Here is a 72,089-nt window from a genome sequence, read left to right as displayed (position 1 = left end):
AAATGAACCACACCACAAAAACAATTGAATTGAATGTCCACCATTGAAAATTTCTTGGGGGCGACGAAAGTTTTAGATCAAGCTTATGTTTGTGTTTACCCTTTATCCATGTCTGCATGATCTTATGAACAAGTTGGATGACAAATAAATATAACTGGGGGGGCTTAGAAAGGTTTCAACAGTGGAAATCATTATCCCCATTATTTCCACTGGTATGATCCACTTGATCTTTGGATGTTCTTCAATTTTGGGCTCAACCCCTTAAGAGATATGCATATTTAAGAGACACTCATGCAATTTAAGCAAGTATTTGCAGTTTACTCGAATATCTCATATATCTCCTACAATGGTGGACGTTCAATTAAAATTTTCAACAGTGGATGTTCAATAAAAATATGCATATATAAGAAATACTCATGCAATTTACTCCAATATTTGGGGTTAACTTGAATATCTCAGATATCTCCTACAACTTCCAAAGTCCATATCCTAAAATAAATTGACAAAAAATATAAAATTAAGTTATTTTTATAAACGACTATTTAAATATGCCCATGTTTGTGTAGGCAGACTGAAATAAATTATTGAATTTCTCTTAATAAAAATACAATAAAAGCTTTTGACCTACTTCAAATTTATCTTTTAAAAAAATTGCAATAATTGCATTTAACCTACTCTTTTTAAATTGGGCAGATATCTAAATGTTTCAAAAGATATGGCTACAATCCACTTTATTTTGATGCTTGTGTGAATAACATAGGAAGTGGAGCCAACCTTTGCACGCGACTTATGAAAAGCATGAGTAGATGACACATCTAGTGCATGTTCACATGTTAAACGTGTTTGTGCTACCATACAAATTAAGCAAAAGGGTATGTATTGTTCATCCAGGCTGATCCGATCCGATCCGACACACGGTTGGCTTGACCTGAACCGAGTCTGACTCGGTCAGGGAAACCGATTTGGATCGGGTTGGGTGGGATTCGGATAAACCTTTTTAATGGTGAAAATCATCATCCTCGTTGCTATTTTCGGTGTGGTCCATTTGAGCTTTAGATATGATATATTCATTTTTATTTTTTTTCCAATTGATCTAAAATGATTAGAAAAATGGATAAATGGTATGGATATAATAAATACATCATTTGGGGCCCATGTAACGTTGATATCATTTGAGCCGTTCGTACAACTCGGAGCTTGAGGCGCTGTGTTGACGTGTTGTGCACGGCATTGTAAGGAATTGTGTTGCGCACGAAAGCATCAATGTTAGCAAGTTCTGTAGGTCTGATCATGGGATATGTGTTATATCCAAACCGTCCATCCATTTGGCGAGCTCGTTTTAAGGCTTGAGACGAAAAATAAGATAGATTTGACTATCAAGTGGACCACACTAGAAAAATCATTCTCAGATGCCATTTGTGGTGTGGTCCAAATGATCTTTGGATATGATTTATTTTTTGGATAATACTCTATAATGATCTCTAAAACTATATGAATGGTGTAGATATAACAAATACATCATTGTGGGGCCCATGTAACGTTGATATCATTTAAGCCGTTCGTACAACTCGGAGCTTGAGGAGCGTCAGTGCTTGTCTTCGCACGACACGTGCCTACAGCTATAGCCTACGGGCTACAGCAGCAGGACGCGGAATGCGTACTACCCCCGCCCATCCCTAGCTCCGAACGGGCAGTTCTGTGGGTGCGCCCGCCGTGATGTATTTGTACATGCAAACCATCTATCTCTTTTCTTAGATTATTTTAAGGCATCAAAACAAAAATTAGGCAGATCCAATGATCAAATGAACCACACGAAGGAATATTTCTTATTATGCTGAGCAAATTCTGTTGGGGACCACTGTGAATGCATTTGGTTTATCCACGTCGTCCATTCGTTTTTCCAAACCATTTTAGTGGTTGAACCTAAAATTGATGCATATCCAAAGCTTAAGTGGACCATACCAAAGGAAAAAGATAGAATTATTGATAAGAACCATGCCGAATCGGGTCGGATCAGAGCGGTTTGGATCCATTCGAATCAAGTTTTCAGATCAAATCGGTCTGGAGTGACCATGACCCGATCTCGAACCGAAAAAAAAGTCAGATCTGAATGGCCCTACCCGATCCGCACCGATCTAGGCCGTTGGTTCAGTTCGGAACAGGTCGGATCGGATCAGGTCTTATGAAAAGCATGAGTAGATGACACATCTAGTGCATGTTCACATGTTAAACGTGTTTGTGCTACCATACAAATTAAGCAAAAGGGTATGTATTGTTCATGAAATAAAACATAGTTTCAAAATATGGGCATGTGGATCAAAGCTCAGCTGAGTTAACCAACTGGTTCATCAAGATTTTGAGTCGACTCACCACAACGCTTGCTCATGAGTGTGACTCACTGAGTCATCAAGACTTGGCGCTTACTGACTAAGTCATCAAAACTTGCCTGTGAGTGTGACTCACCGAGTCATCAAGACTTAGCGGTTGCTCATGAGTGTGACTTATCAAGTCGTCATGACTCATGACTGATGGTAACTCAATCTCAGACACATAAAAAGGATAAGTAAGCTCACATGTGTGTGCAATAAAGCTCACGTAAACTCCATGCACGTGCCAACATGGCACATAGGGGTGCTGTAGGCACTAGGTGTAGGTACATGTCGTGCGAAGGGGAGCACTAACTCTCCTTGAGCTCCGAGTTGTACAAACGGTTCAAAGGAGATCAAAGTTATATGGACCCCTCAGTGATGTATTTATTATATCTAAACCTTTCATATAATTTTAGAGATCATTATAGAGCATTATCAAAAAAATGAATCCTATCTAAAGATCTTCTGGACCACACCACAAATTGCAACAGAGAACAACTTTCACCGTTAAACAATTCGTAGGGCCCACCGTAACGTTTATTTTCCATCTAATCTGTTCATAAGGTCACAAAGACCTTAATTAAGAGGCAAAACAAATTTTAAATTGATCCAAAACATATGTGAGACTGTGACCCCAAAAAGGCTTTCAATGATAGACGTTCAATCCCCACTGCTTTTTTCAGTGTGATCCACTTGATAGTTAGATCCATCTTATTTTTTTGTCTCAAGCTTTAAAATGAGTTCACCAAATGGATGGACGGTTTGGATATAACACATATCCCATGATCAGACCCACACAACATGCTAATGTCAATGTTGGCACTTTCATGCCCAGCACGCGTTACAGCTATATGCCGTAGCATGTCAATAGCTGTAGGCTGCAGCGCCTCGAGCTCCTAATTTCGAGGATGAAATTTTTCTTTAAGGGGGGGAGATTGTAACATCTCGGAAAAATTCATACAAAGACCTGAGTACCACCTCAGACAGAAATCTCTAAGGACCAAATTCCTTTAGAAATTAGACGAAATTAACTAAGTGTTAAACTAGATTAGCTGTGAAATTATCTTGAACTACTTTAAATACGAACTGCAAGACCCAAAACTTGTAGAATCGTTAACGCTACATTACCTAGAAACTTAGGATCCATCTCAAAACTCAGTTACTCTTAGGAGCGTATCGAAACTCTGTATCGGACCTGGACCGCGCATCGAAAGTCTGATTTCTCCAAATCTATACGGTTATGACCGCCTTGCTGGACTTGGCAACCATCTCAGAAATCAAGTCCTAAAGATATCCATAAATGTATAAGTTGAGCCTGGAGCGAAGTGTGTGAGAAACGTGAATATCTTTAGGAAATGATCTGAAACTTAAGTGAATTGAGCCGTTCACTTGTAGGCTAAATTTAAGCTTTCAGACCGTTAGAATCTGACCCAAATAAACCCTCGGATTAGGAAAATTTCTCAGCACAAGTCCATGTACTCGTGGCCTTGATCGAGTACCGGTGACCGTTAAACTGAGACTGGTCCATCACAGTTGATCCATAAATTCAATCGGACTGAAAACTTAGCATGACTTAGATCTAATTTCAAGGAGCTTAATCCAACCACATGTAGAAAAGGGGGATCCAGAACAGCTCCATTGGACCGAAACGGCCACTATTTGGCTAGAACCCAAGTATACCATGGCCCTAGGGCCATTCCCATCAATTCTAGGCCTATATAAGCCCCTTAAACCCTCTCTCTCCCTCTCATTCAATACAAATTTGGAAAACCCTAAGAGAGAGTAGAGAGAAAAGAGAAGGAAAGAGAGAGAAAGTGAGAGTGAGAGTTGGCGTTTATTCCTACGATTCAATCCCGTCACTCCACGTGCTTAACTACCACTTCTATATCGCTATTCCGACGATTCAGATTCCGTTCTTAGGTAAGAAATATAACCCTAATCTATTTTTGGGTTTCAAATAGTGTAAGTGATGAAATAGCTAACCTATTTCATGCTATAGGTAGTCGTCGTGCCATAGACAAAGACTTGGCATACAAACTGAGTTCGATACTCGTTTATCGGCGAAAGGTGCGGACTATAAATGTTTAAGTTATGATTTTCAAGGCTTTCAATGTCAGTAATGATTTATAACTGGCTTGATTGCTATCACATGTGCTTAGATATGAGGTTTTCTGTACATATGCTTATATATAGACTATGTTGGTTTATAACACATTCCATATGTTTGTTGAAATGTTTGAATGAGTATGGAATTTAGACTCGTGCTTTCCATGATCATCCGTTGTGGATATATGATTGTTGTATAGGTGACAACTCCTTGGTGAAAGGATTTGCCCTAATACATGTTATGACCAACATACGTCATGTATGTTGTAGTGTGTAGCCTAAGTGTTTGTAAAAAAATGTCTGAATGAGTAAATATTTGGTAAATTGTATTTTATATGGGTATTGAGATAAGATTCTCAAACTACCTTAGCTATATGTATAAATCCATTCGTGTAGCTTAGATTATTTGATGTGATTTACGTATGAAATGTATAGGTGTGAAAGCATGTTTATTTGTACTTCATAAAAATGCTCAAGTGGTTTCCTTGTTTGAATTAATTGTTTATTGCTGATATGCCTATCACATATGCTTTCTTATCATGTTTAAGTATGTTTGGGACTGCTACATAGTCCGGGCGATCGGTAAAGATTCCGGAGTTAGTGGCCGAGGTCGTTACGCCACATCAGATGTGTTCGGGGAATCTGAGTCGTATGCAGATTTGCCGACAGTGGTTAGGCCACACGGAGTGCTTACGCACTCCATGTCAATTAACTCGACATACGCTCGTACTAACCGAGCTTGTCAAGTAACCCGATTGACCCATTATATGTTCACCATGTATGGACGCTACTGCTTGAATCTAAGGTACTAACTTATCAGTGAAGATCCCATTTAACCTTGGTACCTCGATCCAATAAGACTCATGAGCCGGACATGCTGGTGTATGGGACACTGTGGTCGAGCTGTTGGCCTACGCTGGGGTGACGAGCCTTCCCGTAGTAACCAGTGAGCAACCCAAACTCATGAACTGAATATGGTGGTGTATGGGACACTGTATTCGAGCTGTCGGCCTACGATCAGGTGACGAGCCCGTAGTGACCACGAGTATACACTAGGACTACGCTAAGGTGAGAAGCCTTTCCGTAGTGACCTCGAGTATAAACCAGGCCTGCACTAAGGTGACGAGCCACTTCGTAGTGACTTGAAAACTGTGCAGATATGTGCAGAGGTGGACTATATGTTGAATTGATTATGAATGTGGGCCAGTTAATAATAACTGGTGCATGACTCTTTAACCTTATATTCTGCTTTATGTAATATATCTTGAAAGTGTGTTTTGTCGCTAATTTGACAAAGGGGGAGATTGTAAGTGCTATGGTTGAAAGCCCCTTTATGTTGTCAAATTTGTGGTGCCAAAAACACTGCTTGTACTTTGTGAAATTACATAAATGCAAATGTTCGAGACAGTATGGATGAAGCATGTATGGATGAAGCGAGTCTTAATGTATGGATATTGACTACATTAGTGAAGCACAATGCCTAACTCAAGATATGTCAAGCCACGACATTGTCTCGCAAGATTGACTTTGAAAGACAAGATATGTTTACAAGTTAAGACTTGAGAATGTTCAACTGAATTTACAAGTTACAAGTCAAGATTCAAGATTGCGTAATTGAAGCTTTTAAGGAAAAGCTACATCAAGATTTCAAGCTTCACTTTCTTTAAAGGTTACATATCTTAAGGGTTCAATGTCCTTACTTCACTATTAAGGTATGTTTGACCATAGGTTGACCTTTAAAGTAGGTCATTTCGGATACATAATGCAAATGTTTTATATTTGCAAATCTGGCCTGCTCTAAGACTAGTCCTGCATCTTTCTCGACTAGTCCCAGCACTACTTCGACTTGTCTAAGATTTTCCTAGACCAGTCGTAAGTTTGTTGCAAAAGTTCAGAATTTTTTGTTAAGTTTCGACTTGTCCTAGGGTCTGTTCGACCAATCGTATGAACAGTGTCGACTGTTCCTTCGACCAGTTGGCTTTGACTAGTCGTGATCAACCTAAGACCGGTCGAAGATGTCCTTCAACCAATCGTAGACTACCTACGACCAGTCGTGAAACTGCCTTATTTTATCGCGCTCAAATTCTCAAATATCCATTGGTTCTAAGACCAGTCGTAGCAATCTTTGGACCAGTCGAAGATGCGATTTTCTCACCTATAAATAGAGCACGAATCTCTGAATATGGAGGACATCTGAAGTAATTATAATCCAGCCTTCCAAGAGATAAGTCTGTGCTCCATTTTAAGCTAAGTGTGCATATTTAATATTCTCTTTCTTTAGCTTTTTAAATTGATTTTGTTTCTTGTATTCCAATCTGATCTGAAAAGAGGAAGTGTTATTTTCCTTTTTCTAGAATCAAAATCAATTAAAGCTAGCCCATTTTGGTTTAATTTAAAATCTATTAGAACTTAGAACCATTATAAAGTGAGTATTAGACATTCAACTTTGACATTCGAACCTCTAGTCCAACTTGGTTCTTCTGGGCTGCTACAAAGGAGAATTCCAGGTATTTTACATTATTGTAATTTACATTCTATTTTTGGTTTCTTTTGAGATTAAGCCAGAAAAATCTCATTGTGTTTGGCTATCTGAGGAGAGACAGAAAACTCAGAAAGTGTGGGTTTTTGGATTATGTAAGCCTAAGTTAAAAAGACACAATTGTGAAGGTTTTAGGTGAACCTATGAAACCTATTTTGATAGTGAACGCTAATATCTCCTGTGTGAGGATATTAGGAGTGGAGTAGCATTCTATGTGGCTGTTGTTTAACAATTGGTGAACACACAGGCACCACTATAACTCCTTATGTATTGTAGTTTGAATGTTTGCTTAATTTCCTATCTTTTATCATTCAAGTTGTGGAATGTATGTGTGGATGTGAATATTGTAATATTTACATTTCCAGCACTGTGGGGAATGTTGTAATAATTTAGATTTAAATTCTTGCAAATTTTCAATTCTTTGTTATTTATTTATTCCTCTTTAGTTTGAGTTTTTGATATAAAGAACGTTAGAAATAAGGTTTTCCGCCATAAACCCTTGATTGTTATGGTGTAAGGTTGTCCTTCCAAGCTTTCCCTTTTCTCTAAAAGTACTTTTTCCCCTCTCAAATCTCCCCTCCATCCTCATATTTTCTTTCTTTCTTTCATTCCACACACACCACCACCTTCATCAAAACCCATCTTCCATCTCCTTCATTTTTCCCTTTTTGAGCACACAAGATCATAGTTGTGTCTCATACTTCTCCAAAACCAACAATCCATCCTAATCCCCCATTGTTATTTTTCTCAAACGGCTTTTTTTGAGCTCGTAGCGATGATTTTCTCCATTTCCATGCTTCTTTCTCTTACGGGGAAGAAGAAGGCTTCAACGGGTGAAGCCGGGCCTAGCCGCCCTACTCATTCAAGGAGGCAAACAGGCGCTGCAGCAAGTACAAGCATCGATGGAGAGATAAGGAAAAAGCAGGACCTCGATCCCCAGGCTCCCCTCGAGAGAGCTCTACTGGCGGATCTGTCCCATGGAAGATTTCAGGGCCGTAGGGTCCTTTTTGAAGCACACGTGGACGAGAAGCTCTTTGGGGAATATCTGGTGATGGACCGCCTGGTGGATGCCGGGTGGGGTCCCATATTTGAGGGCAAGTCTCGTGCGAATGTGGGCACTGTCCGAGCCTTTTATTCCCATATTCGAGAGCCGACACTGGAGCCCTTGCAATTCAAAATTCCTGTGGGAAGGCAGGAGGCCACAGTTGATGTTGGCTTAATAGCCCGACTCATGGGGATGCCGCTTAGCGAAGTCCATGCTAGTGAGACGAGTCTTAGGAGTGTACGTGAAAGGAATCGCTGCACGCGATTCTTTTGTGGCCAACTAGCCCACTAAAATCCAAACAATAGCCTCCTGGCATCCAATATGACCGACGACTTCCGCCTACTCCACCACATCTTCACGTACAACGTGTACCCCAGGAGGAGCAATCGCAGCGAGTGCACGCGCCTGATGGTAGACTTTCTGTACCGAGCTGGGCAGGGAGAGAAGCTATGCATGCCTATGTATGTACTGCTACAAATAGTGTAGACTACGCGCTCTTCTAGGATGTCTGTTTCGCTCCCCTCCAGCTAACTTATATGCAAGCTTGCACGTGAATTCGCCTACAGACTTGGCGCAGAACTTCCTGTGCCTGTCCATTTCATTAATGACACCACTCTTAATAACATGGAGATTGGGCCACGACAGCGTCAGGCCCGACTCGATGAGAATGAGGATGAGACGGAAAGCGAAGAAGAGGAGAGTGATGAAGAAGGCGGAGATGAGATAAGGGAGGAAGGGCAAGAAGGAAGAGGAAGAGGAGGCCCAAGATACTAATGAGGGCTCTCCTCCTGTTACGCAGGGGCGTGACAGTGATCGGGCTGCTATGGAAGCCCGCTTGGCTCGACTTGAGGAGGGCCAGGTTGTCCTGCGACAAGAGGTTGGTGAGACCCGGGCCTTAGCGAAACGAAAGTTCAAGAAGGTGTCTCATGCTTTGAGGGCTATCCTGTGTTGTGTGCAGGACAAGGATGCCCCTCCTTCATCGCCAGACTCGGACGACTAGTCGCGTATATAGTCGCCCTTTAGTTTACTTTGTTGCTTATTGGCTTATTTTTATGTGCAGCTTTGATAGGCTTAATGGTGTGATAGACTGGTTAGTATGTTTCAGTGTTTGAAGCCTTGCTTAGGTTAGCTCACATGCATCTTCTGTCATGATTCATGTAATACTACATCTCATGTACCGTGACAATTTTGTTAAATGAAATGCATGAAGTTTCTTTGAGCTATAATGTAAATGCTGTGTTGTTGAGTTTGTGAGTATACTGAATCTGACCTGGGTCGCACCCTATGTTGTATATAGGGAATGCCACCTAAGGCCACAAGGAGCACGACACGTCTCACACTTGGCGATTCGATTGACGGGGCACCTCTCCTAAGCGATAGCCAGACGGACCCTAGTTTGAGCCCGACTCACGACACTATACCGGATTCTCAGCCGGCCATTCTCACTAATGAGCCGACACCTGTTGCACCATCGGTTCCTGAGCAGAACCGTGCGTCTACTTCGACACCACACGTGCCTCAGTCGGCTCCCCCTACTGATAGGTTGGAGCAGATGATGCTCTTGATGCAACAACAACAACAACAATTTTTGGCCACCATTGCAGGGGTCTTTACCCAGAGCATGGGTGTGGTTCCACCTGCACCTCTTGTGCAGCCTGCGGGCAATAAGAGTGATAGCAGCCTTTTTGAGCGATTTCAGTGCTTGTAGCCTCCCACCTTTGCAGGTACTCACCAACCCGAGGAGGCCGAGTATTGGCTTGACCGCATCTCTAAGATGCTGAAGCTGCTGCACTGTACTGAGGCAGAGTAGGTTGAGCTAGTCACCTTCATGTTTGAGAAGGAGGTCAACTTATGGTGGGACAACGTTCTCCGCACTGTTGCTGTCGGATACGTGTGGACGTGGGAGGTCTTCGAGATGCGCTTCCTCGAGAAATATTTTCCTCTCACGTCCGTCATGAGGAGAGGAGAGTTCTTTCGCCTCCGTCGGGGAGAGATGGCAGTGGCGAGTATGAGAACAGTTACGGATGCGGCTAGGTATACTCACGTTGATCCTGGCGATAAGCCGATGAAGATGCGGCGATTTTATGAGGGCTGCGACCCGAGATCCGCTCGAAGATGTCTTGCGCTAGCATACCCGTATCTTTGAGCTAGTAAGCATATCTTTACGAGCTCGAGCGGAGGGACAGAGCGATCCGTATGCGAGCACCCATAGGTTAGAGGCATCGACCAGATCTGCCGAGCCGACTGTTCCTCGGTAAGAGGCCACGTGCGGATTTGCCTCCTAGACTTGCAGCTGCACCAGTCCCGATGAGACGACCTGATATATGGTGCACCTACTGCAAGAGAGCTGGCCACGTTGATATGTACTATTTCACCAAGATGAGGGACAACAGCTTTACGCTCCCTTAGAGGATCAACCGTTAGATGCCACTACCTCTCTTGACTCCACCCCTGCAGTTAGCACCATCACATCCATCTTTTCGGCCGCCTGCACCTTGAATTAGGCCGCCTCAACGGCCCACGGTACTGCAACCGAACCGTTCTCAGCAGGCTCGTGTGCACTCACTTGCAGCTGAAGCATCTAAGACAACAGTTGTAGCACTGTTGGCTTTTGAAGTCACGACACATGTTCAAGGTACGCCAGTCTTCTTGTTGGTAGACACCGGGTCCACTATCTCTATAATATCGTGCACAGTAGTCAAGCGACGGGGGTTAGAAACTAGTCCTATGGTTGGGGTGAGAATCCTTACCGCCACAGGGACTTTCTCAGACGCTACCAGGATGTGTAAGGGTTGTTCAATAGATTTAAGGAGCAGAACAATGCGCATTGACCTAATTGTCACTCCGTTACACCATTATGACGCCATTCTTGGTATGGATTGGCTCATGGAGGTGAAGGTAGAGATCAACTGCGATACTAGAGTGGTGATAGCCCATGGACCAGAGGGAACAACCTTTACATTCCTAGTGCATGTCAGTTGGCCCGATCGCATTAGTTGTTATGCTTCATTACTAGAGGATGTTAATGGTCCAACACTTGAGGACACCCCTGTAGTCCAAGAGTTCTCAGACGTATCTACCTGGATTACCCCCTTAGCGCGAGATTGATTTTACCATCGATCTAGTGCCTAGTGCGACACCTATATCTCTTTTGACTTATCGCATGCCTCCATGTGAGATGGAGGAGCTGAGGAAACAGATCGATGATCTATTGGATGCGGGCTTCATACGACCGAATGTGTCTCCTTGGGGAGCACCTGTTTTGTTTGTAAAGAAGAAGGATGGATCTCTGCGAGTGTGTATTGATTATCGTAGGTTGAACCAAGTGATGGTGAAGAACAAGTACCCTTGGCCTAGGATTGATGATCTGTTCGATCAGTTGAGGGGAGCACAATATTTTTCGAAGGTTGATCTGCAGTCACGGTATCACCAGTTGCACGTCAGGCATGAGGACGTGTAGAAAATAACTTTCAGGACCAGTTTTGGGCACTACGAGTTCCTGGTGATGTTGTTTGGACTCATGAATGTACCGGCCCTATTCATGGATGTAATGAACCAGGTATTTTGGCCGTATCTATACTGATTTGTCATCATATTTATTGATGACATTTTGATATATTCAAAGAGTTGAAAGGATCACGAAGAGCACTTGCAAGCAGTCCTTGATACTCTCAGGCAGAATCAGTTGTTGGCGCAATACCGAAAATGCGACTTCTGGAATGAGGAAGTCAAGTTTCTGGGACACGTGGTTTCCAAGGAAGGAATTATCATGGACCTTACCAAGGTGACTGCAGTACAAGACTGGGAGTAGCCCGGTTCTGTTACAAAAGTGAGGAGTTTCCTTGGACTTGTCAGCTATTAAAGCCGATTCATTAAGGATTTTTCTAAGATAGCCCGACCGTTGTCGCAACTCACTCGAAAGATCTTAAGTTTGCTTGGAATGAGAAAGTAAAAGTAGCCTTTCAAGAATTAAAGGACAAGCTGACGTCCACACCTGTGCTAGTATTGCTAGAGCAAGGAGTCAAATATACTATATACACCGATGCCTCTTGTGTTAGTTTAGGATGTGTACTGATGCAGAAGGATAGGGTGATCGCCTATGCCTCACGACAGTTGAGGAAACATGAAGAAAACTACCCCATGCACGACTTGGAATTGGCGGAAGTCATCTTCACATTAAAGCTCTGGAGACATTACCTCTATGGAGAGGAGTTCGAGCTCTTTTGCGACCACAAGAGCCTCAAGTACGTATTCACGCAGAGGGACCTGAATATGAGGCAGCGACGATGGATGGAAACCTTGAAGGACTTCAAGTTCGAGGTCTCCTACTATCCTGGCAAGGCCAACCTTATGGTAGATGCATTGAGCCGCAAGAAGGCTATAGCCTTTGCGGCTCCACTGATGATAGGCGAGTGGAACATGGTGGAATTTGTGCTAGACTTCGAGCAGAAGCTTATTGTAGATGAGCCATTCGAGAGCGTCGCTCATGTTCGTGCGCAACCACTTATCGATGACCGAATCATAGTGGCTCAGGGGGAGGATAAATGGTTAGTGAAGATGAGGAAGTGAGCTAGTGACGAAGAAGACTTCGAATGGAGAGTTGGTTCGGATGGGGGTCTACGTTATCGATGCTGCCTACGCGTCCCAAATCTTCATGATTTGAGGAGGGAAGTTCTCGAAGCCGCTCACAATTCGAGGATGGCGATGCATCCTGGGAGTACGAAGATGTACCAAGACATGAAGCGTTTGTACTGGTGAGACAACATGAAGGCCCACTTAGCAGAGCACGTATCACGTTGTCTCACGTGCTAGCAAGTCAAGGCCGAGCATCGCCGACCTCCTGGACTGCTTCAGCCCATGCCCATTGCTGAATGGAAGTGAGATTTCATCTCTATGGATTTTATTTCAGGGCTATCGAAGACGAGGAAGGGACATGACACCATCTGGGTGATCGTGGACCGGTTGATGAAATCGGTCCATTTTTTTCCTATCAGAGTTTCGAACTCAACAGACGATTTGGCCATGTTGTGCATCAAGGAAATTGTGCGTCTGCATGGAGTTCCTATGGAGATTGTGTCGGATAGAGACAAGCGATTCACATCTATTTTCTGGACTCGTATCTAGAAAGCAATGGGTATGAAATTGAAGTTCAGTACCGCGTTCCACCCACAGACTGACGGGCCGACGGAACGGGTAAATCAGGTGTTGGAAGATATGCTGCGAGCTTTTTGCTGGATTTCAAGGACAATTGGGACAACTGTCTTCTTTCTGCGGAGTTCGCGTATAACAACAATTTTTAGGCGAGTATTGGGATGACTCCCTATGAGGCCTTGTATAGGCATCCTTGTCGAGCACTGCACTGCTAGGCAAAGGTTGGCGAGAAGAGCTTGATTGGCCCAGAGTTAGTTCAGGCGACTTCAGAAAAGATCGACATTATCAGGCGTCGACTCCTGGCAGCACAGAGTAGGCAGAAGAGCTACGCCGATACGAGGCGGCGACCGCTAGAGTTCAAGGTCGGGGACCATGTATTCCTGAAAGTTTTCCCAATGAAGGGAGTTCTTCGGTTTGGCAAGAAGGGGAAGCTCACGCCGAGATTTATTGGCCCATTCCAGATACTGGAATGAGTGGGGGTGGTAGCGTACTGCCTGGCTTTGCCCACACCACTCGTAGGCATGCACAACGTATTTCATGTGTCTATGTTGAAGAAATACATTCCTGACCCTTCCCACATTATCAAATGGGAGCAGGTGCAGTTGAGTGAAGATGCTACTTATGTTCTGCAACCGACGCGTATTCTGGATAGGAAGGAGTAGGTGTTGCGCAGTAAGGTGATTCCACTTGTGAAGGTACTGTGGACGCACCATACTGAGGAGGAGGCTACTTGGGAAACAGAAGCCGAGGTCCGAAAGAACTACCCTCAGATTCTCGAGGAGTACGAAAAGGTACTAATTTCGAGGATGAAATTTTTCTTTAAGGGGGGTAGATTGTAACGTCTCGAAAAAATTCGTACAAAGACCCGAGTACCACCTTAGGCAGAAATCACTAAGGACCAAATTCCTTTAGAAATTAGACGAAATTAACTAAGTGTTAAACTAGATTAGCTGTGAAATTAGCTTGAACCACTTTGAATACAAACTGCAAGACCTAAAACTTGTATAATCGTTAACGCCACATTACCATGAAACTTAGGATCCATCTCAAAACTCATTTGCTTTTGGGAGCGCATCAAAACTCTGTATCGGACCTGGACAGCGCATCGAAAGTCTGATTTCCCCAAATCTATATGGTTATGACCGCCTTGCTGGACTTGGCAATTATCTCAGAAATCAAGTCCTAAAGGTATCCAGAAATGCATAACATGAGCTCGGAGCGAAGTGTGTGAGAAACGCGAATATCTTTAGGAAATGAACTGAAACTTAAGTGAATTGAGTCGTTCGCTTGCAGGCCGAATCTAAGGATTCAGACCGTCAGATTCTGACCCAATTACACCCTCGGATCAGGAAAAATTTCCAACACATGTCAGTGCACTTGTGACCCTGATCGAGTACCGGTGACCGTTGAACTGAAACTGGTCCCCCGCGGCCGATCCACTGATCCGATCGGACCGAGATCTTAACCTGACCTAGATCCAATGTCAGGGAGCTTAAGTCCGACCGCATGTAGAAAAGGGGCCTCCAGAACAGCTCCGTTGGACCGAAACGGCCATTATTTGGCTATAACCCAAGTATACCATGGCCCTGGGGCCATTCCCATCAATTCTGGGCCTATATAAGCCCCTTAAACCCTCTCCATCTCATTCCATACGAATTTGGAAAACCCTAAGAGAGAGAAGAGAGAAAAGAGAAGGAAAGAGAGAGAAAGTGAGAGAGAGAGAGTTGGCGTTTGTTCCTGGGATTCAATCCTGTCACTCCACGTGCTTAACTACCACTTCTATATCGCTATTCCGGCGATTTTGATTCTGCTCTTAGGTAAGAAAACCTAATCCTAATTTGTTTTAGGGTTTTAAATAGTGTAAGTGATGAAATACCTAACCTATTTCATGCTATACATGGCCATCGTGCCGTAGACAAAGACTTGACATACAAACTGAGTTCTATATTCGTTTATCAGCGAAAGGTGTGGACTATAAATGTTTAGGTTATGGTTTTCAAGGTTTTCAATGTTAGTAATGATTTATGACTAGCTTGATTGCTATCACATGTGCTTAGATACGAGGTTTTCCATACATATGCTTATATATAGACTATATTGGTTTATAACTCATTCCATGTGTTTGTTGAAATGTTTGAATGAGTATGGAATTTGGACTTGTGCTTGCCATGATCATCCGTCGTGGATATATGATTGTTATATAGGTGACAACTCCTCGGTGAAAGGATTTGCCCTAATACATGTTATGACCAACATACGCCATGTATGTTGTAGTGTGTAGCCTAAGTGTTTGTAATAAAAAAATGTCTGAATGAGTAAATATTTGGTAAATTGTATTTTATATGGGTATTGAGATAAGATTCTCAAACTACCTTAGCTATATGTATAAATCCATTCGTGTAGCTTAGATTATTTGATGTGATTTACGTATGAAATGTATAGGTGTGAAAGCATGTTTATTTGTACTTCATAAAAATGCTCAAGTGGTTCCCTTGTTTGAATTAATTATTTATTGCTGATATACCTATCACATATGCTTTCCTGTCATGTTTAAGTATGTTTGAGACTGCTACATAGTCCGGGCGATCGGTAAAGAATCCCGAGTTAGTGGCCAAGGTCGTTCCGCCACATTAGATGTGTTCGGGGAATCCGAGTCGTACGCAGATTTGCTGACAGTGGTTAGGCCACACGGAGTGCTTATGCACTTCATGTCGATTAACTCGACGTACGCTCGTACTAACCGAGCTTGTCAAGTAACCTGATTGACCCATTATATGTTCACCATGTATGGACGCTACTGCTTGAATCTAAGGTACCAACTTACCAGTGAAGATCCCGTTTAACCTTGGTACCTTGATCCGATAAGACTCATGAGCCGGACATGGTGGTGTATGGGACACCGTGGTCGAGCTGTCGACCTACGCTGGGGTGACGAGCCTTCCTGTAGTGACCAACCCAAACTCATGCGCCGAATATGGTGGTGTATGGGACACTGTATTCGAGCTGTTGGCCTACGATCAGGTGACGAGCCCATAGTGACCATGAGTATACACTGAGACTATGCTAAGATGACGAGTCTTTCCGTAGTGACCTCGAGTATAAACCAGGCCTGCGTTGAGGTGACGAGCGGCTCCTTAGCGACCTGAAAACTGCCTATCGTATGTGACTACTAGGATTGACGACCCTAGATGGATCAATGTTTGGGTATATGATTTAAAGGGAGGTGCCTTAACTTCTCAATCATACTGTATGAATATGTCTAATTAAGAACTTGGTTAATCACGCACATGCACCGCATTGCATGTGCCTTTGGCGTTGGAGTTGAGCACAGCGGGAGTGTTGCATGCCGCGATCGTGAGATGATGTCGCAGAGGGAGTGCAGGCGAGGGCATACATCATTATCGCATATCATCCTTGCATTAACAAGAGCATTAGGACATGAGTGTTGTACTGCTTTATCATTATTGCTTGACTGAATTGATAACATGTTAACCTTTGCTTTATGGCTCCACTGAGTTGATCACTCACTCCCACGTTCTGGGACGGTGTTTTAAACACCAACCAGACCCTGTTGTAGATGCAGATGATGGCGATGCTTTCGAGGCAGAGCCAGACTTTTATGATGATGAGGAGGAGTTCTCCTATATGCAGCTATCAGGCGGGTCTATGTAGACCGTGTTCTGATCGACGGGGTTGCAGGGATGCTGTCTAGATGCCATTACACTTGTCATTTTACATTTTGGAGCACCCATGTATATTCATTTTGTCCATTTTGGGAGTATACATGTATATATATTTAACCTGGTAACATGTTCACACTTTGGAGACTTACAACAGTTTATATATTTTATATAATTATCACAGTCTTCTGCTTGCGAAATTTAACTGTCTCTGAAGTATGATATGTTGTTTGGTATAATCCCACTCATGTTTAAGGCACTAATACAGACAACATTTAATCATCATTTTCTATGTTGCATAAGTGATGTGTTGGAACTCGGGAGTTGGGCTCCTGCTCGACCCCCGATTTTCAGGGCATTCCACATAATGATGTATTTATTATATCCATACCGTTTATCCATTTTTCATGATCATTTTAAATCATTTGGAAAAAAATAAATCATATCTAAAGCTCGGATGGACCACACCGAAAATAGCAATGAGATAATGATTTTGATGCTTGTGTGAATGATATAGGAAGTGAGGCCAACCTTTGCACGCAACTTGTATGAAAAGCATGAGTACATGACACATCTAATGCATGTTCATATGTTAAACGTGTTTGTGCTACCATACAAATTAAGCAAAAGGGTATTTATTGTTCATGAAATAAAACATAGTTTCAAAATATGGGTATGTGGATCAAAGCTCAGCTGAGTTAACCAGCTGGTTCATCAAGATTTTGAGCCAACTCACCACAAAGCTTGCTCATGAGTGTGACTCACTGAGTCATCAAGACTTGGCGCTTGCTGACTAAGTCATCAAAACTTGCTCGTGAGTGTGACTCACCAAGTCATCAAGACTTAGCGGTTGCTCATGAGTGTGACTCATCAAGTCGTCATGACTCATGACTGATGGTAACTCAATCTCAGACACATAAAAAGGATAAGTAAGCTCACATGTGTGTGCAATAAAGCTCACGTAAACTCCATGCACGTGCCAACATGGCACATAGGGGTGCCATCCAATCCATCCATCAATTTGGACATTTTACTTATTTCTTGTAAAATAAATCTGGTCCACTTAGCATGTGAAACCTAATATAACCATTGCGATATTTATTATACTATAGATAGTTTCAATCTAAAAATTATTAAATATTGAGGCAAATCAAGAATTTAATTGAGTCACCCAACTTGAGTCCAGTATATCATTTTCATGATACAATTAGATCAAAATCTATTCTACCAGCAAGAAGAGAGCAGACGACTCGAGATTTTCCTATCAAAGTCATCCAAGAAGAAATTCGAATTAAAGAATGGTGAGCAATCTTATATATACATCCTATGTCTCCCCATTCCATCTTGCTTACATTCTTCACGTAACATTCAAACCAAATGACTCCATGAAATTAGGTCGGTTCTTCATGTAGCATTCAGACTAAATAATTCTATAGAATTATGTTGATACTTCCACTTACGGATGATGGAGGAGTCATCTCTATTTTTACCTGGAAATCTTTAGAATTACCACTATTAGTCTTCAAACCATGGTGCAAACATCTTTTAGCATTCTGAGGCTAAATAACAGAAATGAAAATCATTATACTTATATGAAAACCAAAATTCAACTTATACAACATAGAAGCTAGCTATTAAAATTGTGATGAAATTTATTAATTCCTTTTTTCTTGGAATGAATTAAAATTTGATTTATTATAGCTTAAATGGTGGATTGATAGGACTCGTGGTGGTGAACCGTCCAACACAACGAAATGCCGAATGAAGCTTGCCAATTCCACTCGTGTGCCATTGACATACACTGACATGTGCCATTATGGAAAATACATGGGCGTAATCTGACTTTTTCATGATCAGGGGGATACATGGTTTAAATCATCTGGCCCTAAAATCAGGCCCTAGTAGACCCAGGTGGGCCACAACATATAAAACAGATGGCACACCTTTGCTATCAAATGCCGTAATTTTTAAGCCGGAGAATCTAAATAGTGTAGTCATGGCCCACCTGATGGAACACACAGACATCCACCACCTGCCAACATCTGCATAGGGACTGGAATTCTCTGCAACACTGGTGCCGCAAAGTACCCACATCAGGGCCAACCATATGTTATGTATGTAAATTCCCCTCAATTCATCGTACTATGCGCTCTATGTTAGGATCGAACATCAACACCATCAGTCAGATGCACCAGTCTATGGTGGGCCTCGAGCTTAAAATTTATATAATCTTATTATTATTATTAATTAAGGGGACCTAAGTATTTCTTGTTTCTTCATTTGTTCTTTCTACCTACATTCTATGGGGATTTGCCTAAAGTTTCAAATATATATATATATATATATATATATATATATATATATATATATATATATATATATATATACAGGTTTCAAATTTGACAAGAATGGCAAAGTAGTTTGCCAGTGGTCGCATGGCTTTTACCGATGCTTCCTAAACAAGTGTTCAAAACCGTTTTGAATTTGATATTTTCTAAAATTTGCGACGTTCCTATTCTGTTTTCTATAATTTGCAAGGGTCCTAATTTTTTGCGACGCCTTACTTAGAAACAATTGAAAACGGTTCCTAAATAGATACAATGATTTTGGTGTAGTGTGCTAGGCCCCAAGGATAAAAATCAGCTAGATTCACAACCCAGATGGAGCCATACCACCTTGAACAATGAGAATGAAGAGCCACACCACCTTGAACAATGAGAATGAAAAGCTGACGGTAGGTTTGTGAGTGGGGGCACTATGAAACCCGTTCATCAAGTAGAAAGTCAAGATACAGGAACCATATTGATACAAAATTCAGCTGGGCCACAGTGAAATTAGCAGCTTTGGCAACCCTAAGCTCTATAGGGCCCAGCATGATATATTTGTTACAATCCACTTTGTTCATCCATTTCACCATCTCATTTTGGGGCATGATACCGAAAATGAGGCAGATCCACTGGTCAAGTGGACCACACCATAAGAAAGTGTAGATTGAATAATCACCATTAAATACTTTTTCGAGGGCGGCAGAAACCTTTTAACAAGCTGATTTTTCTTTTTTCCTTTTATCTAGATTGGAGTCACCTTATGAAATGGTTGAATTGTAAATAAATATCACGGTCGGTCCGAGGAAAATTACAACAGGATATGATCCTTAGGTGGTTCTGCTTGAGACGGTACTCGGGTCCTTGTACGGATTTTCCCAAGACGTTACAAAACATGTGGACACCATAGATGTAGGACATACGCGACAGTGGCCCCACAGAGCTTAGGTCAGGAATGTTCCTACTGCAGCAGGCAATCTGCATCCGTCCACGGGGCTATTCATGTATTGAAATGACTTGATCACGGCCTGGATTCGGCTGGAGTATGTTGGACTGAAATTTGGTTTGTTCTTAGGCCCTATTTGGTTTGCCACCTGAAAACTGAGTTCATCGCATTTTGGTTAACATTAATAAACTAAGTTAGTACTAAGCAGACCATGTGATGTGTTCATGACATCCCACCCGTCCATCCGTGGACATACACTAGCCTGTGAGCGCTGACCCTACATGCCTTGTGAAACGTTGCGATTAAATTGATGGATATGAGGTGGACTCCAGATACTGTATTTGAAGGATTTAGAGTTGCTATTACCTGAAGGGGCCTAAAATCTATGCTCATCTAGATATGTAGAATTGCATTGGATTGAAAAATCGAAGACCTTCACATGCTTTCTTCTTTAAATTATCTAAGATTTTTTAGGAATTATTGGAATTTTAGAAAGCCTTATATCAATAAACTAGACTAGTTTCTGTCCTCTAGTGAATAATACTCCTCCCAAATCATTACTAAAGAGATTACAATGTTTCAATTTAGGGTATGTGGAAGGGATATAGTAGTTGAAAAGAAAGAAAAAGAAAACTAATGCAATGTATGAGGGGATGCAATGATATTTGTTAACAACTAAATACATTATTATTCACTCAAATTACATGTTAGGGAGATCACAATGTCTCAATCTAGGGTGAACTTAAGAAGTTGGTAACTTCTAGAAAAGCTGGACAACTACAGTTTGCAAATGATTAAAGAAAAGAAAATTGATAGTTCAAGAAAAACTTGGCTTCTAGTGCTTCAGGATCTGTAGATTTGGCAAAGTGGAGAGCATATAACTAAGATCCACTCAATTATAAGTAGGGGGTGTGTGAGAGGGAGAATATGTAAATTAAATGTGAATTGAAAACTAGAAGGGGATGACCGTATTGTCGCCTATGCACTTGAAGAAGATGTAGGAGGAGGAAAAGAGAGCGAAGGCACTCCTCTTAGGGGAGCTAATCGTAGGTCTTGAATCATGACCTTATTCCATTGATCTTGGACAATTGAGATGATTTATGCAAATGTGGGCTGAGATGGTTGGATATCTGGTAGAGTCCAGCTTTGTGGCATAAGTAATTTATCTTAAGCAACTTATAATCCAAATGGCCTTAAAGTAACTTCAAGTAAAAAAGTTATTTGTAATTGGTCATAAGCTAAACTTATTTATCTCAAATAAGTCACTTATCTACCGCTGCAAGTAGAAAAAGTAACTTATTTGGTAGTATCCAAACGATCCCTGAAATAAACGGATTCCGGACGCGGATTGCGTCCTACCCCCGCCCGGACAGTAATCCGTCCGGGCAGGGCTCTGTGGGGCCCACTTTCATGTAAGTGTTTTATCCACGCTGTTTATATATTTTATAAGATCCTTTTAAATTATAATTCTAAAAATGAAGCAGGTCCACAGCTCCAGTGGACCACACCAAAGGAAGCTGCAGTCATAATGACACCCACTATTGAAATATTTATAAGTGCCACCTTGATGTTCTTTTTACCATCCAACCTATTCATGAGGTCATGTAGACGTGGATGAAGTGAAAAAACAAATATCAGCTTGATCCGAAAACGTCTCCAGCTCCCAATAAGTTTTTAATGGTGAAAGTTCAATCCCCACTTTGTGGTCCACTTAATTCCTATACTTTAAAATGATCTGGGAAAAAGGATGAACGGTGTGGATAAAACACTTACATCACAGTGGGCCCCACAGCTCGTTGCCTAGACGGATTACCGTCCGGGCGGGGGTAGGACGCAATCCGCGTCCGCCCTAAATCTCTCTCTCTCTTTCTCGACTCTCTGTGTTTGATCCAAAGAAGGGAGGGAGCCGAAGCGACGCCCTACGCCCTCCCTACCGACGCATGCCCTCTCTCTCTCTCTCTCTCTCTCTCTCTCTCTCTGATTTACGAATCTGGGGGATTTTGTAATTTGTGGATTCCCAATTCGCTCCCTACCCACGCCCGCCCTCTCTACCCACGCACGCCCTCTCTCTCTCTCTCTCTCTCTGACTGTGTGGTATCTCTCTCTCTCTCTCTCTCTCTCTCTCTCTCTCTCTCTCAATCTCTCTGATTTACGAATCTGGGGGATTTAGTAATTTGTGGATTCCCGATTCGATATGGACCCCCATATAGGGATTTGGGGATTTTAGGGTTTACAGATTTGAACGTGGACCCCGAATTGGGGATTTTCTGATATTACAAATTAGGGGTTTGGGGATTTTAGAATTTTGGGGATCTTGAGGATTTTTGAAATTGGGTATTTCAGGTGGTTTTGATAGTCGATTTGGTAGATTTGATGTTTATTCGTTCATATTTTGTTTATTTCTAGGGCTTTGATGGCCGATTTGGAGGATTTGATGGTTATTTATTCATGTTTTCTTGAATAAACCTGATTTTTTGCTCAAAATCGGTGCGGCTATCAAGCTGTCCATCAAAATGTGGGGCCCATGATTTGTACACTGGATTGACATGTTCTGCCACGTGGACAGTGGATGAGTTGCCACATAATAGGAAAACTATGGGGAGCTAGACAATATAACTATGATAGAGTAAAACCATGGTGGAGCAGAAACAGGTACTCTCCACCATCAACTCTCTCACAGTAATTGTGGTGAGCCAGCGTGGGACACCGGCTGGGATCTAAGCTGTTTATTCAGGTGGGCCACAGTTTATTAAACAGATGGATGGATGAAAAAGTTGGCCGTGTTTTCCTAAGCCGTCCACCCATTTTGCTGTTTATTCAGGTGGCTCACGGATGTAACCTGCACACCATGGTAATTCCCCAACCCAAACCTAAGATGTGGGCACGCCATGTTGTCTGTATAGAATCCCGATCATCAGGTTCTCCTTTATGCCAGACACAATTCAGACAGACCCACATCTCCGGTGGGTCATACCACATGGAACAATGGAGATAGGAAGCCACCCATAGGTTTGTATGTGTGACCACCATGATGTGTATCCTTCATCAAACCCGTTCATCCATTGTGACTCTCCACAATGAAGGGTCCATATAGATGTTAGCTTGATCCAAAGCTCACGTAGGCCGCATTACGAGAACTAAAAGATTTTAGGGGCAATTTTACATTGATTCCATAGTGCAGGCTATCCTGACTTTGTTTTAATTTTAATTTTAAATTTTAAATTTTTTTTTTTTTTTTTTTTATCATGCTCATATTAAATACAACATGGTGGGCCTTGTAGAGGCTGTTTTACATACCATATAGGATTGGGTACTGCTCATGTGATACTAATCTGGTGGGATTTGAATGGGAGGTAAGCTTTTATTGCATATAATTTATTTCCTTACATATTTTGTAAAAGAAGTATTGTAGATGATTTACGTCCTTTGGTTATAAGGAATGTGCCAGTTGAACATAATAGCTGTACTAAGTACCATAGTGGCCGGTAGAGCTCATGTACATTAGCAAACAGAGACTGTTTGAATAACAAAATCCATACAATTAGTTTATAGTTTTAAAAACTCTTATTTTTCAAGTAGGCACAAATACTCTTTTTACTGAACCAAGATGTTTTCTCTGAAAAGAACAATTTTGTTTGAAATGGGCCATAATTTTGCTGCTGGAGCTTTTAACTGGGCTGAAACCTTTTGACAGGTCTGGCATCTCACCCTTGTATGGTTTATGTATTTCACAGATAGTCATATTGAATCTAGTTTGTGAAAATCTGTTGGCCGACGGTGTTTTAATTTATTTTTTCTTTTGTTCCCTTTTTTACAATAGTTCATTCAGATTGTTCACTGTGACTTTATCACGATGTAAGGGTTTTTTGTAGTACTCTTACCTGTGTAAGTGCTCATTATGGCCTTTATAGGCAAACCAATCTCAGTTTTGGATGGAGTTTCAATTGCTGTCAAGGATGGGATAGATTGCATGCCTTATCCAACAAAGGTATCAGAGTTTCAATTGCCGTCAAGGATGAGATAGATTGCATGCCCTATCCAACAAAGGTATCGGACGGATTCCTTCCCTTGTGAATTCATTAGATTTTATTCAGTTTCAATTCTGTCCATCTGGACATTCCATGTATGACCAATTCAGGCTATTCATCAAGGTGAATATGCCCTTTGTCAAGAACCAGGCTGATTTGCTCTTCAGGTGGGCCACACAATGCAGTTTTGGGCTGCCAGGAGAGTGGATCAGCCGGATTTCTTTGGTCAATGAAAGTTCAACTTGGGACCTGATGATGAATGGTTTTGATCATTCATATGTGTGCTAAGTTCTCATGTGGAGCCCCTTATGTTTGGCATTTTCTGATCGGCCTTTGCTCATGTAGCATTCCTTCTGAGGATTTGCTTGTGCTATTAGGGCCCGTTTGGTTAGGTGGATTGAAAGGGATTGAATGATATTAGGGTGGATGGCATGGATTTCAAGGTAATGATGGTGTTGTCAGTGGATTGTCTTAAGATCTATGGGATTGCTATATCCCAGGATTGCTATATCGAGTCTGTTTGGCACACCCGGCCAATCCTGGGATTAAACCTTCCCATCCCTTTCAATCCTTCGAACCAAACATGTCCCAGGCAAATTTGAACGGATTAGGGTGGATTGGATGGAATTTAAAGGTAATGATGGTGTTGTCAGTGGATTGTCTTAAGATCCATGGGATTGCTATATCCCGGGAATAGGTCACCTAGTCTATTTGGTATGCCTGGCCAATCCCGGGATTTAACTTCCAAACCCTTTTAATCTGCCTAGCCAATTTTCTGATCGGCCTTTGCTCATGTAGCATTCCTTCTGAGGATTTTGCAGTTCTAGAGTTTGATTGGATGGTGCGGAGTTCTATGGGAACAATGGTGGAGACGTAAGAGGTGCAACTGCAGCATTCCCTAAGTTGGAGACACCCATTCAGTTGTGCTAATCTAAATGTGCCTTCTCAAAATATGACATCTCTATGCTTTAAAATAGGTAATGTATTGTTGTATTAATGGTCAACACTATAATATTAAGTGTAGAATAGTTATGCAGTCATCCTGTATCCATGTCATATCTGCATATGATAGGTCTAGTCTATTCATGGACGTTGAGTGCTTATTTGTTTGTGTTAACAGAGAGAACATCTTCTTGGATTCCTAGGTTGACTGCTTTCATTTTGTCATGCAGACAACAGAAAGATGTTGTGAATGATGGCAATCGATACTTCTCCAGTATCCTTCCATGAACATTGAAAAGTCATCACATGCCTGTATTTGTGAATACTTTTTTGGTTTTACCTCTGTAATGTCCTTGAATGATTAAAGATGTTCGGGTTGGTCAAGATGATTTGAGACGGCCATCAGTTCTATTCGAATCGGGGCGAATCGGGTCCATCTTGCACACCTCTACTGGTGTACGAAGACGAGAGCTGACGCTCCTCGACATGGGCCCCACAATGATGTATTTATTATATCCACATCGTTCATCCATATTTCGAGATCATTTCAGAGCATTATTGGAAAAAAAGAATCATATCCAAAGATCAACTGGACCACACTACAAATAGCAGCGGGAAACTTGATTTTCATTGTTAAAAATTTCATAGGGTCCACCATATCATATATTTTCCATTCAATCTATTCATAAGGTCACAAAGACCTGGATGAAGAGGAAAAACAAATTTCATATTCATCTAAAACTTCTGTGACCCTTGAAAGGATTTCAATGGTAGATGTTCAATCCTCCATTGCCTTTTACGGTGTGGTCCACTTGATAGCTAGATCTGTCTTATTTTTCGTCTCAAGCCTTAATACAAGTTCGCCAAATAGATGGACGATTTGGATATAACACATACATCATAATGGGACCCACAAAAAGCGATGGGGATTACAAGAGGGAAAAAAAAAACAAAAAAAACATAGCCTTACCAAATGTGTAAATTTATTTATTTATTTATTTATTTTTATTTTTTACAAGGAGAACTTTTTCTCTCCTAAATTTTTCTTTAATACATATTTATATAAATATGTATATATAAGCATATAAAAAAAATTTCTCTCTTTTTATTCATTTCTTTCTTTATTCATTAATAAACATATCTCTTAAACCAGAATGAGTTACTTGACGTACCATATAGGATTTTGGGGTAGGAGATGCTACTTTAGCTAACCAACCTACTTATTTTTCAAGATTCCATCAGGTCGATGGTCCAAAATCCATTTCATTCACTTCGCGGTCAATTTCAACCAATTCATTTCACGATCAATTCCATGCATTTCACTGTCAATTCCCTTCACTTTCACGGTCAATTCGCTTCACTTCAAGGTCAATTCCATGCATTTCACGGTCAATTTACTTCACTTCACGGTCAATTCCCTGCGTTTCACGGTCATTTTTCTTCACTTCACGGTCAATTCCATGCACTTCATGGTCAATTCCGGCAATTCCCCTTCACTTCACGGTCAATTCCATGCATTTCATGGACAATCCCCTTCACTTCACGGTCAATTCCATGCATTTCATGGACAATCCCCTTCACGTCACGTTCAATTCCACTCATTTCACGGACAATTTCCTTCACTTCACGGTCATTTCCATGCATTTCATAGTCATTTCCAGCGATTCTGTTTAGATTTACGGTCATTTCGATGCACTTCACGGTCAATTCCCTTCACTTCACTATCATTTTCACACATTTCACGTTCAATTCGCTTCACTTCACAGTCATTTCATGTATTTCACGGTCAATTCCAACGATTCCGTTTAGATTCACGATCATGTCCATGCACTTCACGGTCAATTGCCTTCACTTCACGGTCATTTCCATGCATTTCATGGTTAATTCTGGTGATTCTGTTTAGATTCACAGTCATTTCCATGCACTTCACGGCCATTTTCATGCATTTCACGGTCATTTTGCTTCACTTCACGATCATTTCCATGCATTTCACAATCAATTCTGTTTAGATTCACGGTCATTTTCACGCACTTCACGGTCACTTCCCTTCACTTCACAGTCATTTCCATGCATTTCACGGTCAATTCCCTTCACTTCACGGTCATTTCCATGTATTTCACTGTCAATTCAGGCAATTTTGTTTCATTTCATGGTCAATTCCCTTCACTTCACGGTCATTTCCATGCATTTCACGGTCAATTCGCTTCACTTCACGGTCATTTCCATGCATTTCATGGTCAATTCCGGCGATTCCGTTTAGATTCACGGTCATTTCCATGCACTTCACGGTCAATTCCCTTCACTTCACGGTCATTTCCATGCATTTCACGGTCAATTCGCTTCACTTCACGGTCATTTCCATGCATTTCACGGTCATTTTCAGCAATTCCGTTTAGATTTACGATCATTTCCATGCACTTCATGGTCAGTTCCCTTCACTTCACTGGCAATTTCCTCCACTTCACGGTCATTTCCATGCATTTCACAATAATTTGAATCCGCTTCACTTCACTGTTCAATTCCTTCACTTTACGGTCATTTCCATGCATTTCACGGTCAATTCGCGATTCCGTTTAGATTCACTCATTTCCATGCACTTCACGGCCAATTCCCTTCACTTCATGGTCATTTCCATACATTTCACTCAATTCGCTTCACTTCACGATCATTTCCATGCATTTTACTGTTCAATTTTGGCGATTCCGTTTAGATTCATGGTCATTTCCATGTACTTCACGGTCAATTCCCTTCACTTCACGGCCATTTCCAGCGATTTCGTTTAGATTCACGGTCATTTCAATGCACTTCACGGCCATTTCCATGCATTTCACGTCAATTCGCTTCACTTCATGGTCATTTCCATGCATTTCACGGTCATCGCAATTCCGTTTAGATTCATGGTCATTTCCCTTCACTTCACGGCCAATTCGATGCATTTCACGGTAATTCCAATTCCCTTCACTTCACGGTCCAATTCGATGCACTTCACTAATTCGATGCATTTCAGGTAGCCTTGAGTAGAATGGAAATGGAAAATGTAGTGTAATAGTAGGATGGAGATTTAATGAAGAAAATGGGTGAAAAGAAGGAATAGGGATGCAAGAGATGAGTTCGGATGTGTATTTGAGGGAATAGGGATGAGTTCGGACGTGTATTTGAGTGTAAGGGAGTGAATGGAATGAAATGCATGGAATTGACCGTGAAATGCACGGAATTGACCGTGAAATGCACGGAAATGAGCGTGAAGTGAAGGGAATTGATCGTGAAATGAATTGAATTGACTGTGAAATGCATGGAATTGACCGTGAATTGAAGGGAATTAACCGTGAAATACATGGAATTGACCGTGAAGTGAAGGGAATTGACGGTGAAATGCATTGAATTGACCGTGAAATGAATGGAAATGACCGTGAAGTGAAGGGAAATTGCCATGAAATGCATGAAATTGACCATGAAGTGAAGGGGAATCGCCGAATTGACCGTGAAATGAATGGAAATGATCGTGAAGTGAAGGGAATTAACCGTGAAATGCATGAAATTGATCATGAAGTGAAGGGAATTGACGATGAAATGCATTGAATTGACCGTGAAGTAAAGGGAATTGACCGTGAAATGCATGGAATCGCCAGAATTGACCGTGAAATGCATGAAAATGACTGTGAAGTGAAGGGAATTGACCGTGAAATGCATTGAATTGACCATGAAGTAAAGGGAATTGACCGTGAAATGCATTGTATTGACCGTGAAGTAAAGGGAATTGACCGTGAAGTGAAGGGGAATTGCTAGAATTGACCGTGAAGTAAAGGAAATTGACCGTGAAATGCATGGAATTGACAGTGAAGTGAAGCAAATTAACTGTGAAATGCATGGAATTGACCGTGAAGTGAAGCGAATTGACTGTGAAAGTGAAGGGAACTAACTGTGAAATGCATGGAATTGACCGTGAAAATAAACTGATTGAAATTGATCACGAAGTGAATGAAATAGATTTTCGACCATCAACTTGATGGAATCTTAGAAAATAAGTAGATTGGTTAGCTAATGTAGCATCTCCTACCCCAAAATCCTATATGGTACGTCAAGTAACTCATACTGGTTTAAGAGAAATGTTTAGTAAATGAATAAAGAGAGAAATGAATAAAAAGAGAAATTTTTTTTTATGTGCTTATATATACATATTTATATAAATATGTATTAGAGAAAAATGTAGGAGAGAAAAAGTTCTCCTTAAAAAAAAAAAAAACAGTGGAATAACGAGTTGAGGTCGACCGAGTCCAAACTCGGTCGACCCCAACTCGCTGTCTAACCTTTTGCAATCGGTAGGATATGGCTACGGTTATAGGTACCGTTGTGACTACGGTTATAATCCGTAGCCAAAGGGAACCGCTTTCATTTTGTCATGCAGACAACAGAAAGATGTTGTGAATGATGGCAATCGATACTTCTCCAGTATCCTTCCATGAACATTGAAAAGTCATCACATGCCTGTATTTGTGAATACTTTTTTGGTTTTACCTCTGTAATGTCCTTGAATGATTAAAGATGTTCGGGTTGGTCAAGATGATTTGAGACACAAACTCATGCACAAAAACTTACCTAGGAGAACCCAGAGTGATGGTGAAGAATGTGATGTTGTAGACCTTACGTGAAAAGCTCTCACTGATGGTTCATGCTCCATCAAGAATTGGTGCACGACAGCGCATGCCTGAACCTCATAAGAGACAATACTTGGATAACTGTGAATATCCCTGTTTCTGTGCAACAGAGCTGGATCTCATATTTCATGTACTTTTTAAAAAGTAAGAAAAATAGCTGCAGTACATATTTTGACAAAGGAATTTCTAAACCCACCCTACCTTAGTTTCGTACACCCACGTCTTTCGAACTGAATAGTACACTTTATTACCATTTAGTTCTCAAAACAGAATGTGGGTGTAAGGACATCAATTGAGGTGGGTGCATTTCTATTTGACAATCAAGAGTGTGAGTATAATATTGGCTCCCTTAAAGAAATTCAAATGACTTTTATATAACACACTTGTTTTAATTTGCAAAATTAGACTAGTTCCATTGTCCAAATTTTAATAGAGAAGCTTGTGCTTATAGGGTTCTTCAATATCCGTGATTTGTTCCGTCTCTGCCTAGTGAAGAATAATTTAGAATGAAGATGTATGGTTTTATGTGATTATTCATCCTTAATCTTTCACATAATATCTGAGCAAGGCTATGATGACAATGACAACGACGTTTCTCAATGTTGCCAAATCTTATCGTAAATTGCACTAGTGGCCAAATCTTATCGAATCATAAGTTGTAAGATTCAATTTGATTTATTTGAAAAAAGCCAATAAATATTAAAGATCATAACTTCTTTTTGAAATAAGATATAGATCAGATATTCATTTCCCATCTATATTCATAAACTCGACATGGAATACTATGAAGTATAAACATATCCATATTGCTTATATGCATGTCTGGTATAAATGCTATGTTGCCGCCATTGAAGTCTTTGCATGTATCTAATGATTCTTTCATCTTGGATAATTAAAAAAAAAGGAAAGAAAACAATGAGTTCATAAAAACAAATAAAAGAAAATTGTGTTTAATTCAGTTTGCTTACTATTTTCTGAAATAAACGGAATTCTAGACAGTTGGTAAACTATACAAATAGATTTGAGTCTAAAACAGAGTTTTGCTAACTGTAGATAGACCTTATTGAATGGGCCAAGCCAAAAGTCTAATTGAATGATCTATGAGTAACATGCAGGAAGAAAAAAAAAAGCAGCAAGTGAAGGTCCCTCCAAAACTACCGGAAATCAATGGGCGGTTTCAATCTTGTCCACCTATGACATGAATGCAGCAATGACAGAGGAAAGGTCCCTCCAAAACTACCGGATATGCTTCTAATGTGAGATCAGCCATTCATCAAGTTGGCCCCACATGGAAATAGACTTCACACACGCTGACATGTACTTCAACAATTGGTCACTTTCTCTTACGGTCCATTTCTTTCACACACGTATGGCCCATCTGGAGAGTAAGCCAACTTGTCCAGTGCTGAGCGCAACTGATTAATGGTGCTGATCTCAGCACACGTGTGACGTATTGGCAGTTGCGACAAGCTATGATCTTACCTTATTTTGCATTTGTGTATCTGTTTCTGTCTAAATCTTTTTTAATCATCCAAAGCTGTACATATTTATCTTTATCAAGGTCAGGTCAAAATGGGATACACTTTTTGAATTGAGTTCTCCAGTTGCCTCCTAATCACCTCCAAGACTGACCCACTCTTGTATGATTTTGATTGTATTGATAGGGTGTTTGATTGTTTTATAAATAGAATGTCAATTTCAGATGATTATATTGTATGGGTGTTTGATTATTTTGGCCTGAAACCATAGATTGAAATTGATTTAAGAGGAGAATTGATATATAACATTTATTTAGATTTATATAATTTACGGAGCTTTGATGTTTGTTTTTTTTTTTTTTTTTTTGTGTGTGTGTGTGTGTGTAAATTCAGTTAGAAGTATTAGACTATCAAACAGCCTCCCAAAGGAGTCAGATCTGGACAGATTGAATTGCTGAATTGTACTCATAGTATAGTACTTATAGTATAGATTCCAAAATTTTTTTTTTTTTTTAATGGCTGGAGCTAAATACAGCCTTTTGTTTTTTTTAATAACATGGTAGGAATCTGAAATATAAGGTTATGTTTCCTTTTGTTTGCAGCTTAATTTTGAGTTTTATGATGGATTTTCATGAAAGCTTCTTTTACAATTGCATTTTCATTTAATTTCCTTTTTATTCCATGCAGGTGATGATAACAAATCTGGAGCAAGCGGTGACGATGGTTTTGAACTCGTTCCAAGATCCCCACCCTCATGTGCGCTGGGCCGCCATTAATGCAAATGGGCAATTGTCTACAGATTTGGGGCCAGACCTTCAAGTTCAACGGGTGCTGCATGCATTAGCCTCAGCTATGGTTAGAATGGCTTGATGAGTGTGATTTTAGAAATATGCTCCATCCACAGCGGGACCCACAATTTGCATGGTCTGGATAGTTGTACATCAGTGCCACTTGTGAGGAGCACAGGGAGCCACCAATTTCTAAATTGTGGAAAACTAGCACTAGTGTCCTGCCCATAATCCCGTTGTACAAAAACCCCAACTGAAATTCAAATATGCTATAACACAAAATGCTAGTCTTCCCACACCCAAACACCATAACAGCCAAAATCCTTCACCTCCTAACCACAAGCATTTCTCCCACCCAACTCCTCCAAATCCAGGCCCAGATCATCCTCCACAATCTCCATCCAAACCCCACCATTACCTTCCATTTCATCAATGCCTGCAAATCCCTGGGCCTCTTGCAATCAACCCTCCATCTCTTCAGCCACTTCCAAATATCCAATCCCTTCATTTACAACAACCTCATCAGAACCTTCTCACATTCCCCTTCCCCCCAATTCTCCCTCCTCATATACACCCAAATGCGGCATAAATCCATCCCTCCCAATCACTATACCTTCCCTTTCGTTCTTAAATCCCTATCTGACCTCAGAGAACTGAGACAAGGCCAAACTGTGCATACCCACATTGTGAAGATGGGCCATCTTGATGATCTTTATGTCCGGAACGCCTTGTTGGATCTCTACTCTTCGTGTGGGGAGATGGAAATGTGCGAATTCCTGTTCGACGAAATGACACAAAGAGATGCAGTCTCATGGACCATATTGATTTCTGGCCATCGGAAAAACGGGAAACTTGATGAGGCGCTGATTGCTTTCGAACGTATGCAATACGCAGGGATCTCACCAAACCGGGTGACGATGGTGAACGCATTGGCTGCGTGCGCAGGCCATGGGGCCCTCGAAATGGGTGTTTGGATACATGACTACATAAAAAGAAATGGGTGGGAATTGGATGTGATCTTGGGTACTTCTTTGATCGACATGTACGGAAAATGTGGCAGAATTGAAATTGGGTTGAGTGTTTTTGACAGCATGGCCGAGAAGAATGTGTATACATGGAATTCGATCATCGGAGGTCTTGCTCTGGCAAAAAACGGGGAGGAGGCGCTGTCCTGGTTCTTTAGGATGGAGGAGGAAGGGATCAAACCTGACAAAGTGAGCTTAACAGGGGTCCTATGTGCCTGTAGTCACTCTGGCTTGGTGAAAATGGGTCAACGGATTTTCTATTCGATGGTTGATGGGAAGTACGGGTTCCCACCAGAGATTAAGCATTACGGGTGTATGGTCGATCTTTTGGCCCGCGCAGGTCTTATCGACGAAGCAAAAGAATTCATGTTAATGATGCCATTTGAACCTAATACTGTGATATGGGGGGCATTACTGTCTGGATGCAGAGCTCATGGAGACATGGAATTGAGTGAAATGGCAGCAAGGAAACTTATTGAGCTTGAGCCTGACAACAGTGCTTATTATGTTGTGTTGTCTAATTTCTATGCAGAGATGGGAAGATGGAGTGGTGTTGAGGAGGTGAGGAGGTTGATGAAAGAGAGGGGATTTAAGAAGGATGTGGGAAGTAGTTCTGTAGAACTGGAAGAATCCAAGGAGAATGTATATGATTTGTTAGGACCATAGATCCTAATTTTGCATGTAATATAGAGCTTTTTTCTTTTCTTTTATTTTTCTTTCTGGAAATTTGTTTAGTAGGAATGTGGATTGAATGCTAGATGGTGGCTTATCTTTCACCCAACAATATTTAAAACCAATTCCCTAGTTAGCACCTGTTTGGATGCACTCTAAATCACGTAGAACTTGAAAAGCGCGTTGGTGGTAACTATTTTTGCTTTGGTATTGTGGTTGGTTTTGTTATGGATTTTATACTTTGATGCTTGGTGAAAATTCTTAGAGAATGAAGAAGAAGAAGCAATGCCAGATGTATTCAGTCTCGAGTCTGCTCTCCAGGTTTGGCTAGTTTTTTTATTTCGGTGATTCGGGAGCCGGGAAGTCAAATCTGCTCTCCAGGTTCACCAAGAACGAGTTTAGTCTCAAATTGAAGTCAACGATCGAAGTCGAGTTCGCATGGAATAGCTTGAACGGCAATGGGAAGCTCATCAAAGCTCAGATTTGGGATATGGCATGGGGAGAGAGGTGATCTTCTTTGATGATGTGTATGTAAAATGTGGTCAGATCAATGATGCACGCATACTGTTTGATAAAATGCCCATGAGAGATGCATTATATCATACATTCCTTTATAACACTGACCGAATTGACGATTGTATCGGTCGTTCATCATTGGCCCCTGCCAAGAAACTGGGCCTAGAAATCAAACCTGGACCCAGCCATTGGGTAAAGATTAGGGTCGCAGACCCTTGCTCGACAGGGCCTGGCCACCAGCCCATCACCACCCCTAAAGCTGAAACATGAGCACGGATAACAGGGGTATAACACAAAAATGTTGGACCACATACCACCTACCGTACTGTATTTGGGTGTTTAAATTTGAAAGGGTGGAAACCACCCGTCATTAAAATTAAAAATAAATAAATAAATAAATAAAATGGGCCCTGCGTTTCAATTATCCAAACTGCTATTTGTAATTGGGAGGTGGACTGTGTAGTGAGGAGCTCACACGCTCGCTATAGCGAGGTGTGGAATCTTTGTAGGGCCCATCGTGGTGTTTTATCTAGGTTGTTCATCCATTTTACTAGCTTATTTTGAGGGATGAATCCAAAATTGAAGAATATCCAAATCCCCAGTGGAAACAACACATGAAACAGTTGGAATTGAGCCCTTTCTCTTGAAAACTTCTTGGGGGTAACAGAAGTTTTGGATTAAGTTGATTTTTTGTTTTTTCCTTCATCAGGACTGTAAACTTATGAACAGGTTGGATAACAAATAAAGATTTGCTTCTTCCTAGGACTCTTTAATATTGGGTTACATGAAGTATAGGGAAATATATATTGCAGAAGAACTGTATGTGTCATGCCCCAAAATTCGAGTACCTGAATAAGGTCTTCGGGACCCGAATCCCAAAGTTCGTGAGTTATAATATAATGACATTTATTACAATCCAGTTGATTCAATAAAATCCAATAAATATTCACCGTCATCTAAAAGGAAATACAGCTGAAATGTTTATTAAATGCAACTTTTTTGATAGTTTTCCCTTTCTACATCGAAATTTGAATATAAACTAAACGTAAATAACAAAAAAAACTGAATTGAATTAAAACTAAACCTAATTTTCTAAAAAAATAAAGCTAATAGAAGAGGCATACCTGCTCGTAATATTCCAGCTCTGCGCCTGTGCATTTTTTTAATAGGATAAGCATAACAGCCCAATAGGGTCATTTCTTACCCAAAATTTAACATATTCAGATAATATCAATTTTATAACAATGAAGGAAAATAGAATACAGATAATGAAATTTAACAACAGAATTGTGAAAACGTGATGCATGTGATATTTCCATGAATGCTCATAACATTTATATCATTTTTTACAACACCGTACTCAAGTGGATGGTCATGTTACATTAATGCCCACGCATTGATACCTCATGGTGATGGACCCATTTATACGTTAGCTGGTCAGACTACTGCTCCAGTTGTACCTTTGACATATATCTACGCACACAATTGTACTCATATGCCGTACACAAAGGAGACTCCAAAGGATCCAGTGGGTTCTAGGGTCTTTCACCCAATGGACACGATTGCCCTACTTGCTGGCTTTAAGGTCTCTCACCTGAGGGACACAATCGCCCTACTTGCTGATACAACTATATATTTTTTTTCCCTCATAGTTAAATAATCAATAGAGAAGCATAAACAATTTTAAAATCAACAAAAATAAATAAATAAAAATTTAATAAATCAAATTTCTATACTATAATTCAGGTTCTATACGAGGTGCATAAATTCGATGTTATTAAAATTTAGTTTCTGAAATTGTTGATTTCTGTAATAGTACTGGAAATTTTACAAGAACTCCTAAAAATGTTGAAATACCAATTTTTGTCTCAAAATTTGAATTTTGAAATTTATTTACTTATTTGCAATGTAAATAATTTATTTTATTTGAAATTTAAATTCCTATTTATTAATTTATAAAAGTTTAGTTGTACCTTATATTTAAATTATTATTATTACTATTAATAATTTATTTTTATAACTTAAACTAAAGTTTAAATTAAAATAATAGTTAAAATTTTGAATTAATATCATATTAAATTTCAACTTAATTAATTTAAGAAATCATACAAGTCAGAGTTCATAATACTTACCAAATAATTAAAATTTTGAATTATAATTAATTATTTTTAAAGCCTTCAAAGTCACCTTAAATTTAGATTTACATTAATTTAATTCTTATAACAACAACAACAATAATAATAATAATTTTTAGTTCTCAATTAATATAATTAATATTAATTATCAAACTCTAAAAAATTAAAATTTTCATTTAACTGCTTGTTAACAATTTAATTGTAACCACTTTACTTGAAATTAAATTAACAAATCATTTTAATATCTGAAATTTCACTTGATCTAGATTAATTTAATTAAATTAATTATTACTTATGAAATTAAGTACATATATTAAACAAGGCATAAAATTTATAATTTAATTTAAGTTATTAATTCTATTATTTTTTTACTAAAAATAATTTTGAGTTGAATTCAACAATTCTAATATAAAATAATAAAATTTATCTGCATATACTATATTACATTTGACTTAAAAATTCTTAACTTAATTTGAACATATTTTATTTTTAATAATTTACCTTTATATAAATAAATTTTAAAATTTAGGAATAACTCATTTTAATTTTAATATTAACAAATATATTTTTATATATATAGAATTTCTAAATTAAAATATAAACTTAGATAAATTGTTTATATATATATATATATAAAATTTATTTCAACATTAAATATCAGAAATATATAAAATAGAAATTTATAAATGAGTAGGATTCCCTACATAATAATCAATTGACAATAATATTCCTATCAAAATTTTGGAATAAATAAGCATGATAATTAACTGAAAATGATGAACCTCAAGATAAGATCACCTACCTTAAAAGTCTGATGATCCGGCCCTGCTTTGATGGGTTCTCAAAAAAGTTCGTACGTAGTACGTACGAACTGGTTCGTAAGTGAGCGTTTCTATATATATATATATATATATATATATATATATATATATATATATATATATATATATATATATATATATATCTATATTATTATTATTATTATTATATTTTTTTGTTTTGAAAATGACCACCGTCCAGTCCAGACCCTGGACATTAGGGACAGACGGTGTAGATGCAATACCCACGGGAAGGAAGAATGGAGAAAGTGGTTTAGTCGGCGTGCAGAAGATATAAATTTTTTTATTTTTTTTATTATCTTTTTTTTAGATATGGTGGGTCCTACTAATGATAATATTAATCTACTCCGTCCATCATCTCGGCCTGACCCAGAGAAGATATAAGGCCAAAAATGAGGCTGATCCAAAGCTCAGGTGAGCCACACGCAAGCGGATTGTGGGGTTAGTTCCCACAAAAAATAGGTTGTTATAGTATGCTAGGAAGGCAATGGACAAATCAGTAATGTTGAATCGTAACAAGGTGTGATTTTATATAAACGGATGGATTGATGGAAAAATATGTATTTTTTCCTTTTCATATTTCATGACATACGTGATTGGTAAATATTTGGATAGAAATAGAGTAATGCGTGTTCTTGTTTTTTGGGTTGTATTCTGTTATGTTGCATTTCTACAATTTTAAATAGATTTTCTGTAGTATCCTTTCGGGTAGGTGTTTCTTTTGAATATGCTTGTATGAGAGTAATTTCTTTTGTAATTGTTTTATCACATTGGAGAATGATGAATGGCTCTTGAGATGATCACTGGTTGTTACAACCTTCTAATATCAATCAACCAATCTGAAATCTGCAATTTTAAATTATCAATTCCTAGTTTTATATAGACTAAATACCTTGAAAAGTCATAAATAGAATAGACTAACAAATAGTAGCAAGCACAGAGAAAAAATTTTCAATGTCGTAATACATGTAATTTATTTACCTTGTTCATGCAACCATGTATTCTATATTCTGTTGTTAATAGTATACATGGTCTTGAAATTTCATTTTCTCTTCATTTTTATTTTTCTTCAAAATAAATGAAAAAGAAAAGAAAAGAAATGCATCATCTCATACAAGTCTTGCTGAACTCAATCAGCCAACCTGGTTTTTGCTTGGGGCATGTAAGTATCTGACATCAGATACTTCGATGTAATTGACTTGGATGCAATCTACTAACTCCATGCATTCTGAAGTTCAACTGTGATAACAGCTTGGGTTGTCAATGGGTGAACTAGTGTCAAAATGGATGTAGTGAGGCATAGTCCAATGGAGTAGATTACAAATGCTACATCTAAGCTGATTCAAGACAAATTTTAAGTGTTCAAGGTGCGGACTTTGGAGCTATGCATCAAGCTGGAAAATTAATTCGTGACAAGAATATGTTGAACTTCTAATGATATGTTTTAGACCTTACAATTTATGTCCTTCATCTGGCCATTTGGTAGTGTCAAAGGAGCAGAATTGAAGGATTGTCCTCGACACAGCTATCAATTATTAGGTCTTGACTGTTGAGTGGTATTGGATCTATTAACGTTTCTCCACCTACGCAGTCATAGAAGCTAAGAGCCCCAGTTCTAAGTTGCCTTAAGCTCAACAGCAGCAGGAGGTCTGCATTCTCTCCATTTTGCACTCCTATTTGTGTTTTTGATAATTTTCTTTATCTTTTATGTGCTTTCCTAAGCTTTTTTAACCATTCACTACACCAAAATCACTAGTTTGGAACGCCTACGTTTTTTGGTTCCAAAACGGTTGATGGCCGTTTCAATTTGAGAAGGGTTTTGGTACGTTTCAAGGCATAAAAAGAGGGCTTAGGTGAGACCCCGCCTCACGTAAGATGGTGTTGCCATTATTTTTATTTATCTCTCTCTAGTTAACCTTAACAATTGCCATTCCCTTTTCTTCCCCTCTCTCCAGCAAACCCTAGCAAATTGCATTCCCCTCTCTCTCAAATCCATATAATTTTGGATTTTGGGCGTTTTTTTTTAGTAAATTAGAGTTTCTGTCCATCGAGTAAATGGGTTTTCGGAGATTGGAGATGGTTTCCAACAAATGCACAACCCTTGTTGGGGCTTGTTTGATCATTTTGTTTGAATCCAGCTTAGATTCAGTTCAAAATCAGGGCAGAGACAGGATATTTGTGTCAAATAACCCTCTCAGATCATCTTTCTGCAATTCTACGTTCGAGATCGTGGGGAAGTTGCTCAGAACTGTAGAAAGAGACTAGCTCAGTGGTGATTTTTCAGCTAAACAAGCCCAAATCTGCTGATGATGAGCCTTATCGGTTGACCTATTTTGGATATATGAATGTTCAACCATTCTTTCAGACTTCCATGGTAACATTGCCAAATGCTGAAATTTTCTAAATTTGCAGGATGAGGAACCTGCTGTGACTCCTGTGAAAGTAATTGGGGTCGTCCGTGGAAGTGAGAAATTTGAAACAGGTAAGCAAAATTTGAGTTTTCCTTAGGGCTGTCAACGGATTGGGTTTGAGTTGGTTTCTGGTACCCGTAGACAGACCTGCCAAGGATGATCAGGTTAGTTCCTGTTGGGTTTTGGTCTGATACCATATTTGGTCTATATTGACCTGGATTCAGTTGGATTTGATATCCATAAGGGTACCTGTCTGATCATAGGGCTGTCAATGAGTTGGGTTTGCTCGGTATGCTTGCATTGATTTGATCAATTCTGTTAATTATGAATAGAACCCCTGAAAACAATGTTTCAAGTACCCACTTGTTACTTGTCTTCTGGAAGGTCCAAGTGGCAGGTATTCTTCTGTTCAATCTTTTCTTTATGTACCTTTTTCAAATGTAGTTTCTTCTAAAACTTCATTGTTTGGCAGTGGTAAGACTGCGTTGGCAACTACATGTTAAAGTGAATATTCCATGCATTCTAGCTGCAGCAAAAGTTTGGCATGGTGAGGAATGCCTACTTTATGTAATTGGTTTGAGTTGTTGTCTATGATGTGAAGTCTGTGAAATCTATTGCATTTATGGTTTTATTTGGTCTTTTTTAATGATTTTTTTCCTCTGAATGGCTTGTGGTTGCAGGGCTTGTAATCTGGAGGCACTGAAAGGATTTGGAAAGTTTGATCTGGCTAATGGTATTGAAACTTTCTTATGTTGATCTTCTCATTTTCTTGCGAGGGGAAAGAATGATAGGAAAAAAGAAGGTATTTTTCTAGTTTTTCTTCCTGCTTTTGAAGTCAAAGTATGAATACCCTTTCTTTTTTCTCTTATTTTCCAGTTAAAAGTAACTTGTTCAAATTGGGTGTTCTCCAATTCCCATCTCTTCATTGGAAATTCATATGGAACTTGTTCAAGAGGCAGATTGCCAGATAGTAATGCAGCAAATCTTTGCATTGAGTACTCGTGTAATGTGCTTAGAATCTTGGGCATGACCAGCCAAGCTAACAGTGTAGCAGACACAATCCCACCAACTGGGATGATAACATCTTTCGGATATGGATGACCAGCCGAGCACAATCCAACGGGTCCAGTGGTCAATCTAGATTGCCAAATCATTTGCCAACTTTTGATAACCTACCTACAAATTCAAACAGATGAGGCAATCTTAACCATCTGATCAATGGACAGCCAAGATGATTTGGATAAAAATAGAAGACTGGAGATATTTTGTTACCGGTGTATTCAAGGAGAGAGTGAAGGAAAGTAGACTAAAATAGTTTAGTCATGTCCAACAGAGATTTAAAAAAACTATATTAGGTAAGAGTATTAAGTCGGTTCAAGTTAAAAGGTTCTAAAATTACAAAAGGAATGTAATATAGGAATTTTCTACCCAGTCGACTCCCAGTTTGTTTGGATTTGAGTTGGGATAAATCAGCCCAACTTACCTAAATCAAGAATGAATTTGGAGGTGACTAGTAGTTCAGACTTGTATTAATACAAACGAGTTTAAGTTGATTGGGACATGTCAACAATCCATGGAAGTGTCCAGGAGGATTTGGGTAGAGTTAACAAGAAAGGATCTCATGACTACATCACTAGCAGTGTGTGCTACTAGAAAAGCTCTATGAACCCACCATGATGTATGTGTTCTATCGGCACTGTTCATCCATTTTGCCAACTTATTCTACGGCATGATCCAAATTTCAAATGTACTATACTAAAGCATATAGTGGTGATTGAACGCATGGCATTAAAAACTTCACAAGGCCCACTGTCGTGTTTATTTGCTGGCATGCAACTGTTAGCTATGTAGCAGAGTCTGGCGATTATCTGATGTGCTTCTTTGGAATCAGTTCTTATTTGGGTTTTCCTTTGTTTCGACGCCATGGTAGTTCTTCCCTCTCTAGCTGGACTGCTCTGTCACGCTCCCTCATGAATGTTGTCTCTGGTTTTTTTCTTTATTTTTTCCTTTTCAGTTGGCAAATTAGCCAATGTGATATGTGAGGCCGAAAGTAATTGTGTAGCCCACCTGAATGTCCAGTTTCTTGTATATCTTTGTTTCTTATTAACAAAGATATAGGGCCATTTCCTTTTCAAGGGGAAAAAAAAAAAAAACTATTAATTAGGACACAGACTTAAATGAAGGGAAAATACAAAAATCAATTTGATTCAAATGGTTTTCTATCGTGGCTTGTAACTTTAATCTTTCAAGAATATGTATGAGTAATGACACTCTTTTTTATGGTTGTAGCTGCCTGTCTCTATTTGTATTTTTCCTCTTAGCAACGAAATTCTTTACCTGTGAAAAAAAAAAAAAAAAAAAAATGTATCAATAATGACACTTTCTTCCTGGAGATTACTTTTCAGGAGTTACTCTAGCAACTGTCAGATTTTTATGATAAGAAAATCAGTGATCTGCTTGCTTTTGCATCTCATTTGGATAGCATTGATCAGAGAAGAATGAATCCTTTGCAATCTATCATCTATTGGGTTATACACATCACTACAAGAAATTGACTTTTGTTGGCTGGCTTTTATTATTATCTTTTGAATCATAAACTAATATCTATCAGTTGTGTGGCCCACTGTCTAATCTTCAGCAAATGAATTAGCTGTGATCATTTCTTCTGCTGCAAAATGATTGCTATGTTCTGTTGTAGATTTCCATCATTTCTTCTGCTGCATAATGAAACTCAGTTGATATGCCTGCACTGGTTCTTATGTTTGATGACAAAAATTAGGTGTTTGCTCAGGGCCTGATAAAAGATGCACAAATATCAGTTTGAAAATTAGAAAGCATGACATTGTCATGGTGAAAGATGATATAATCTACCCATTGGTTGGCGGCATTGCAGGGTAATCACTACACCAAAATATCAATTTTGGAACGAAACATGATTTTGGTTACCGTACCAGAACCAAAAAAAATAAGAATAAAACAATATTCCCAACCAAGCCACTCTCTCTCTCTCTCTCTCTCTCTCTCTCTCTCTCTCTCTCTCTCTCTCTCTCAGCAGGTGTTTGGTATGATGTGTGAAGTTAACTTGTTCATGTTGATGTGCCTGCATATTAGGCATCATGTGTTGTTGGAGTATCAAATCACTTCCTTGTGCTTTCTGGCCTGCATTTGAGATTATCTCTGCAAATCATATCGTGAAGCCACTTCCTCCTGCAATGGCGTACAATGTTTCACGCAATTTGAGCTTTTTCACTCACATTTTCACAGAATTCTTTGCTAAGTTTTTATTTTTATTTTTATTTTAAATTATTTTTTTCTCCTTGCATTAACTCTGCTGACCCCATAGTCGGCACAAGCCTCTGATGATGCTGAGGAAAATTTAAGTACTCTAATTCGAATTCGGTTATTCACACGATAAGTGGACTATTTGGGAAATAATAGAATGGTTTGGAAGTTGCTTAGTACCATTTTCAGTTCACATAGCTCTGTTAGATTTGTTTCATTTCAATCAATTAAATCGGCTGTGATGGTTAGACAATGATATATTTACTGTAACCATTGGGTGCTCCTTGATATTCTTTAAATCTTCCTAGGATTGCATAAACCCAGGGAATTTGGTTGTCTGAGAGGTTGACTATTTACTACCCACTTTCACTTTGCCATCTTATTGTATATCAACTCTCTTTGCAGAATTCTGTCTGCCATCCCTGTAATTGATATACCTCTGAGCACATATTCCAATGGTTTTGTTTTCCATCTTTTTTTCCTGAATGAGATCGGCATTCAAGCATTCATAAGTTTTCAGTACAAGAAATAGAAATATTCTTTAGTATTATTTGTTGTGTGACTTGGAAGAGTAGAAACCCATCTCAATTCGTGACTATATAGTCTATAAACCTTAATTTTTTGCAGGCTATATAGTCTAAGATGGATCGCAAGAGTTGGCCATGGAAGAAAAAATCATCTGAGAAAACAGTGGCTGCAACAGATTCTGCTGCTGCTCCTTTGGCTATCTTAGCTGGAAATCAAGGGGATCAGGTTCTGTATTTAAAATTATGATCTTGGGTTTTTATTAAACAGCGATTACATTTCAATTATTTGGTCGATCAAATTGATAACTTAGTAATAGGTTGCATCTGTCCTGACCAGCTAGTTTGATTGAAATTCTGAATTTTCTGCTCCTTTGTAATCAAGGCGATCTTGTGAAGTGGCTGGCCTATCCGCATGGCATGACACCTTTCCCTTTCTCAATAGTAGCATTACTGGGTCCCAGATCTGAATGGTTGGGATTGAACTGTCGGGACAGGTATCTCAAAAGGGCAAGATAGGAATAACATTGATTTCCCACTGGATGGTCCCCTTCTCTGCATCTAAGGTGAATGATGATGCAGCTCAAAGAGCTATCGACTTCATGTTGGGATGGTGAGTCATGGAAACCCTCACATTTATGATACTAGTAGAAAAATGCAACATTGTGAGATGAACTAGTTTTCTTGTATGGTGGGTATATTCAGGTTTTTGCATCCCTTAACGTACGGTGAATATCCAAATAGCATGAGATCTAACGTTGGAAATCGGCTCCCAAAATTCACCAAAAAGCAATCTAAGATGGTGAAAGCATCGTTCGATTTCATTGGATTGAATTACTACACAGCGAATTATGCACATTATATTCCTCAATCAAATAACGTTCCCGCCAGCTACAATACGGACACTCATTGTAATCTCACAGGTAAATTCCGATAAACGCCATTTCATCTCAGTCTCTCTTTTTTGTCTTTTTATTTATTTATTTATTTATTTAAGGCACTTAATTCATTTCATTTTTATTTTTGTACGTTCTTAAATATATATTTTATGTAAAGGCCTTCTTGGATCAAGGGCAATTGATTATTCTGACTGATGGGCAAATTCTATCTGATGAATGCAGGACTTGGCTACAATTTCTACCATCCTTGATTTTTGCTTGTTTGACACTTCATGCTTTTGGACCATCTAATGGCCTAATTTGTTAATTGGGAAAAGGGTTGTTGCTCAAATGTCTCAACAACACACTTCATGAATTGGGTGGTATTAAAATTACCAAATTCATGAATTACATGTTGATGCAAAACTTCTTGCAGGCTTCATTTTTTCTTCTTTCTTTACAGTGAGCTTTGAATATTGGTCTTTCATATTCATATGCATTGGGCTTCAACCAATGCAGGGGTATTATTCAATGGCTAAACAGCATAGTAGGACCCAAGGAAAAAGTGTTCTTTATTCAAGGTGGGCCAAATCAATGCAGGGGTATTATTCAACTGTAGCACTGTTCGAGGAAATTTATTCATGTAAGTGTAGCCCAAGTCCAATAATACCCTAAGGTATTTCAAATGACGAAATAATGTGTGGCACACCAGAGATTTCGGTAATAGCAACGTCTGCAGCTTGTGGGCCTTATACAAGGTGGGCCAAATGGAAACCACTTCATGAGCATCACGACTGTCAGTTACAAAAGAATGGCGAATATTGTTTATGTTAAATTGGACTCATCTCCGAAGGTGATCTGGTGAAATTGATGAATAGAGCGTCTGCTGCATCACTGGGGCACAGGAAAGTGGCATCAAATGCGAATTGCCTGTAATAAGAGGTTAGTGAATCTACTCTTAACCCACACTCTATGAGGAAGTGGATCCAAACAGGCCCTAAATCACCAAAGAAGATTCTATTTTATGCATCCCTGTATCTTCAAAAAGAAAAAAAAAAAAAAAGAAGAAAAAAAAGAAGTGGTGTGCAGTCATAACCATTCTAGTTTGGAACCCACTTGTTTGAATTGAAAATTAGTGTACACTGTTCAAAATGCTGGTCATGTATAATAAAAATTCTCTTCCTAAATATGTGGGGCTGATGATGGTGGCAGTCCTTTCCAAATGAATTCCCTCTTTGTTGTTTATGGTTCTCATTCTAGTTTTCATATAGCTAGGAATCGGCTACAGTGGATTTCCAAGAGGTTGTGCAGATGTCGAACTTCCGTGGGCAAAGGTTAGTTTACCCGTTTAACTTGATGATTTGTTCTTTCATAGGTATTCCCTAATGCATCCTTTTCTTTCTTTTCATATTTCAGAAATCTGGGACTGGAGACCCATTGGAGACAAAATATCCGGAAGTCATACTGATGCATCTCCTTCAAAGTCCGTTCTTTATTTGTATCTGGTTGATGCTGACATGTTTCCATTTCCAATGACCCATGGAATTTACTCTCCTCTAATAGATCCATTGAAGATGTCATGTACACGACCTTGTAGGTTGGCAAATAAATAAGCAGACCTTATACACTTATTTTGGATTTAAGCGTCAGATTAGCATAATAGACCACATTTTGTTGCATGACCTGACTGTCATTGCATTGACCCTCTTCCATAGTTCTATGTTGGAGTTGAGCTCATTGCTCAATTGGATCATACCAGATGCCATTGGTTAGAGGAAGATTCACACAAGGGCTGCAGCTTAAGCATGCAAAACTCTTTCACAACTAGATCTTTTGCTTGTAAATTTAACAGTATCTGCCTTTATCTATGATACCCAGATACTAGCACATGCTAACCCATCACTTTGGATATGACACAGTATAGATGCTTTAGGACGCTCGTAGGATCTCTTTCTTTTTCTTTTCTTCAATTTGAATATCTACCCGCAGGGAATTGTTAAATGAATCCCTCTGTATTGGATTTGTTATTTCTGAAATTCTGACAAATTTCCTACGTTCTTATTGTAATCTATGTGAATACTTGTTCTGTATGAATATCATGTTATGAATACTAATGGTCTTTGTTTTGATTTTAATAGTTACAATGAAGCCCAAAAAGAAGCTCTGCTTGGATATGCAATGCAAAGACAAGTTCCTCTTTCAGAGTCATTGCAAGTCATGGTGCAACCACAAAGGACCTTGTATTTTCTATAGGAGTGGAGCACATCATGGAGGATTTTTTATTTATTTTTAATGTATTCGGGCCATTGTTAACTTATTGTTGTAAATATATATAATTTTTATTATAAAGTTGTACCATATTTGTTTAATATTAATTTTTAATTGTACCTAATATTCTTTCGGTTTTAAATATAAAAACAAATGTACAGCTTTTGTTGGCCATTCTTAAATAATGAAAAATACCGTTCCTAAAATAACATTTGGCAGCATTAAGAACCGTCCCTAAAATTTAAAATCTGACCGTTGGCAACATTAAGAATGGTCTAAAATCGTTCCTAAAATTTCGTCTCTAAAATTTAAAATTGACTGTTTGCAAACCGTTCCTAAGAGTCCGTTCTTAAAATTTGAAACGGTACTTAAATACGGTTTTGGACCGTTCCAGTGTTTTCTTTTTTTGTGCTGCCTCTTTTAAAAACGGTTTAAAACCGTTCCTGAATGACGTTTTTGGTGTAGTGGGTGTAAGCCCAAAATCGCACAAAACTAGGGGTCTAGCAAGTGGGCCCCACAACAGAAATATGTGGGGAAATGGGGAAATGATGTCCACCATTGAGATTGTTTTATATTTTTTTATTGTAAAGTCATACAATGTGTTTAATATTTATTTTTAATTGTACTGCAAAGTTTCAAATGTTTCAAATATTATATTATATATATATATATTTCCAATTGAGAAAAAATTTACTGGCTTTTGCCAGTGGTCGCATGGCTTTTACCGATGCTTCCTAAACAAGTGTTCAAAACCGTTTTGAATTTGATATTTTCTAAAATTTGCGACGTTCCTATTCTGTTTTCTATAATTTGCAAGGGTCCTAATTTTTTGCGACGCCTTACTTAGAAACAATTGAAAACGGTTCCTAAATAGATACAATGATTTTGGTGTAGTGTGCTAGGCCCCAAGGATAAAAATCAGCTAGATTCACAACCCAGATGGAGCCATACCACCTTGAACAATGAGAATGAAGAGCCACACCACCTTGAACAATGAGAATGAAAAGCTGACGGTAGGTTTGTGAGTGGGGGCACTATGAAACCCGTTCATCAAGTAGAAAGTCAAGATACAGGAACCATATTGATACAAAATTCAGCTGGGCCACAGTGAAATTAGCAGCTTTGGCAACCCTAAGCTCTATAGGGCCCAGCATGATATATTTGTTACAATCCACTTTGTTCATCCATTTCACCATCTCATTTTGGGGCATGATACCGAAAATGAGGCAGATCCACTGGTCAAGTGGACCACACCATAAGAAAGTGTAGATTGAATAATCACCATTAAATACTTTTTCGAGGGCGGCAGAAACCTTTTAACAAGCTGATTTTTCTTTTTTCCTTTTATCTAGATTGGAGTCACCTTATGAAATGGTTGAATTGTAAATAAATATCACGGTCGGTTCGAGGAAGGTTTCAACGGCGGGCGTCATTTTTCCCATCGTTTCATGTGGTGTGGTCTACTTGAGAATTAGATCTACCTCATGTTTGGGTTCATGGTCTAAAATGATCTAGCAAAACATGTAATGCCCCAAATTTCGAGGGTCGAGGAAAGATCATCTCCCGACATCCAGAACATCACTTATGCAATATGGATGATGATGTTCCGATTTTGTCCATATTAATGAGTTAAGCATTAGTGAGATTATACTAAAATAACATATCATACTACAAATATAATTAAATTAAGCGCGCAAAAGTCTGAAACATATATATATTCAAGTTGTGAGAGTCATCTCACAAACCTCTAGAGTATGATTATGTAACTGGGTTTAATATGTACAAGTATTGTTTCAAAATATACAAAATGCGGAAGAATAAATGTGTCTATTAAGCAAAGTATCCCTGTAATCCCTGCGTATCGGCACGAGGTCTACATAGATCCACCCGAGAGCTGAAAATAGGAGAACTCCTCCTCATCCATCAAGTCATGCTCTGTCGTATAGACATCATCAGCACCTGCATCTAAACCAGAGTCTGGTTGGTGTTTTAAAACACCATCCCAGGGTGAGAATGAGTGGCCAACTCAGTGGTACTATAAGGTAAAAGTTATCATGTTATCAAGTCAATCAAGCAGTAATGATAAAGCAATCATAACAATCACTTCCTAACTACTCTTATTAATGCGGGAATGGAGTGCAAGTAATGATGTATGCCATTGCATCAAAGCTCCCTCATAAGCGACTCCAACAACCTAATTCGTGCATGACATCACTGTCTCCTGTCCAAACTTCACCTTCTTTAAGGCACATCCTAACTAATGCAATGCAATGCATGGGCGTGTTAGCCGAAAACTTAGTTAAGTTTATTTATACAGCAAATTTGGAAAGCTAGGGTACCTCCCTTTATATTAATGACCCGAACCAAAGGATTCATATAGGTTTGTCACTCCTAGTTAAGCACATACGATAGGTAAGTTATACTCGGGGTCACTACGGGAGGCTTGTCATCGCAGTGTAGGCCGACAGCACGAACACGGTATCCCATACCACCATGCCCGGCTCACGAGTCTTGCTTACTCACTAGTTACTACGGGGAGGCTTGTCATCCCAGCGTAGGTCGACAGCTCGAACATGGTGTCTCATACCACCATGCCCGGCTCATGAGTCTTAGCGGATCGTGGTATCATAGTTAGAGTGAGCCTTTACATTGGTGAATGGTACCTTAGATTCAAGAAGTAGCGTCCATACATGGTAAACACATAATAGGTCAATCAGTTTGTTAGGCAAGTTCGATTAGTACGGGCACACGCTAACTTAATCGACATGGAGTGCATAAGCACCCCTCGTGGCCTAACCACTGTTGACAATCGTCGTGCGACCCGGATTCATCGAGTATACCCAATGTGGCGAGGCAAATTCGGCCACCCGAATGGAGAACTATTACCAATCGCCTGGGCTGCGCTGTAGCTCCAATCTTACTCAGATGCAACAAATAAACACATGTGATTATCAATTCAGCATTTAACAAATAATTCAAGTAATTTCCTCATTTGAGCATTTCATCAAACACATTGATTATGTTACCAAACATGTGCAATTTATCAATGCATTGTGTAGAGGCAAATGTGATTACATGAAAGAAACTATACATATGCGTAAGGTAATAAAGAATCCTATTTTAATACTCGTAACAAATACAAAACATCAACAAATTTCTCATTCAGACAGTTCATCAAACATTTGGACTATAATTCACCAATTACATAGACTAGGTTAGTTACAACATATATTTTAGTAATTCCTTATACAGAGAGATCAACATACATATAACAATGATTAATCCTAGGTCAGCAATTATGACAGGCAAAAATCATATTCAAATGCTCATTCAAACATTTCAACAAACACATGGAATGCATCTTTTGCTCAATATAGTTCATACATGTATATTATACCGAAATCGACGTATCTAGGACAATACGGTAGCAATCAAGTCAGGTATAAATCATTAGCTGACATAGAAAATAATGATAATCATAACCTAAACGTTTATAGTCCGCACATTTCGTCGGAATACTCGATTCGGACCTGGTCCAAACACTACGTTCCTGAAAACAGAACATCGGGCACCTAAATGGCATAATAGGTTAGCTAGTTTGACAAATAATCAATCTGAATCTCTACAACAATATTAGGGTTAGGGTTTCTTACCCAAAATCGTAACCGAGACAGATCGTGTAGCGAAATGGGGGAGGTGATTCGGTGCGTGGAATCGTGGGAGAGGATTCCTGGAGCAATCTCTCAAACTCATTCTTCTCTCTTTCCTCTTTTCTCTTCTTTTCTCTCCTCTCTCCCTTAGGGTTTTATAGAATTCGTATAAGAGAGGGGAGGGGTGATATAAGGGCTATTTATAAGCCCAGAAGTGATGCAAATGGCCCCAGGGCCTCGGTATACTTAGTTTATACCCCTTTGGTGACTGTTTTTGACAAACAGGGCTGATAGGGAGGCCCACAACCCACCTACGTCATAGGGTATGTTCCTTGACAATGGATCTATGTCAGGATACGATGTCGGTGCGATCGGATAAGCCGATTGACTGTAGAGGACCTGTGTCAGTTTAACGGTTATACTTCCCCAATCGGGGCCACAGTTATATGGATATGTGTAGGGAAATTTCCTTTCCTTATGGGTGAATTTTGGTTAGAAACTAACGGTCCAAAATCTTCAATTTCGCGTGAGAGTGAACTGCCCAATTCACTTAAGTTTCATTTTCTTTTCTAAAGATATTCGCATTTCTCACACACTTCACTCAACGCTCAAATTGTACGTTTCTAGACACTATCTAGGCTTGATTTCTGCGTTGGTTGTGAAGCCCAGTAGGACGGACATAATCCTAAAGTTTCACGATCATCAGATCCCCAACGTGTGGTCTAGGTCCGATATGCAGTTTTAATGTACTCCCGAGAGCAACCGGCTCTTAGGATTTTTCCCAAGTCTTTATGTAATGTTGAGTCAGTGGTATTAATGATTTTAGGCCTTCTCATTTGTGAAAATGGTGGCCTGAGCTTAATCCACCGATTATTTAGTTTAGTACCTAACTAATTTTTGCCTAAATTACAACAGGATATGATCCTTAGGTGGTTCTGCTTGAGACGGTACTCGGGTCCTTGTACGGATTTTCCCAAGACGTTACAAAACATGTGGACACCATAGATGTAGGACATACGCGACAGTGGCCCCACAGAGCTTAGGTCAGGAATGTTCCTACTGCAGCAGGCAATCTGCATCCGTCCACGGGGCTATTCATGTATTGAAATGACTTGATCACGGCCTGGATTCGGCTGGAGTATGTTGGACTGAAATTTGGTTTGTTCTTAGGCCCTATTTGGTTTGCCACCTGAAAACTGAGTTCATCGCATTTTGGTTAACATTAATAAACTAAGTTAGTACTAAGCAGACCATGTGATGTGTTCATGACATCCCACCCGTCCATCCGTGGACATACACTAGCCTGTGAGCGCTGACCCTACATGCCTTGTGAAACGTTGCGATTAAATTGATGGATATGAGGTGGACTCCAGATACTGTATTTGAAGGATTTAGAGTTGCTATTACCTGAAGGGGCCTAAAATCTATGCTCATCTAGATATGTAGAATTGCATTGGATTGAAAAATCGAAGACCTTCACATGCTTTCTTCTTTAAATTATCTAAGATTTTTTAGGAATTATTGGAATTTTAGAAAGCCTTATATCAATAAACTAGACTAGTTTCTGTCCTCTAGTGAATAATACTCCTCCCAAATCATTACTAAAGAGATTACAATGTTTCAATTTAGGGTATGTGGAAGGGATATAGTAGTTGAAAAGAAAGAAAAAGAAAACTAATGCAATGTATGAGGGGATGCAATGATATTTGTTAACAACTAAATACATTATTATTCACTCAAATTACATGTTAGGGAGATCACAATGTCTCAATCTAGGGTGAACTTAAGAAGTTGGTAACTTCTAGAAAAGCTGGACAACTACAGTTTGCAAATGATTAAAGAAAAGAAAATTGATAGTTCAAGAAAAACTTGGCTTCTAGTGCTTCAGGATCTGTAGATTTGGCAAAGTGGAGAGCATATAACTAAGATCCACTCAATTATAAGTAGGGGGTGTGTGAGAGGGAGAATATGTAAATTAAATGTGAATTGAAAACTAGAAGGGGATGACCGTATTGTCGCCTATGCACTTGAAGAAGATGTAGGAGGAGGAAAAGAGAGCGAAGGCACTCCTCTTAGGGGAGCTAATCGTAGGTCTTGAATCATGACCTTATTCCATTGATCTTGGACAATTGAGATGATTTATGCAAATGTGGGCTGAGATGGACGGTTATGAATATGATAATTATGGGACTCACTAGTGTATCATAAATCTCTCAAATACTTTGAGGAAAGCAAGGGAAGTTGCTCTCTCCCTCCCTCTCTCTTGAAAACCAGTTAAATGTGGACCATTGTTGTATTCATAGTTTAAAATTTTTGACCCATTTGAGTCAACTCAACTCGGCCAGATTTCACAAGACTCTATAAGAGAATCCGTCTAGTCACAACTCAGTCAAAACTAGAAAAAAGACTCAAACTTCACTTGGAAAAACTAGGCAAAACTCATAAAACTTGACACTACTCAGCACAACTCGACATTATTTATATTTTTAAATCTCAATTAATACTGACAAAAAAAAAGACCCGTACGAGTTTTAAAGTCGAACCTATCCCACCATGTTTTGAGTTGGGTCAAGAGCTCATGTTTCTAAAATGGGGTTAAGGTTGAGCTGTGTGGGCCCCACCGTGATGCGTGTCGAACATTTATGCTACCTTGAAACATTCCTACCAAGCCAATGATCTAAACCATAAAGTCAGTTGCATGCAAAAATAGACAGTCAAGATTCTTTGTAGAAGATGGGTCAAGTGGCCTCTACGACCATTGGGTTGCTATAACTTTTTGGCACGGCAGTTGATGTAGAGCGGGTCGCAGACAGTTACATGGCCAAGATGGATCAGAAAAGGCCCGGTCGACGACAGAAGTGATCCAAACCATCGGACCTTAAATCGAGGGTATTTCGCAATCCGGAATGAGTTATCTGACGTAAAATATATGATTTTGGGGTAGAACGAGCTACTTTATCCAACCATGCCAGGTTGCCCAAGCCAGATTTGCGAAAGACCGCCAGATCGACGGTCGTTTCCCTATTTTAATTTCATTTTTACTATAAATAGTAAGTTTTAGTTTGATTATAACTCTTCATCCGCTGGGCTTTAGGAGTTGCATCCAACATGAAAAGAGCATAGAAAAATTAGGAGAACAGTTTAGTGAAGCCAAATAGGACACTTACTATTTTTGGCTGAAAACCTTGCACAGACATCATGACCGTCTATAAATAATAAGTTTACTATTTATAGTAAGTCGTGAATCATAGGAGTTTTAGTTGTAGTTTGATTCTGATTTCTTTCCCATTGCTTGGTATCCCTATTTAAAGGGTTGTGAACTCGTTTTTATTCATTCATTAATCAATTTCGAATTTATTAGAACTTATTTATATTTTCTGCTTTCTTTTCTCGTGGATTCGAGAAGTCTCTGTGAAAAGTCCAGAGAAGTTCCGTGGATTCAAAATAGTTATCCTCTTGAGGAAGACGGTGCTCGACCTCACGTCCTTCCCTGCGTCAGTAGTGAACTGAACCTAATAGACGGTCTGGATTGAATGCAGATACCAACATTCCAAATGTAGGATTGGATGCGGATACCGGTGTCAGATAACGCAGCAGACAGTCACGTGCCCACACTAGCTCACTGAGTTTGTCTTGGGCTAGTAAACCACCTCTCACTGGCATCACTTCATGCAGCAGAGATGGACAGGTGATCTTCTGCACTGTCTACTGCATTATCTGATACAAATAATGCAAGTGGGCGTTCTGGTTAGCTGATCCAGAGCTTTGCTAGGGTGGGCCCCACTATATGTATTGTCAGGAAAGCTCAATGGGAACATTTACATGGTGAAACCCACATGATGGATAGCTTGGAGATTACACCAGTTTGCCATGCTGGCATGTGTAGACGATGGGCTTAGCAAAGTCCAATTCGTAAATTGTAAGTAATTAACAGTGGCCAACAAACACATCGATGGCGGATCTCTGTATAGGCTGAGCCCTTGTTAGTTCCGAGCCAAAGGCTCTGTCAGTCCCAAGCCCGATCTGCATCATCAGGGGCACCCCCTTGAAAACCCATATCTAGCCAGTGTGACCATGGCAGAAGAAAAATCAAAATGTTTTAGTAAGCCCAGTTAAAATAGTCAAAACCCGAGCCTCAAAACCAACCGCAGGCTTGAGCAAGAAGAACATGTGATTCTCTAACATGGCCATGAGCAAGGCGATGACACTTGTCACACGAGAAGGAATTGGAGAATTCTCCAGTGATTTTTTTTTTTTCCTGTATATTGCTTTAGCTTCAACAATTATAGAGATGTGCAACCTACATATAGCAAGAATTATTAATTACAGAATCTATATATATGGAAGGGGATAATGAACTATCACGTATTGGGTAATACACAGACCATACCAAGAGAAACATAGATCAAACCTCTGTGTATTATTTTAGCAGCTGAGCTATAAATATCAAAGGCTGGTGCACATATCTGCAACTCAAACAAACAAAGCGATGCTTGAATATAGAAGCATTATTAAGGTAGCAATCCCCAAAAAAAAAAAAATAGAACATAAAAACCTGAGGGAACCGGCCATTATCTTCATGGCGAAATAATAAAAATGACACCAATCTGTCATGATCCCGAGTTTCAGGGTGCGTATTAAATTTTGAGCGCAAATTCTTTGAGATTTTATTCCGCACATTGAATAAATAAACTAATTTCATTAACTATAATTTAATTTAGAATTAAGATTCAAAATTCAAGAATCATTCCACTAATTTCCTCACTAATAGAATACTTCAATAATGTCTTATTACATTGACTTTAGTGAAATAAATAAATCAACTTAAACTAATACGGGTGTTGCTTCTGTTGAATATGACCATCTGGATACTCTGTTCTTAACTCTCAAAATTCAAGTAGAGAATAAAAGATGTCAGTGTCTACTGGAAGTCGGGCTTTTCTAAGTAGGTGCAGCCGGATCGTTGGATGATCACATTGGCTGCATAACATCCAGCTCTCACACATTCCTCTATGGGCTTCTCTTGCAACAGCTGTGACAAAAATCCACCAAACGCATCCCCCACAACTAGGGAAAAAAAAAGATTCAAGAGAGAGAAATGCAGGAGCACCAAGAAGAAGGTGATGATTATTAAAAGCTAATTCAAAATGCCTGCACTGATGACAGGATATGACACATTATTCCAGCCATCTGATCAGAGGTTAGCATGGCTATGAAACAACAAATCAAGCCAGAGACCAGCACCTCCCTATACTTGATGATCACCTTTGGATGAAAGAAATGGAAATACAGTTACAATTCTTGCACTAGGCTTACTGAAACACTTCAAACAGGATCACTTCACTTTACAAATCTTCCAAATGAAACAATTTAAGGGGAGTAATGTAATGTAGGTCAATTTTATTTCAATCAGAGGAGGTTCACATGCAACCTCTTCAAAGGGGATTATGTCTATATTCAACGTGCATTGCCTCGCCTGATTGGTCCACCAGCCTTATTTTTGCATATGATCTTCGCGGGGAGCCCGCCTGATGAACTTCTCATATGCTCAACAATACTCACCAGGTTGGCATATTCTGCATCCCAAGGTGTGTATCAAAGGCAGGTTGGCATATTTGTTTTTCCTCTTCAACCACGTATGTGTGACCTTGTGAACAAATTGGATGGAAAATAAACATTATTATAGGCCCTACAAATGTTTTAATGGTGAGAATCATTGTCCACACTTGCTATTTGTGGTGTGGTCCACTTGAGCTTTAGATATTACTCATTTTTGGGCTCATGCTCTAAATAATCTCGCCAAATGGATGAACAATGTATATATAACAAATACATCATTACGGGGCCCACATAACTTTATCTCCTTTGAACTGTTCATACATAGAGCGCTCCAGGAGTGTCACCACTCGTCTTCGTATGACAATTACTCATACAAGTCATATCGGGGGTGAGGTAAACCTGCCAATTTACTTCCTCCAATTGCACTAATGTAAGATCTAACAAGGCAGACAATTCCAACTCCAAAAAATAAAAACTTCTATTTCTCAAATAGCTAGCGGATATAGCAGTTTTCACAACCTACTATGCATTATAAAATAAATTCCCATTTATTCTCTTTCCAATCATCACACATCCTCCACATGCCGATAAAACAGTCCAGCATCAACCAACTTCAATCGCACATACCTAAATAAAATGTACCATTATTAGTTGCAATATACGTTATTAGTTTTTTACCCTCTAAGTTTAATATGCATTATACTTAAAACTTGAAAATGGAATAGTATGCCCTATATATATATATATATATATATATATATATATATATATATATATATATATATATATATATATATATATATAGGCATGAGCATTTTTGCACACGTGTTAGGGGCTTTTAATCCGAACAGTCCATGTGATGCGGCATCCAATGAAACCCCAGGAGACCAATTTTCACCATGATCTAAAACTCCGGTAGCCATAGAAAAGAGATGCAAATCAAGAGAGGAAACTATTTTCTTTTTCCATGGCCCACTAAAGTTTTGGATCAAAGTAAAAGTTGGGCCTCGTGAGTTTCATGGGGTGTTGTATCACATGGACCGTTCAAATTTTGGACTCACATCACGTATGATGAGTTCTCAAAAAAGTTCGCACCAGTTGCGTGCCAAATGATTCATCAACTGTAGCAATAACTAACTCAATTAAAGATAAGATAAAATCTAATATCTCATAAAAATGCTAAACAAAATTTTGCAATTAAAAGATACCCATTCAGTTTGCAATATTCAGTTTACTCCATTATCTCAATATCTCCTTCAACTTTCAATTCCCATATCCTAAAATAAATTGACAGAAAATATAAATCAAGTTATTTTTATAAATGACTACTTAATATGCATGTTTATCTAGCCAAATTGAAATCAATTATTGAATTTCTCTTAAGAAAATTCCAATAAAAGCTCTAACCTTCTATTTATAAACTGCTACACACCTAAATGTTGCAAAGAAAAATATGGCCATATATAACCTTGTGTTAAATCAAACCACTTTATTTTAATGCTTGAGGTGAATGAGATAGGAAGTAGTGCCAGACTTTGCAGATAACTTGTATGAATAACATGACTACATGACACATCTAATGCATGTTTTACATATTAAATGTGTTTAATCTCAACCACCCCCCACACACACACAAAAAAACAAAAGAAAAAAAAAAGGGTATGCATTGTCCATGGCACAAACCATAGTTTTAAAATGGTTAATGGCCCAAAAATCAACTGGGTTAACCCGACTTAGCGAGATTTTGAGCCAGGTCACCTCAAAACTTGCTCATGAGCATGATTCAGTTGACCCGCACTGACTGATGGTGACTCCACCTGAGCCACATCAAAAGGATAAGCGCACATGCATGACATAAACCTCATGTAAACTCCACACATGTACTAGCATGGCACATAATGGCATGGTCCGATCCATACATCAATTTGAACCTTCTATATATTTTTCAAAAAATAAATCTGGTCCACTCAACATGTGGGACCTAATCTAACTATTTTTCTATTTATTATACTATAGATATTTTCAAGCTAAAAATTATTAAATATCGAGTCAAATCAAGGATTTGGTTGAGTCACCCAACCCAAGTTGAGTAGAGTTTTCTTTAACTTTTTAATGATAAATAACACAAATGAAAATCATTATGATTACATGAAAATTTAAATTCAAATTATACAACAGAGAAGCTATTAAAATTATATTTTTAAAATGATGAAATTTATTAATAGTTTTTTTTTCTTTCTTGGAATGTATTAAAAATTAATTTTGTATAGCTTAAATGGTGGATTGATGGCTCGTCGTGCTTACATAATCCATCCAACACAACCAATTGCAGACCGAATTTTGCTAATTCCACACGTGTGCCATTGATAAACATGCACATGTGCCAATATGGAAAATGCATGGCCGTAATCTGACCTTTAAATCAAGGGATACACGGTTTAAATAAGGCCCTTTCAGACCCGGACGCTGATTGCACGCCCTTCTCTAGCAACTAACAGTAGTTCTGCGGGTGGGCCCACAACGTGGTATCCGTTTATCCATGCCGTCCATCCATTTTCTCAGATCCTTTTAAAGTATGAGCACTAAAATGAGGCAGATCCAACGCTCAAGTGGACCACATCACAGATGACTTTTGCATTTAATGGTATGTGCATTTAATGCAACCAAAGCTTAATATTTGGTGTGGTAAACTTAACGTTGGATCCGCCTATTTTTGTAAACATACCTTAAAATAATCTGAGAGATTGGATGAAGAGCGTAGAAAAATAGATAAATCAAGGTGGGCCCACCCACAAAACTGCCCGTTCGTGGCTACCGGTACCCTAAAACACCAAAGTCAGGGCCCACCATGTTATATACGTAAAATCCACTCCGTCCATCAGGTTTCTATCATCTATGGTCCCAAGGCTAAAAAAGATCAGAAGATTTTGGCCATTCATCCAGGTTGGAGTCACCTTATGAAACGGTTGGATTGTAAATAAACATCAGGGTCGGTCCTAGGAAGGTTTCAACTGTGGGCGTCATTTTTCCCACTGTTTCATGGGGTGTGGTCCACTTGAGATTTGGATCTGCCTCATGTTTGAGTTCGTGGTCTCAAATAATCTCGCGAAACATATGGACAGCATAGATATAAGACAGATCACAGTGGGCCCCACAGAGATTAGGTCTACAGGAATGTTTCTGCAGCAGCAATCTGCGTCCGTCCACAGGACTACTCGTATATTGACTTGACTTGATCACACCGTGCAGGTACGGCCTGGATTTGGCTGGAAACGGATTGGCTACTCCCCCTGACACCAGCCAATGGCCGGTGGTCGGTGCTATGTGGGCCCCACCATGATGTATGTGTTTCATCCATGCTGTCCATCTATTTTTACAGATCATTTTATGGTATGAGACCAAAAATTAGGTACATCCCAATCTCAAGTGGACCACATTGCAGGAAACAGTGTTGAATGAGCGTCGACCATTAAAAACATTTTGGGGGCCATAAAAGTTTTGGATCAAGCTGATTTTTGTTTTTTCCCTTCATCTGGGCCTGTATGACCTAATCAATATATTGGATGTCAAATAAACAGTACATTGGGCCTTAGGAGGATTTTAATGGTGGATATCCAATAGCAATTGTTTTCATGTGGTGTGATCCACCTGAGATTTATATCCCTCTCATTTTTGGTAGAAAGCCATAAAATGATCTTAAAAAATGGATGAACAGAATGGATGAAACACATACATAATGGGACCCACAAAACTTGCTAACGTCAATACACAGATATATAGCTGGTGTGTGGTACACTAGCGACCAGCTTCCTTCTACACACCAATGATAAATAATATCCGGCCGTGACATCAGCGATGACGCCTCCGAGCAACGCCTAATCCGCTCACCACCCATTCGTGTCAATCACCGGAGGAAATGGATTGGCTACTCCCCCTGCCACAACCATTGGCTAGCAGTCGGTGCTATGTGGGCCCCACCATGATGTATGTATTTCATTCATGCTGTCTGTCTATTTTTTCATATCATTTTATGTTATTAAACCAAAAATGAAATATATCCCAATCTCAAGTGGACCACATTACAGCAGTGTTGAATGAGCCTCGACTATTAAAAACCTTTTGGGGGCCATAAAAGTTTTGGATCAAGCTGATTTTTGTTTTTTCCCTTCATCTGGGCCTGTATGACCTAATCAATATATTGGATGTCAAATAAACAGTACATTGGGCCTTAGGAGGATTTTAATGGTGGATATCCAATAGCAATTGTTTTCATGTGGTGTGATCCACCTGAGATTTATATCCCTCTCATTTTTGGTAGAAAGCCATAAAATGATCTTAAAAAATGGATGAACAGAATGGATGAAACACATACATCATGGTGGGGGCCCAAAGAGCACCGACCACCAGCCATTGGCTGGTGTCGGGGGAAGTAGCCAATCCGTTTCCGTTCATGACATCCCACCTGTCCATCATATGCGTCGCCTCACGTTACCCATGTGGCCCAAAAAAGATCTCAAACGGAATTCAGGTGGGCCACTGGGAAGGTACAAGTTGAGAGGGGACGCCCAATCTTGATTTTCATCTGGGCTTATCATATTGTATATACAGAATCAAGGCCATCCATACTCTTCATCTGCCACGGATGAAGAGTCAGGACAAAAATCATGCTGTTCTACAAATCAGGTGGGGCCCAGTGAGAATAAATGATTGGCATCCCCTCCCACCTTTTTCCTAATTCTGTGGCCCACCAGAGTTTTTAATCGAGCTGATTTTTAGGCTGCGGGTATAACCTAAAAAGTGGACGCATCAGACGGATAGATTGGATGCGATAAAAACATCACATGGGCCCCACATCTGTACCAACTAGCACGCAACTCGTTATGCACCGTAGATTTAATAAAAATGCTTCAATTCATATTATCCAATCCATCCTTGATATGGCCTTATTTTCTCTAGCTATCCCTTTCCCAAGCCATAGATGGGAAAGTGATTCTTTAAAATCATAAGCAATCCATGATGATCCTTACAAATAGATAGATTAAGTTGTTTTAGTTGACCTACTTTTGTATAACCAATCTTAACCATTCGTATTAAAGTCCATTAATCAAAAGTTTTCCAACTCAAACTTTTTTTATTTTCCTTTTGGTTAGCTTGTTAGTACACCCACTGTCAGATCACACTTCAGTGTTGAAACGAGGTATCTTTCACTCAGTCTACCACTTGAGCTATGGATCTGGGTGTAGTTTTCCAACTCAACTAAGAACACAACTAATAATCCCTTGACAGCACTCGAGTTTTTCTCTGTGGTTTATCTGTATTGTATGGATCGCGGGTAACTATTTGGACATTATTGTTCCTTCAATTAATCATGAATTTTGGTATTTTCTTTTCGTGTTTTTCAACTACTTTTTAAGAAAATTGCATTTCAACACAAAGGTTATGAGGTAATGGGATCAAGTGCCTAGTAACAATCTGATTAATAATATATTTCTCATTTCACTTGGAATCAACTGGGTTGTCTGTTATAAATAAAAGTTCAATATAAGATAAGTTACAACCAATATTTTAGAATACATTGGATATTTGAAAATTAAAATTAGTTATTTAGAGGAAATGGAGGAGATAAAGTAGAAAATTATTGAGATAAGTTTGGGAGTGCTTGTAACATAGAAGAGGTATTGTTAACACCCCACGCAAGCTATCTCATCAATCACAATTGGGACGACAATTTGGACACATGAATTGTAATGTAGATTATTCTTTGTTGTATAACACTGTATATGCATTGTTTCAAAAATTATCCTCTATATTCCTGCTGTATAAATTTTTGGATACTGTAGAGAGAGAGAGAGAGAGAGAGAGAGAGAGAGAGAGAGAGAGAGAGAGAGATGCCAATAAATAAGATAAATATATCAATAGTAGTCTAAATTCAAAAACAATTTTTAACAATCATCCAATCATTTTATAATTTTTTGGTTGTCTCCCACTCGATTCTTAGTTATGACTACATATGTAATAATAGCATGAAAGAATTTTTAAATGATTTAAATATTATAAAGTACCACAATTATTTAAATTTAGCAATATATTTGTCTTAATGTATCTATTAATATAGGAAATTTTATATTGTACATTTCTCCATCCATTCAGCAAATGGAAACATAATTTACTCACCAAATAGATGGTTAACAAAATATGATTTTTTTTTTAAAGAGTTAACATTAATGTTTAATTTATTTAAAAAATACCTCACATCATATCCGAAATTTAGAAATTTTCAATACATGAATAATAATGAGTCTTATTATATCAATTTTATTACTCATACATGCTTAAATCGTAATAATATTACTTGAGTTGCAATGTACCGCAATCAATTTTGGAGCTAAGTTTAATATGTGTTACAATTAAAACATGAAAATGAAAGTGGTAAAACCGTTAAATGATATAATTAAATTTAAAAAATGACCAAAGAAAATTATCATTGAATTATAAATATTAAAAATAAGATGTTTAATAATTTATATAATTTTCAAGAGAATATAATTGCCGATTTGCTTTTCCTAATTATACTATTTAAAAAACTATGATTCATCACTTGAAGCAGTTATTTACTCCAATAAATATAGGATAAAATCTAATATTACATGAAAGTATTTAATTAAAATATGCATATTTAAGAGATACTCGTGCAATTTACTTCAGTATTTGCAGTTTACTCAAATATCTCAGATATCTTCAATAACTTCCTAAGTCCATATCCTAAAATAAATTGACAAAAAATATGAAATTAAGTTATTTTTATAAAGGACTACTTAAATATGCCCATGTTTGTCTAGGCAGACTGAAATCAATTATTGATTTTCTCTTAATAAAATTACAATAAAAGCTTTTGACCTGCTTCAAATTTCTCTTTAAAAAAATTGCAATAATTGCATTTAACCTCCTCTTTTTAAATTGGGCAGATATCTAAATATTTCAAAAGATATGGCCACAATCCACTTTATTTCAATGCTTGTGTGAATGAGATAGAAAATGGGGCCAACCTTTGCAGGCAACTTGTATGAATAGCATGAGTTCATGACACATCTAATGCATGTTCACATGTTAAATGCACGTGTTTGTGCTACCATACAAATTAAGCAAAAGGGTATGTATTTTCATGAAATAAAACATAGTTTCAAAATATGGGTATGTGGATCAAAGCTCAGCCGAGTTAACCAGCTGGTTCAGCAAAATTTTGAAACGACTCACCACAAAGCTTGCTCATGAGCGTGACTCACTGAGTCATCGGGACTTAGCGCTTGCTGACTAAGTCATCAAAACTAGCTCGTGAGTGTGAGTCACCAAGTCATCAAGACTTAGCGGTTGCTCATGAGTGTGACTCATCGAGTCATCATGACTGATGACTGATGGCGACTCGAGCTCAAACATTAAGTTAAACCACAGTGACTGGTGGTGACTCGAGCTCAGACACATAAAAAGGATAAGTACGCCCACGTGTGTGCAATAAAGCTCATGTGCACTCCATGCATGTGCCAACATGGCATATAGGGACGCAATCCAATCCATCCATCAATTTGGACCTTCTACTTATTTCCCGTAAAATAAATCTGGTCTACTCAGCGAGTGGGACCTAATATAACTATTGTGATATTTATTATACTATAAATAGTTTCTATAAATAGTTTCAATCTAAAAATTATTAAATATCTAGGCAAATCAAGAATTCAATTGAGTCAACCAACTTGAGTATATCATTTCCATGATACAATCAGATAAAAATCTACTGTACTAGCAAGAAGAGAGCAGACGACTCAAGATTTTCTTATCAAAGTCGTCCAAGAAATTCAGAGTCATCTAAGAAGAAATTCGAATTAAAGAACGGTGGGTGATCTTATACATCCTATGTCTCCTCATTCCATCTTCTTGCTTATATTCTTCACTAAGTATTCAGACCAAATGCTCCATGAAATTAGGTCGGTTCTTCATGTAGCATTCAGACTAAGTGATTCTATAGAATTATGTTGATACTTCCACTTACGGATGCAGGATTCATCTCTATTTTTACTTGGAAATCTTTAGAATTACCACTATCAGTCCAACCATGGGCCAAACATCTTTTAGCACACAAGACCAAAATCCCTCTTTAGGAATGGTTTTAAACCGTTCCTAAACCATTTGGCTCATCACAATAAATTAGGGACGGTTGAAAACCGTTCCTAAATTTCAATTTTGGTTTGACTTTCCAATCCAGGTGAGTCACATGACCTACCGCCCATCCCAAACACTAACCCAACCATGCCTCTAACCCTCTCCATGACTCCTTTTCCAACCCCATCGCTTCCGGAAACTGACACACTCGACCACAGGTGGCTTCCATGACCCACTCTCCGGCTCCTACCTCTTCTTTTGAATTGCATCGCAGATCATCTCCGACAACTCCTTATGCTTGTCCCCAAGCCGCAGCTTCTCCGTTACAAACTCACTCACCGAGACTCCCGTATCGGACTGCTTCACGCCACTCTCTGTTTCCATAACCATAGCTTTCGACTCGGGCGATTTCGACCAGTTTTCGCTCCCTTGTATTTTCGACATGACCGCGCAGCCCACGTCTGTGACCTTCCTGTACACGGGCGTGAGCTTCTCCGTGATCCTACGGCCGTACTCTGTGCCGTTGATCAAAACTTCAAAGCCACTGAACGGAAAAAAGATAAGAAACACATGAATGTCACCTTTTGTGATGGTGGTGAGGATCTGACGATCACCAATCTGGACCGTGTAGTCCATCTCGAACGGCCCTAGGCGGGGGCGGATCGAGACCACCAGGGCCATTACTTCTTCAACAGAGAGAGAGAGACAGAGAGAGAGAGAGAGAGAGAGAGAGAGAGAGAGAGAGATTTCTTAGCAGTACTGAGAATTGAAAAAGAAAAGAAGGCGAGAAAGCGAGAAAGATTGGGGATTTTGGGGAATTCTCCAAAATATAGGTCGAAAGTAATGGCATTTTCCAGAGTTGGCTAGATAGAGGGAGGGAGAAGGGGGAATGACATTTCTTAGGGTTTTCTAGAGGGAGAGAATGAAAAAAGCCTCTTCAAAACAATTTGTGGGCAGCACCTATTAGCATGAGCTCAGGGCATTCTTGCGCAAGTCAATCCAAATTTGAAACGGTTTAAAACCGATCCAAATTTGAAACAGCCTTTCCAAACCAAATATGTAAGCTTTCGAAAATTACAATTTTGGTGCGGTGGTATTATGAGGCTAAATAACAGAAATGAAAATCATCATACTATTTAAATTTTGATGAAATTTATTAATACCTTTTTTCTTGGTACGAATTAAAATTTGATTTATTATAGCTTAAATGGTGGATTGATAGGACTCAGTAGTGGTTAACGGTCCAACACAACGAAATGCCGAATGAAGCTTGCTAATTCCACACGTGTGCCATTGACATACACTCACATGTGCCATTATGGAAAATACATGGGCGTAATCTGACTTTTACATGATCAGGGGGATACACAGTTTAAATCATCTGGCCCTAAAATCAGGCCCCAGTAAACCCAGGTGGGCCACAACATATAAAACAGATGGCAAACCTTTGCTATCAAATGCCGTAATTTTTAAGCCGGAGAATCTAAATAGTGTAGTCATGGCCCACCTAATGGAACACACAGACATCCACCACCTGCCAACATCTGCATGGGGACTGGAATTCTCTACAACACTGGTGCCGCAAAGTACCCACGTCAGGGCCTACCATATGTTATGTATGTAAATTCCCCTCAATCCATCAGGTTTCTATCGTCTATGTTAGGATCGAACATCAACACCATCAGTCAGATGCACCAGTCTATGGTGGGCCTCGAGCTTAAAATTCAAGTCAATCCATGACTTGTTTGGGCCACACCACATACAAAAGTTGAGAGGGGTTGCCCTCCCATTAAAACATTCATAATCATTTGTTGGGCCCACCAAGATGTGGTTCAAAAATCCAGCCCATCCATTATGTGTGTCCCACTTGGATGAGGGGTCAAATCCAAGTTTCAGACGCATCCAAATTTCAGGTTGGCCCCACCAAGTGCTTTTATATGTTTTAGGCATGTCTTCACATGATTTTAGATGGTATAGCCCACCTGAGTTCTGTATGCGGCTGATTTTTGGGATATCCAATAATTTAAAGGGGACCCATCAAATGCCCGGTGTTGATGTTCGACACGCATCAAGGTGGGGCCCACACAGCTCGACCTCATGGGAAGTTCCCATGAGGTCGACCACATAGAACCATTTCCCTTCTAAAATATGGTTGTTATTTTTCATAGCTTGTGCATCTGTGGGCCAAAACTAGAAATTCTATGATTTTACAATCAAGGAGATTTTTAGGGTGTGACCCATCCACCGTTGGGCAAGATCGAACAGTAGTCTAGAATCTCTAGATTACTGAAATATGGCCCCACTTGTCGGACAGAATTGGACTACTCAGATGATCTTAACCATCTAGACCGCCTACGTGGGCTCAACTGTAAACATGTCCTAACCCAAAAATCAGGCTATAACTGCACATAGTCATGTGAAAAAAAAAAAAAAAAAAAAACAAAACAATGGAATGGTTGAAAGGAAACCACCTGCATTCAACTGAAATCGTTACAACTTACAAATTTACCAGTTTTCACAGCAATTCCACATGGAGCCCTGCCTTCTACCTGTCTTTCTACTTGCACAACACACTCATTACACATGTGGAACATCTATGCCGCTTGTAATTTGGGTCACACAATTTATAATTTCTATAAAAATTTGACAAAGATTCAATGGTCAGGATTATTGAATTTCCAACTAATATATTCATGTGTACAAGATTACTGATTTGGTGGGTCATCTACTCTGAAGTCCATTTGTTTAAAATAAGGCTATACTGCTTTTGTAAAGCTGTTAAAGAACAAGAGAAGTTGGGCTTCAACTATTTAAATTCACAACAATTGCATGGTCGTGGTCACTTGATGACTTCAGGTTTTTAGCTATGGATTGTCATCTATGGTCCACTAGATCAATATTCCCTATTACTATGCACACATTGCATGATGTACTTATAAAATCTACCTCAAATTACATCCAGTATTCACATCTAGATCAAGCTCTGGAGGAGTCTTTGATATATCATCAGAAGCTTTATATGAATTGGGCACCAAAATGAATGAAATAAGGATAATTCAATAGGCAAGACATTGATGGATTTGTTGAAAACAAAAAAGAAGACTACAATTAGAGTTGTATATCGAGCTGAGTTGAGCCAAGCTGTGCCAAGCTCAGCTCAGCTTGACCCCACTCCAACCCCAGCTCAAGCTCACCTCGGCTCAGCCTTTAAGCTCTACATGCTAGCTCGCCTCGACCTAATGGTGCGAGCTGAGTAGAGCTTGGATCGAGTTGAGGTAAGCGAGTTGGTCGAGTCGAGGTGAGCTATCTTTAATAATAGCTAAAATCTTAAAAATAGATATGAATGATACATGTAATTTAAAAAACGATACATCCACTAGTGTAATTCTTTCAATCTAATGGCTCTTGCGCGCAAATATATATATACACTAGTCGAGACAAGTCAAAGTCTGAGTCAAGCTTATAACTTCGAACTGAGCCGAGCCGAACTACCTGTTGCTTGACCTCAGCTTGTTTTTTAACTAGCTGAGTCAAACAGGCCTGGGCCCGTCCTAAATCTCCCTTTCGGAGTGAGGCGATACAAGCTAAACCTAGTCAAGCTAAGCGAGCTTTCAAGACACCCTGATCCATAGCTCAAGTGGTAGACTGAGTGAAAGATACCTCATTTCAACACTTGAGGTCTTGGTATCGATCCCTAGTGGGGGTGGCTAACAGTGAAGTGTCAACTGACAGTGGGGTGTACTAACAAGCTAACAAAAAAAAAGAAAAAAAGCGAGCTTTCAAGCTAGCACAGCTTGTGTACAACTCTTTTTTTTTTTCATTAACATCTTACATTGATAATATACAAAATATATACAATTGACAATTTAACCAATACATATTCTTAAATCTAATTACAATTGTACATATAGTTATCCATGTTTTCAAAATCATTATTGTATTGCAAATCTTAATAAGAGTTGAATCATGAAATCACAAATTGTATCATGTCAGAATTTTAATGATTTTCTTAAATTTTGAAGAAAAAAATATGCAAAATATAAATAATAAGAAAACAAATTAAAAACTTATCAATCATCCATTTTTCCTCAACATGCAACAAGGAATACCACCACACCATGATAGAGTTGGAGAATCCTCGCCATTTCTTTATTTTTTTTTTATTGAAGAAATTTCCTTTTAAAAGAATCCAAGAATCCTCTAACAAAATCTGTTCTTTTTACTGTATTGTGAGAGGCAGGGCGTGGTGCTGTTAGGTGGATGTATGGTTTGTTGGATTGTGGGGGTTGGCATATGGTGTTTGATGTTTGGCTATGCTGCTGCTATTTATTTTCTGGTTGTTGCTGTTTGTTTGGTGTTATTTGTTGTATTTGTTCTATTGCTTTCTTGTTGCTGCTCGATAGGCCTTTGCAGTTAGTTCCCTGCTTTTAAGGGTAGTGCATATGAATGGTTTCGTGTTGCTTGAGTATGGCTGTCGAAGTGGTGTTGTTTAGATTTTCTCTCCCGCTTGTTTCATCAGAATTCAGCCTGCTATTAGGGTGTTTTTGTTGTTTTCTCCCTGAGTTGTCAAGCTATCTCTCACCCTCCAGTATCTGCATTTGTATTCAACAGCCACCTTTACTTATGTTTTGCTGTTATGTTTTACTAGAAGCGCTGTGTTGTCTTCTATTGTGGCATCGTCCAGATTCTTTAGGGGTTAGCCGCTGCTTTTGATGGTGTTTTGTATAGATCTATTCAAGCATTTATATGATATATGGGCTCGGATTTTATGATGTGCCTTCCCAAATGCTTTGTAAAGCACATAATTTGATTCAACAAATTTATAGGTGGTATGCTCCACATATTTAGGAAAAGAAGAAGAAGAAGAAGAAGCATAAAATCACATTGGAAAAGTGAAACCTGATTTTATAGACCAGGAAAAAACATTTTGATTTCTAACCATCATTACCACAAAATGTGCAAGTCAACATAACTGCAGCCATTTATATCAAAAAACATTTCAGGTAAGTGATGCCATGACCATAACAGATGTCATGTAATGGTAATAGTGGTGACCAGTACACAATACAAGCCTATAACACCCAAGTTGAAAAAATGGCCCATGATGGGCCGATTCAATCGGGTCAATAATGCACCAATACAAGGGCGGAATACATTTTCTTCAGAAAAAAAAAAAAAAAAACACACCAACAAATATAATGATAGCGAATCATTTTCTTTCATGTATTTAGATTCTGTAATTAGTAATCTCTTGCTAGGACCATAGTCTATATCATAGCAGCCATAAAGCTGGACGTTAAAACTACCAATATTGTTATTGAATACTATATCAACTTGGTGTTTCTACCGACTAAGAAAAATGAAATCACAAGAAAATGCAAAATCATTTAACATCAAGGGGAATATCTATCTTGCAATCTCTTTAAAAGAATAGAATAAAGTGATTGACCTCTTCTAAATGATTCTTAAAGCCCCCACCAATTTCAAAATATAAAATGAAAACCAATTTTAAAAATAGAAGAGAACAAGTATAATTTAAATTGTAATTTTCTATCTGAATTGTAAAATGTACATTTCAAATTATAAAATCGTAAGATTTATTTAGAAAGGGATTCAAAATAAGATTCAAATTATTTTACTCAAAATTCAACTCAAATCGTAAATCATATGATTTTTATAACATTGATAGGCATCTCTAGTTACTAAAAACCTATTCAAATCAATGGGTTGCCTAAACGAGGATTGTAATGGCATATTTGTAAGAGAAACGATCTAATGGGCTAAGTGTATGGAAACTTTTCAAATTCATCTGCCATCCTCGTCGCTTATTTGAATGATTGAACTATCCGTTAGGCCCTCTGTGCTCTATGTAGGCTACCTTGAAACATTCAATACCAAGCCAATGATCTAAACCATAAAGTCAGTTGCATGCAAAAATAGACAGTAAAGATTCTTTGTAGAAGATAGGTCAAGTGGCCTCTAGGACCATTGGATTGCTACAACTTTTTAGCACGTTAGTGAACTAACGGTCTGGATTGGATGCAGATACCAACAGGCCAGATATAGGATTGGATGCGGATACATGTGTCAGATAATGCAGCAGACAGTCACATGTCACGGTGCAGAAGATCACGTGCCCACCCTAGCTCGCTGAGTTTGTGTTGGGCTAGCAAACCACCTCTCACAGGTATCACTTCATGCAGCAGAGATGGACAGGTGATCTTCTGCACCTTGACATGTGACTGTCTACTGCATTATCTGATACAAGTCATGCAAGTGGGCGTTCTGGTTAGCTGATCCTAGCTTTGCTAGGGTGGACCCCACCGTGTATGTATTGGCAAGAAAGCTCAATGGGAATATTTACATGGTGAGACCCACATGATGGATGGCTTGGAGATTACACCAGTTTGCCATGCTGCCATGTGTACAATGGGCTTAGAAAAGCCCATTTCATTTATTATAATTAATCTTTTCATGTGTTGGACATATGTAATTAACAGTGGCCAACAAACACATCAATGGTGGATCTGTATAGGCTGGGCCCTTGTTAGCATTCTGAGCCATAAGCTCTGTCAGTACCAAGCCGGATCTGCATCATCAGGTGGGCACCCCCTGAAACCCCATCATCTAGCCAGCCCGACCGAGGCAGAAGAAAAATCAAAATGTTTTAGTAGGCACAGCGAAAATAGCCCAAACCCAGGCCTAAACCAACCCCAGGCTTCAGCAAGAAGAACATGTGATTCTCCACCATATTACCCATGGCCATGAGCAAGGGATAACACTTGGAACACAAGGAATTGGAGAATTCTCCAATGATTGTGTATATTGCTTTATCTTGGACAATGAAACTTTTATAGAGATGTGCAACATATGTATAGCAAGAATTTATATATATATATATATATATATATATATATATATATATATATATATGAAACCGTCGGTGTATAGTTTTTGTAGTTACCCTAGAAATATCAAATGTGCAACTCAAACAAACAAAGCGATACTTGAATATAAAATTGCTATTAAGGCAGCAATTCCCAAAATAAAATTAGAACATAAAAATCAAGAGAACTAGCCATTATCCTCATGGCAAAATAATAAAAACAACACCAATCTGTCATGATCCCAAGTTCCAGGGTGTGTATTAAAATTTTGAGCACAAATTCTTTGAGATTCTATTCCACACATTGAATAAATAAACTAATTTCATTAACTATAATTTAATTCAGAATTGCGATTCAAAAGTCAGGAATCATTCCACTAATTTCCTTACTAGTAGAAAACTTCACTAATGTCTTATTACATTGAATTTAGTAAAATAAAATAATATGACCATCTGGGTACCCTGCTCTTAACTCTCAAAATTCAAGCAGGGAATAAAAGAGGTCAGGGCCTACTGGAAATCGGGCTTTTCTGGGTATGTGCAGCTGGACCTTTGGATGATCACATTGGCGGCATAACATCCAGCTTTTACACATTCCTCTATGGGCTTCTCTTGCACCAGCTGTGACAAAAATCCACCAACAAACGCATCCCCTACAACCAGAGGAAAAAAAAAAGAGCAAAGATTCAAGGGTAAGAAATGCAGGAGCGCCAAGAAGTTGATGATTATTAAAAGCTAATTCAAAAGCCCTGCACTGATTACAGCATAACACATTATTTCGGTCAGAAGTCAGCATGGCTGTGAAACAACAATTCAAGTCAGAGAGCAGCGCCTCCCTACACTTGATGATGACCGTTTGATAAAAGAGATGGAACTGCAGTGACAATTCTTGCACTAGGCTTACTGTGAACACTTCAAACAGGATCACTTCACTTAACAAATCTTCCAAAGGAAGCAATTTAGGGGGAGTAATGTAATGTAGGTCGATTTTATTTCAATCAGAGGAGGTTCACATGCAGCCTCTTCAAAGATGATTATGTCCACAAGTCAAGCTGGTACGCCCATTGGGTGGGCTACCTCTATGCAAAAAGAATGTATGGTTTAAATAAAATTGCCAGTGGTCCATATTCAACATGCATTCCCTCGCCTGATTGGTCCACCAGCCTTATTTTTGCATATGATCTTCGCGGAGGGGCCTGCCTAATGCACTGCTCATATGCTCAACATACTCACCAGGTT

At 39.0% G+C, this 72,089-nt stretch overlaps 3 protein-coding genes and 1 long non-coding RNA gene across 5 annotated transcripts in view; 3 read left to right on the top strand and 1 right to left on the bottom strand.

Annotated features, from left to right (window-relative positions):
* The first annotated feature begins 25,022 nt into the window (after nucleotides 1–25,022).
* Nucleotides 25,023–25,449, top strand: LOC131220386 (uncharacterized). Its single transcript, XR_009158546.1, has 2 exons — nucleotides 25,023–25,165; nucleotides 25,361–25,449. It is a non-coding gene; the product is annotated as an uncharacterized LOC131220386 (long non-coding RNA).
* A 6,726-nt stretch (nucleotides 25,450–32,175) lies between these two features.
* LOC131221040 (pentatricopeptide repeat-containing protein At5g66520-like) lies at nucleotides 32,176–33,880 on the top strand. Its single transcript, XM_058216123.1, has one exon. The coding sequence runs from the start codon at nucleotides 32,333–32,335 to the stop codon at nucleotides 33,740–33,742; it is 1,410 nt and encodes a 469-aa protein (XP_058072106.1). The 5' UTR covers nucleotides 32,176–32,332; the 3' UTR covers nucleotides 33,743–33,880.
* A 9,064-nt stretch (nucleotides 33,881–42,944) lies between these two features.
* On the top strand, nucleotides 42,945–44,414 carry LOC131221039 (beta-glucosidase 12-like). 2 transcript variants are annotated; one of them, XM_058216122.1, is made up of 3 exons: nucleotides 42,945–43,684; nucleotides 43,953–44,068; nucleotides 44,161–44,414. In XM_058216122.1, exons 1-3 carry the CDS (start codon nucleotides 43,574–43,576, stop codon nucleotides 44,390–44,392), a joined length of 459 nt encoding a protein of 152 aa, XP_058072105.1. In that variant the 5' UTR covers nucleotides 42,945–43,573; the 3' UTR covers nucleotides 44,393–44,414. The 2 variants fall into 2 exon arrangements, 1 of the variants encoding a protein (XP_058072105.1); XR_009158947.1 differs by lacking the exon at nucleotides 44,161–44,414 and having other exon boundaries at nucleotides 43,841–44,150.
* A 26,673-nt stretch (nucleotides 44,415–71,087) lies between these two features.
* LOC131221038 (adenosine kinase 2-like) overlaps nucleotides 71,088–72,089 on the bottom strand; it is a 9,371-nt gene continuing 8,369 nt past the window's right edge. The window contains exon 13 of the mRNA XM_058216121.1: nucleotides 71,088–71,503. Coding sequence (XP_058072104.1) covers nucleotides 71,361–71,503 — 143 coding nt within the window. The 3' untranslated portion in view covers nucleotides 71,088–71,360. The remainder of the gene's footprint in view (nucleotides 71,504–72,089) is intronic.

The sequence above is a fragment of the Magnolia sinica genome, chromosome 12 (genome assembly GCF_029962835.1).
Source record: "Magnolia sinica isolate HGM2019 chromosome 12, MsV1, whole genome shotgun sequence".
Lineage (NCBI taxonomy): Eukaryota > Viridiplantae > Streptophyta > Magnoliopsida > Magnoliales > Magnoliaceae > Magnolia > Magnolia sinica.
This window is presented reverse-complemented; position numbering and strand designations above follow the sequence as displayed.

Bases quoted from the DNA above. Each gene is read 5' to 3' on its own strand.
- LOC131221040 (XM_058216123.1), top strand. From the start codon at position 32,333: ATGCTAGTCTTCCCACACCCAAACACCATAACAGCCAAAATCCTTCAC.
- LOC131221039 (XM_058216122.1), top strand. From the start codon at position 43,574: ATGGATCGCAAGAGTTGGCCATGGAAGAAAAAATCATCTGAGAAAACA. The intron at 43,685-43,952 runs GTTCTGTATTTA...CTGTCGGGACAG, and splicing joins CTGGAAATCAAGGGGATCAG to GTATCTCAAAAGGGCAAGAT. The intron at 44,069-44,160 runs GTGAGTCATGGA...GGGTATATTCAG, and splicing joins ATCGACTTCATGTTGGGATG to GTTTTTGCATCCCTTAACGT.